At 47.3% G+C, this 72089-nt stretch overlaps 1 protein-coding gene across 1 annotated transcript; it reads left to right on the forward strand.

Moving 5' to 3' along the window:
- The first annotated feature begins 10271 nt into the window (after positions 1-10271).
- LOC147097537 (spliceosome RNA helicase DDX39B-like) lies at positions 10272-43460 on the forward strand. The gene is made up of 11 exons (XM_085971469.1): positions 10272-10376; positions 11138-11350; positions 23575-23702; positions 24837-24929; positions 25415-25598; positions 29438-29556; positions 34923-35054; positions 40212-40321; positions 40481-40625; positions 41906-42053; positions 43157-43460. Exons 2-11 carry the CDS (start codon positions 11143-11145, stop codon positions 43171-43173), a joined length of 1284 nt encoding a protein of 427 aa, XP_085827595.1. The 5' UTR covers positions 10272-10376; positions 11138-11142; the 3' UTR covers positions 43174-43460.
- The last annotated feature ends 28629 nt before the right edge of the window (positions 43461-72089 follow it).

Genomic DNA, 72089 nt, shown 5'->3' on the forward strand with positions numbered 1-72089 from the left:
GTCTCTGCTTCACTCACTGAATCCAGTACTGTCTTTCCTTCACTCACTGACTCCAGTAGTGTCTCTACTTCACTCACTAACTCCAGTAGTGTCTCTGCTTCACTCACTGACTCCAGTAGTGCCACTGCTTCACTCACTGCATCCAGTAGTGTCACTGCTTCACTCACTGACTCCAGTAGTGTCTCTGCTTCACTCACTGACTCCAGTAGTGTCTCTGCTTCACTCACTGAATCCAGTACTGTCTCTGCTTCACTCACTGAATCCAGTAGTGTCTCTGCTTCACTCACTGACTCCAGTAGTGTCTCTGCTTCACTCACTGACTCCAGTAGTGTCTCTGCTTCACTCACTGACGCCAGTAGTGTCTCTGCTTCACTCACTGACTCCAGTAGTGTCTCTGCTTCACTCACTGACTCCAGTAGTGTCTCTGCTTCACTCACTGACTCCAGTAGTGTCTTTGCTTCACTCACTGACTCCAGTAGTGTCTCTGCTTCACTCACTGACTCCAGTAGTGTCTCTGCTTCACGCACTGACTCCAGTAGTGTCTCTGCTTCACTCACTGACTCGTCGTGTCTCTGCTTCACTCACTGACTCCAATAGTGTCACTGCTTCACTCACTGACTCCAGTAGTGTCACTGCTTCACTCACTGATTCCAGTAGTGTCTCTGCTTCACTCACTGACTCCAGTAGTGTCTCTACGTCACTCACTGACTCCAGTAGTGTCTCTGCCTCAACTCACTGACTCCAGTCGTGTCACTGCTTCACTCACTGACTCCAGTCGTGTCTCTGCTTCACTCTCTCACTCCAGTAGTGTCTCTGTTCCACTCAGTGACTCCAGTAGTGTCTCTGCTTCACTCACCAACTCCAGTAGTGTCTCTGCTTCACTCACTGAATCCAGTAGTGTCTCTGCTTCACTCACTGACTCCAGTAGTGTCTCTGCTTCACTCACTGACTCCAGTAGTGTCTCTACTTCACTCACTGACTCCAGTAGTGTCTCTACTTCACTCACTGACTCCAGTAGTGTCTTTGCTTCACTCACTGACTCCAGTAGTGTCTCTGCTTCACTCACTGACTCCAGTAGTGTCTTTGCTTCATTCACTGACTCCAGTAGTGTCTCTGCTTCACTCACCGACTCCAGTAGTGTCACTGCTTCACTCACTGACTCCAGTAGTGTCACTGCTTCACTCACTGACTCCAGTAGTGTCACTGCTTCACTCACTGACTCCAGTAATGTCTTTGCTTCACTCACTGACTCCAGTAGTGTCTCTACTTCACTCACTGACTCCAGTAGTGTCTCTGCCTCACTCACTGACTCCAGTCCTGTCACTGCTTCACTCACTGACTCCAGTTGTGTCTCTGCTTCACTCACTGACTCCAGTAGTGTCACTGCTTCACTCACTGACTCCAGTAGTGTCTCTGCTTCACTCACTGACTCCAGTAGTTTCTGCTTCACTCACTGACTCCAGTAGTGTCTCTGCTTCACTCACTAACTCCAGTACTGTCTCTGCTTCACTCACTGACTCCAGTAGTGTCTCTGCTTCACTCACTGACTCCAGTAGTGTCTCTGCTTCACTCACTGACTCCAGTAGTGTCTCTGCTTCACTCACTGACTCCAGTAGTGTCACTGCTTCACTCACTGACTCCAGTTGTGTCTCTGCTTCACTCACTGACCCCAGCAGTGTCTCTGCTTCACTCACTGACTCCAGTAGTGTCTCTGCTTCATTCACTGACTCCAGTAGTTTCTCTGCTTCACTCACTGACTCCAGTAGTGTCTCTGCTTCACTCACTGACTCCAGTAGTCGCTACTTCACTCACTGACTCCAGTAGTGTCTCTGCTTCACGCACTGACTCCAGTAGTGTCTCTGCTTCACTCACTGACTCCAGTATTGTCTCTGCTTCACTCACTGACTCCAGTAGTGTCTCTGCTTCACTCACTAACTCCAGTAGTGTCTCTGCTTCACTCAGACTCCAGTAGTGTCTTTGCTTCACTCACTGACTCCAGTAGTGTCTCTGCTTCACTCAGACTCCAGTAGTGTCTCTGCTTCACTCACTGACTCCAGTAGTGTCTCTGCTTCACTCACTGACTCCAGTAGTGTCTCTGCTTCACTCACTGACTCCAGTAGTGTCTCTGCTTCACTCACTGACTCCAGTAGTGTCTCTGCTTCACTCACTGACTCCAGTAGTGTCACTGCTTCACTCACTGACTCCAGTAGTGTCACTGCTTCACTCACTGACTCCAGTAGTGTCTCTGCTTCACTCACTGACTCCAGTAGTGTCTCTGCTTCACTCACTGACTCCAGTAGTGTCACTGCTTCACTCACTGACTCCAGTTGTGTCTCTGCTTCACTCACTGACCCCAGCAGTGTCTCTGCTTCACTCACTGACTCCAGTAGTGTCTCTGCTTCATTCACTGACTCCAGTAGTTTCTCTGCTTCACTCACTGACTCCAGTAGTGTCTCTGCTTCACTCACTGACTCCAGTAGTCGCTACTTCACTCACTGACTCCAGTAGTGTCTCTGCTTCACGCACTGACTCCAGTAGTGTCTCTGCTTCACTCACTGACTCGTCGTGTCTCTGCTTCACTCACTGACTCCAATAGTGTCACTGCTTCACTCACTGACTCCAGTAGTGTCACTGCTTCACTCACTGATTCCAGTAGTGTCTCTGCTTCACTCACTGACTCCAGTAGTGTCTTTGCTTCACTCACTGACTCCAGTAGTGTCACTGCTTCACTCATTGACCCCAGTAGTGTCTCTGCTTCACTCACTGACTCCAGTCGTGTCACTGCTTCACTCACTGAATCCAGTAGTGTCTCTGCTTCACTAACTCCAGTACTGTCTCTGCTTCACTCACTGACTCCAGTAGTGTGTCTGCTTCACTCACTGACTCCAGTAGTGTCTCTGCTTCACTCTCTAACTCCAGTAGTGTCTCTGCTTCACTCACTGACTCCAGTAGTGTCTCTGCTTCACTCAGACTCCAGTAGTGTCACTGCTTCACTCACCGACTCCAGTAGTGTCTCTGCTTCACTCACTGACTCCAGTAGTGTCACTGCTTCACTCACTAACTCCAGTAGTGTCACTGCTTCACTCACTGACTCCAGTAGTGTCTCTGCTTCACTCACTGACTCCAGGAGTGTCTCTGCTTCACTCACTGACTCCAGTAGTGTCTCTGCCTCACTCACTGACTCCAGTAGTGGCTCTGCTTCACTCACTGACTCCAGTAGTGTCACTGCTTCACTCACTGACTCCAGTAGTGGCTCTGCTTCACTCACTGACTCCAGTAGTGTCACTGCTTCACTCACTGACTCCAGTAGTGTCTCTGCTTCACTCACTAACTCCAGTAGTGTCTCTGCTTCACTCACTGACTCCAGTAGTGTCTTTGCTTCACTCACTGACTCCAGTATTGTCTCTGCTTCACTCACTGACTCCAGTAGTGTCTCTGCTTCACTCACTAACTCCAGTAGTGTCTCTGCTTCACTCAGACTCCAGTAGTGTCTTTGCTTCACTCACTGACTCCAGTAGTGTCTCTGCTTCACTCAGACTCCAGTAGTGTCTCTGCTTCACTCACTGACTCCAGTAGTGTCTCTGCTTCACTCAGACTCCAGTAGTGTCTCTGCTTCACTCACTGACTCCAGTAGTGTCTCTGCTTCACTCACTGACTCCAGTAGTGTCTCTGCTTCACTCACTGACTCCAGTAGTGTCTCTGCTTCACTCACTGACTCCAGTAGTGTCTCTGCTTCACTCACTGACTCCAGTAGTGTCACTGCTTCACTCACTGACTCCAGTAGTGTCACTGCTTCACTCACTGACTCCAGTGGTGTCTCTGCTTCATTCACTGACTCCAGTAGTGTCTCTGCTTCACTCACTGACTCCAGTAGTGTCTCTGCTTCACTCACTGACTCCAGTAGTGTCTTTGCTTCACTCACTGACTCCAGTTGTGTCTCTGCTTCACTAAATTAGTCAATCATGATTTACCTTTTGTAAATCCATGTTGACTTTGTCCGATCCGGTCACTGTTTTCCAAGTGCTCTGCTGTTACATCTTTTATAATGGACTCTAGCATTTTCACCACTACCAATGTCAGGCTTACCAGTCTATAATTCCCCGTTTTCTCTCTACCACCTTTTTTAAATAGTGGGGTAACATTAGCTACCCTCCAATCCATGGGAACTGGTCCAGAGTCTATAGAATTTTGGAAGATGACCAACAATACATCTGCTATTTCTAGGGCCACTTCCTTAAGTACCCTAGGATGTAGATTATCAGGTGCTGGGGATTTATCGGCCTTCAATCCCATAAATTTCCCTAACACCATTTCCCTACAAATACTGATTTCATTCAATTCCTCCCTCTCATTAGACCCTATGTTCCCCGACATCTCTGGGAGGTTATTTGCGTCCTCCTTTGTGAAGACAGAATCAAAGTATGTATTTAATTGGTCTGCCATTTCTATGATCCCCATTATAAATTCCGCTGATTTTGACTGCAAGGGACCTGCGCTTGACTTCACCAATCTTTTTCTCTTCACATATCTATAAAAGCTTTTACAGTCAGTTTTTATGTTCCCTGAAAGCTTACTCTCATACTCTCTTTTCCCTTTCTTAATTAATTCCTTTGTCCTCCTTTGCTGAATCCTAAACTGCTCCCAATCCTCATGTTTGCTGCTTTTTCTGGCCAAATGATACGTCCTCTCCTTGGATCTTATGCTATCCATAATTTTCCTTCTTAGCCACGGTTGAGTCACCTTTTTTGTTTTATTTTTATGCCAAACAGGGATGAACAAATTCTGTAGTTCATCCATGCGATCTTTAAATGTTTGCCATTGCCTATCCTCCGTCAACCCTTTAAGTAACATTCCCCAATCCATCCTAGCCAACTTGCGCCTCATACCATCGTAGTATCCTTTATTTAAATTCAGGACCCTAGTCTCTGAGTCAACTACTTCACTCTCCATCTTAATGAAGAATTCTATCATATTATGATCGCTCCTCTCCAAGGGGCCTCGCACAACAAGATTGCTAATTAATCCTTTCTCATTACATAATACCCAGTCTAAGGTGGCCTGATCTCTAGTTGGTTCCTCGACATATTGGTCCAGGAAACCATCCCGTACACACTAGGAATTCCTCCTCCACAGTATTGTTACTAATTTGGTTAGCCCAATCTATATGTAGGTTAAAGTCACCCATGATAACTGCTGTGCGCTTATTGCACGCGTCTCTAATTTCCCGTTTAATGCCATCCCCAACCTCAGCATTACTGTTTGGGGGTCTGTATACCACTCCCACTGACGTTTTCTGCCCCATGGTATTTCTCAGCTCTGCCCATACAGATTCCACGTCACCAGAGCTAATATCCTTCCTTACTAACGTGTCAATCTCCTCTTTAACCAGCAATGCTACCCCACCTCCTTTTCCTTTTTTCCTGTCCTTCCTGAATATTGAATACCCCTGGATGTTGAATTCCCAGTCTTGGTCACACTGGAGCCATGTCTCCATAATCCCAATTATATCATTCGCGCAGCTAATTCATCCACCTTATTACTAATGCTTCTCGCATTAAGACACAAAGCCTTCAGGCTTGATTTTTTAACACTCTTAGTCCTTTTAGAATTATTATGTACTGTGGCCCTGTTTGATTTACACCCTTGATTTCTCTGCATTCCACTTTTGCTTTTCTCCTTCCTGTCTTTTGTTTCTATCCTTGCTTCCCTTTCCTCTGTCTCCCTGCACAGGTTCCCAACCCCCTGCCATTTGTATGTTTAAATGAGATCATCTCTCATTCTCCTAAACTCTAGAGAATATAGGCCTAGTCTACTCAATCTCTCCTCATAGGACAAACCCCCCATACACAGAAACCCCACAGTGCAGATAGAGGCCATTTCGGCCCATCGAGCCTGCACCGACACACATCCCACCCAATCCCCATAACCCCTACACCAACACATATCCCACCCTATCCCCGTAACCCCACGTATTTAATCCCCCTAACATTAAGGGTCAATTTATCATAGCCAATCAACCTAACCCGCACATCTTTGGACTGTGGGAGGAAACCGGAGCACCCGGAGAAAACCCACGCAAACACGGGAAGAATGTGCAAACTCCACACAGACAGTCACCCGAGGCCGGATTCGAACCCGGGTTCCTGGCGCTGTGAGGCAACAGTGCTAACCACTATGCCACCGTGCTGCCATCCCAGGAACCAGTCTGGTGAACCTTCGTTGCACTCCCTCTATGGCAAGTATATCCTTCTTTGGGTAAGGAGACCAAAGCTGTACACAATACTCCAGGTGTGGTCTATATAATTGCAGTAAGACATCTTTACTCTTGTACTCAAATCCTCTTGTAATAAAGGCCAACATACCATTTGTTTTCCAAATGGCTTGCTGTACCTGCATGTTAACTTTCAGTGATTTGTGTACAAGGACGCCCAGGTCCCTCTGAACACCAACATTTCCCAATCTCTCACCATTTAAAAAATATACTGTTTTTTAAATTTTTCCTACCATAGTGGATAACTTCACATTTCTCCACATTATATTCCATTTGCCATGTTCTTGCCCACTTACTTAGCCTGTCTATATCCCCTTGAAGCCTCTTTGCATCCTCCTCACAACTTACATTCCCACCCAGCTTTGTATCATCAGCAAACTTGGATAGATTACATTTGGTCCCCTCATCCAAATCATTGATGTAGATTGTGAATAGCTGAGGCTCAAGCACTGATCCTTGCGGTACCCCACTAGTTACAGCCTGCCAACCTGAAAATGACCCGTTTATTCCTACTCTCTGTTTTCTGTCCATTAACCAATTCTCAATCCATGCTAGTATATTACCCCCAATCTCATGAACCCTAATTTTGTTTAATAACCTTTTGTGTGGCATCTTTTCGAATGCCTTCTGAAAATCCAAATACACCACATCCACTAGATCCCCCCTTATCTATTCTGCTAGTTACCTCAAAAAACTAACAGATTTGTCAAACACAATTTCCCTTTCATAAATCCGTGTTGACTCTGCCCAATCATATTATTATTTTCTAAGTGTCATGTTACCACGTCCTTAATAATAGATTCTAGCATTTTCCCTACTGCTGATCAGGCTAACTGGTCTGTCGATCCCCGTTTTCTCGCTCCCTCCTTTCTTAAATAGTGGAGTTACATTTGCTACCTTGCAATCGGCAGGAACCGTTCTAGAATCTTTGGAATTTTGGAAAATGACAACAAATACATCCACTATCTCTATAGCCACCTCTTTCAAAACCCTAGGATGTAGGCCATCAGGCCCAGGAGATTTATCGGCTTTCAGTCCCATTAATTTCTCTAGTAATTTTTTTTTTTTTTTTTTTTTTTTAAACGAATACTAATTTCTTTCAGTTCCAGTGTTAAATTTCATCTGCCACATGTCCACCCATTCCACCAGCTTGTCTATGTCCTCTTGAAGTCTATCACTATCCTCCTCACTGTTAACTACACTTCCAAGTTTTGTGTCATCTGCAAATTTTGAAATTGTGCCCTGTACACCCAAATTCAAGTCATTAATATATATCCCCAGGGGTCGGTCCGAGAACTGACCCTGGGGAACGCCACCTTCCTCCAGTCTGAAAAACAACCAATCATAGAATGGTTACAGCACAGATGGAGGCCATTCGGCCCACTGAGCCCATGCTGGCTCTCTGCAAGAGCACTCCCGCTAGCCCCACTCCCCCGCCCTTTCTCCATAACCCTGCAAATGTTTTTCCTTCAGGGACTTATCCAATTCCCTTTTGAAAACCACGATTGAATCTGCCTCCACCACCCTTTCAGGCAGTGCATTCCAGATCCTAACCACTCGCTGTGTAAAAAGTTTTTCCTCATGTCGCCTTTGGTTCTTCTGCCAATCACCTTAAATCTGTGTCCTCTGGTTTTCGACCCTTCCGCCAATGGGAACTGCTTCTCTCTATCTACTCTGTCCAGACCCCTCATGATTTTGAACACCTCTATTAAATCTCCTCTTAACCTTTTAGTTCACCACTGCTCTCTGTTTCCTGTCATTTAGCCAATTTTGTATCCATGCTGCCACTGTCCCTTTTATTCCATGGGCTTCAACTTTGCTGGCAAGTCTATTATGTGGCACGTTATCAAACGGCTTTTGGAAGTCCATGTACACCATGTCAACCGCATTACCCTCATCAACCCTCTCTGTTACTTCATCAAAAAACTCGATCAAGTTAGTTAAACACGATTTGCCTTTAACAAATCTGTGCTGGTTTTCCTTAATTAATCCACACTTGTCCAAGTGACTGTTAATTTTGTCCCAGATTATCGTTTCTAAAAGCTTCCCCACCACCGAGATTAAACTGACTGGCCTGTAGTTGCTGGGTTTATCCGTACATCCTTTTTTAAACAAGGGTGTAACATTTGCAATTTTCCAGTTTTCTGGCACCACCCCCGTATCCAAGGAGGATTGGAAGATTATGGCCAGTACCTCTGCAATTTACACCTTTACTTCCCTCAGCATCCTAGGGTGCATCCCATCTGGTCCTAGTGACTTATCTACTTTAGTACCTCCTCTGTATCCATTTTTATCTCATCCAGAATCTCCACTACCTCCTCTTTCACTATGACTTTGGCTGCATCTTCTTCCTTGGTGAAGACAGATGCAAAGTACTCATTTAGTACCTCAGCTATGCCCTCTGCCTCCATGCGTAGGTCTCCTTGTTGGTCCCTAATCGGGCCCACCCCTCCTCTTACTACCCATTTACTATTTATATGCCTATAGAAGACTTTTGGATTCCCTTTTATGTTAGCTGCCAATCTATTCTCACAATCTCTATTTGCCCCTCATTTCTTTTTTCACTTCCCCTCTTGAGCTTTCTATATTCAGCCTGGTTCTCAACCTGACATGTCAAATGCCCCTTTTTTTCTGCTTCATCTTACTATCTCTTTCGGCAACCAGGGAACTCTGGCTTTTGTTGCCCTACCTTTCCCCCTCGTGGGAATGAACCTCGAATGTACCTGAACCATCTCCTCTTTAAATTACAGTTTTGCCTGCCAATCTTTGATTCCAATTTACCCAGGCCAGATCCGTTCTCAACCCACTGAAATTGGCCTTCCTACAATTTTTAACTCCTTGCACTTTTCCATACTAATCTAAACTTTATACTGTGATCACTGTTCCCTAAATGTGCCCCTACTGACACGTGCTCCACTTGACCCACCTCATTCCCCAGAACCAGATCCAGCAATGCCTCCTTCATTGGGCCGGAAACATACCGATCAAGAAAGTTCTCTTGAACACACTTCAGAAATTCTTTCCGCTGTCTGCCCTTTTGCACTATTACTATCCCAGCCTATGTTAGGATAATTGAAGTCCCCCATTGTCACCACTCTATAGTTCTTGCACCTCTCTGTAATTTCCCTGCAAATATCCTTCCCACTAGTTGACGGCCTACATTCCAGCCCTCTTGAGATGATAGGCCAACATTCTATCAGCCTTTTAAATTATTTTTTGTACCTGTCCACTAGCTGTCAGTGGTTTCTGTACATGGATCCCAAAATCTCTCTGCTCATCCAGTCACTAGCTTCTCACCAATTATAAAATAGAATGGGGGGAGAGGGGGTGGGTGCAGAGTGCGTGGTGTGGTAGGGCGGGGAGCTACGGGAATGGCGGCAGTTGAGGGTGGTGGATGAGGTGGGAAGGATGGGGATGGAGGAGGAAATGCGGTGGGGGAGGATGGAGGCAGGTTGAGTGAGTGGAGTGTGGTGGGAGGGATGGAGGCAGATTGAGTGAGCTGGATGATGTGGGAGGGATGGTGAGGATGGAGGTGGATTGAGTGAGGTGGGAGGGATGGAGAACAGGGTGTGGTGAGAAAGGATGGAGGTGGATTGAGTGAGTGAAGTGTGGTGGGAGGGATGGGGGAGGATGGAGGCGGATTGAGTGAGGGGAGTATGGGTTGGATGAGGTGGAAGGGATGGGGATGATGGGGATAGTGGGGGAGGTGGAGATGGAGGCGGATTGATGGTGGGGGAGGATGGAGGCGGATTGATGGTGGGGAAGGATGGAGGCGGATTGAGGGTGACGGTGGGGGATAAGAGCCGCCCTCACCGCTGAAGCCTTGCTGTGAACTGGTTAATAAAGTTTATTGAAGACTCTGGGGCGGCCTCACCCGGTTGATTGACAGCCGGCTCAGCCAATCGGATGATCCGGCTGCCCATGACGTTCAGTAGACCAGTACGGGGATCAGCCAATCAGCGCGGCTGTAGCAGCCGGACGGACAAACTGGCAGGCGGGCTGACCAATCAGCGTGAGGCAGAGGGCGGGACATCCGGCAACAGCCAAACCCGCGGAGAGCGCGCGGAGCGGCCATTTGCAGAGAGAGCGGGAGCAGCAACAGCGGGTGAGGGAAAGAGAGAGACCGGGGAGAGGGGGCCGGGGGAGAGATCGGGGCCGGGGCAGGGTGAGCGGGGGGTTTAGAGAGAGGCGGTCGGGCCGGGGGGAGCGGGAGCGGGAGCCGCGCTCTGAGTGCCGGCCTGGAATCCGGGGCCTACAGGCGGAGGCTTCTCGGCAACGCGCTCCCCCGGTGGAGCTACCGAGTGGCGGCTTCAGCCCGGGAGGGGGGGCTCCAGTGGAGGAGATGCCGGGATAGTGGCGGGGGGAGAGTGACGCCGGAGGGCCATTACAGAGCCGGGGGGGTGGGGAAGAGGAGGTCAGGCTGGAGTGGGAAGGGAGTAATGAGGGCCCCGGGATAGGGGGATGGAGGGAGGAGTGTCTCCCCCCCAGGGGGAGGGACACTGGGGGAGCGCGCCCCCCCCCCCCCCAGGGGGAGGGACAGTGTGGGGGGGGGGGAGACGGTGTGGGGGGGGGGGAGAGGTGCCTCCCCCCAGAGGGAGGGACAGTGGGGGGAGAGCCTCCCCCCCAGGGGGATGGACAGTGGGGGGAGAGCCTCCCCCCCAGGGGGATGGACAGTGGGGGGAGAGCCCCTGGGGAGCCAGTTGTGCTCCAGAGTGTCTCTGTATACCTGCCCTGGCAGTGCTGGGGACCTGAAGGAGATATGTTCCATATTTCTGCACTGCCACCCCCTCACCTCACTAGCGATGACTAACAATCACTTTTCTGAATTTTCTGAACCATGTAACAGTTGATGTTTGTTTCCATCAGACAAGATGGCAGAGAATGATGTTGAGAATGAACTGTTGGACTATGAAGAGGATGACGAGAACCAGACTGCAGCAGAGCCAGCGGCGGCTCCCACTAAGAAGGACGTGAAGGGTTCCTATGTCTCCATTCACAGCTCTGGCTTCAGAGATTTCCTTCTCAAACCGGAGCTGCTGCGGGCCATTGTGGACTGCGGCTTCGAGCATCCCTCAGAAGGTAATGTTTCAACCAGTATCCTCGACTGTTTCCTGCCTGTGTAGATCACGAGTCTCTATTCCTGCAGGTTATTTATAAGAATATAACAGCATAAGAATTAGGAGTCGGCCATACGGCCTCTCGAGCCTGCTCCGCCATTCAATAAGATCACTGATCTTTGACCTCAACTCCACTTGTAAATTCAAAATTTGCAGGACACCAAATTGGTGAGTATAGTTAATACTGAGGACGATTGCGACAAAATACAAGACTTTGAGAACCTTGCAGAATGTGCATGCAATTGGCAAATTAATTTCAATATAGATAAGTGAGGTGATGCATTTTGGTCAGAAGAATAATGAGGCCACATACTCTTTGGAAAATAAGTCTAAATAGGGTAGAGGAGCAAAGGGATCTAGGGGTACAGATACACAAATCACAAAGTAGCGAAACAGGTTAATAAGGCCAAAAATAAACAAAGCATGAGAACATAAGCAGGAGTCGGCCAATCGGCCCCTCGAGCCTGCTCCGCCATTCAATAAGATCATGGCTGATCCAATCCACTCCTCAACTCCACTTTCCCGCTCTCTCCCCACACCCCTCGACTCCCTTGTAGTTCAAATGTCTGTCAATCTCCGCCTTGAATATATTCACTGACTCCGCCTCCACAGCTCCCTGGGGTAGAGAATTCCACAGATTCACGACCCTCTGAGAGAAGAAATTCCTCCTCATCTCCGTCTTAAATGGGTGCCCCCTTATTCTGAAACTATGCCCCCTTGTTCTAGATACCCCCACGAGGGGAAACATCCTCTCAGCATCCACCCTGTCAATCCCCCTCAGAATCTTATATGTTTCAATACGATCACCTCTCATTCTTCTAAACTCCAATGAGTATCGGCCCAACCTGCTCAACCTTTCGTCAACCCCTTCATCCCAGGAATCAACCTAGTGAACCTTCTCAGTACTGCCTCCAGTGCAAGTATATCCTTCCTTAAATATGGAGACCAAAACTCTATGCAGTACTCCAGGTGCGGTCTCACCAGCGCCCTGTAAAGTTGCATTAACCTTCCTAAGTGCTTGTTGTACCTGCATGCTAACTTTTTGTGTTTCATGTACTCGGAGCCCCCGATCCCTTTGTACTGCAGCATTTTGTAGCCTCACTCCATTTAAATAATAATTTGCTTTTTCATTCTTCTTTCTAAAGTGGATAACCTCACATTTTCCCACATTATACTCCATCTGCCAAATTTTTGCCCACTCACTTAACCTATCTATATCCCTTTGCAGACTCTGTCCTCCTCACAACTTGCTAACCCACCTATCTTTGTATCATCAGCAAATTTGGCTACAGTACACTCGGTCCCTTCATCCAAGTCATTAATATACATTGTAAATAGTTGAGGCCCCAGCAGTGATCCCTGTGGCACCCCACTAGTTACTGATTGCCAACCTGAAAATGACCCATATATCCCAACTCTCTGTTTTCTGTTAGTTAGCCAATTCTCTATCCATGCTAATATATTACCCCCAACCCCGTGAGCTCTTATCTTGTGCAGTAACCTTTTATGTGGCACCTTATCGAATGCCTTCTGAAAATCCAAATAGACTACATCTACTGGTTCCCCTTTATCCACCCTGCTTGTTACATCCTCAAAGAACTCTAGCAAATTTTTCAAACATAATTTCCCTTTCATAAAACCATGTTGACTCTGTTTGATTGTATTATGATTTTCTAAATGTCCTGCTATTACCTCCTTAATAATGGATTCCAGCATTTTCCCAATGACAGATGTTAGGCTAACTGGCCAATAGTTTCCTGCTTTCTGTCTCCCTCCTTTCTTGAATAGTGGCATTATATTTGCGGTTTTCCAATCCACTGGGACCTCTCCAGAATCCATGGAATTTTGGAAGATTACAACCAATGCATCCACTATCGCTGCAGCCACTTTTAAGACCCTAGGATGCAGGCCATCAGGTCCAGGAGACTTGTCGGCCTTTAGCCCCATTAGTTTGCCTAGTACTTTTTCTCTAGTGATAGAGATTGTTTTAAGTTTCTCCCTCCCTATAGCCCCTTGATTATCTATTATTATTGGGTGTTTTTTGTGTCTTCTACCGTGAAGACTGATTCAAAATAATTGTTTAGAGTCTGCCATTTCTCTATTTCCCATTATTAATTCCCCAGTCTCATCCTCTGAGGGACCAACGTTGACATTAGCTACTCTCTTCCTTTTTATATACCTGTAGAAGCTCTGTTTTTATATTATTTGCTAGTTTACTCTCATACTCTTATCTTCTCCCTCTTTATTTTTTTTTTAGCCATCCTTTGCTGGTTTCTAAAAATGTCCCAATCCTCTGGCCTACCATTAATCTTTGCAACATTGTATGCCTTTTCTTTCAATTTGATACCATTGGGCAGGACCGGGACCGATGTCCTAGGGGGAGTGTTTGCTAGTGCTCTGGGGGAGGGTTTAAACTAAAATGGCAGGGGGTTGGGAACCTGTGCAGGGAGACAGAGGAAAGGGAAACAAGGATAGAAGCAAAAGACAGGAAGGAGAAAAACAAAGGTGGCAGAGAAATCAAGGGTTTAAATCAAACATGGCCACAGTAAATAATCATTCTAAAAGGTGTAAGAGTGTTAAAAAAACAAGCCTGAAGGCTTTGTGTGTTATTGCGAGGAGCATTCGTAATAAGGTGGATGAATTAGCTGCGCAAAGAGGTAAACGGATATGATACGATTGGGATTACGGAAACATGGCTCCAGGGTGACCAAGGCTGGGAACCCAACATCCAGGGGTATTCAATATTCAGGAAAGATAGGCGAAAAGGAGGTGGGGTAGCATTGCTGGCTAAAGAGGGGATTAACACAATTGAAAGGAAGGATATTAGCTCTGATGATGTGGAATCTGTATGGGTAGAACTGACAAATACCAAGGGGCAGAAAACGTTAGTGGGAGTGGTATACAGCCTTCCAAACAGTAATGCGGAGGTTGGGGATGGCATTAAAACGGGAAATTAGAGACGCGTGCAATAAGGGAACAGCAGCTATCATGGGTGACTTTAATCTACATATAGATTGGGCTAACCAAATTAGTAACAATACTGTGGAGGAGGAATTCCTGGAGTGTATACGGGATGGTTTCCTGGACCAGTATGTCAAGGAACCAACTAGAGATCAGGCCATCTTAGACTGGGTATTATGTAATGAGAAAGGATTAATTAGCAATCTTGTGCGAGGCCCCTTGGGTCGGAGCGATCATAATATGATCGAATTCTTCATCAAGATGGAGAGTGAAGTAGTTGACTGAGACTAGGGTCCTGAATTTAAATAAAGGAAACTACGACGGAATGAGGTGCGAGTTGGGTAGGATTGATGGGAATGTTACTCAAAGGGTTGACGGTGGATAGGCAATGGCAAACATTCAAAGATCGCATGGATGAACGAAAGAATTTATTCATCCCTGTTTGGCATAAAAATAAAACAAAAAAGGTGACTCAACCGTGGCTAAAAAGGGAAATTAGGGATAGCATCAGATCCAAGGAGAGGACATATAAATTGGCCAGAAAAAGCAGTAAACGGAGCAGTTTAGGATTCAGCAAAGGAGGACAAAGGGATTAATTAAGAGGGGGGGAAAATAGAGTATGAGAGTAAGCTTGCAGGGAACATAACTGACTAAAAGCATTTATAGATATGTGAAGAGAAAAAGATTGGTGAAGTCAAGGGTAGGTCCCTTGCAGTCAGAATCAGGGGATTTTATAATGGGGAACAAAGAAATGGCAGACCAATTAAATACATACAGGAAACTTTGTGATATCCGGCACTGACGGGACTGGCGTGTTGCCGATCTATCAAAACTGCCGGACATACAAAGTTAATGTTGAAGCATACGGAGGTTTTCATCTCCGTATCTGACAACAAACACTGTTGCTTAGCAACAGCTTCTAAAGAGTCGGCTGCAGCTGCAAGTGTCTGTAGCTGAAGCTGTTGCTATAGCTACAGACCTTGCAGTGGCTGACTGGGGGGGAAAAAAGAACGAGATCAAAAAAAACTTACAGAAAACGGCTCCTGATTTTTGCCGTTAGATCGAGTATTCCGGACATACAACCTCCGGATAAACCAAAGTTTCCTGTACTTTGATTCTGTCTTCACAAAGGAGGACACAAGTAACCTCCCAGAAATGTCGGGGAACATAGGGTCTAATGAGAGGGAGGAACTGAAAGAAATCAGTATTTGTAGAGAAATGGTGTTGGGGAAATTGATGGGATTGAAGGCCGATTAATCCCCAGGGCCTGATAATCTACATCCTAAGGTACTTAAGGAAGTGGCCCTAGAAATAGTAGATGCTTTGCTGGTCATCTTCCAAAATTCTGTAGACTCTGGAACAGTACCCATGGATTGGAGGGTAGCTAATGTTCAAGATTCAAGATAATTTTATTGCCATATGTAACTGGTACAATGGAATGCTTACTCCCCACTCACTCCCACAATATATAATTATAAAGAGCAAAAGTAAAAACAGGAATAAATACAGAAACAATAAGCAAATAAGTATAGCAATGACAGTCCAAGTTGCAAGATATGATGAATAGTGCAAAAAGCCTCTATTACCACTGGAAGTAATAGTAATGTAATATGATAATAAGTATATGGTAATATAAGTATATAATAATATATCTTTTCTATTATATAATAAAAAGATAGTTCTGTCTGGGCATCACTCAAAAGTTATAGAGCGTACCTACACATATGTTATATCAAATGAAAGCTTATGATTAGGGGAGTCTACTAGACGTCTTTACTTTTTGGTCAGACAAAAATTGTTCGGACAGACAAAAAACGGGGGGAAATCCGCTCATTAGCGGTTGACCAATCCTACCGCTCATTAGCGTTGAGTGACGTGATGGTTGACCAATCCTACAGTTCAGTGACCTGATGGTTGACCAATCGGTGCGTCATGGGGGGCGTTTCATGGCGTTTGTAAGGGTTTGGGGGCTTCTTTAAACTGGTTTAAAGTAATTTTACTCCCCCGACCGCTCCCACGCGACCCTTGGGTCTCCCCCTCCTCTATACAATCATTCCCGGGCCATCACCACCCACCCCCGGGGAACGCGTCCCTATGACCAGGCGCCCGCGCTTCCCCATCATGACTACTCAACAGCGAGGTCTCCCGCAAGTGAACTTCGGTCAGGATGGTGCTGGGTTGGGGGCCGTGCCCCACCCAGCTGGGGCCCATCTCCTCCCCGTAGGAGGAGTAGGCAAGTTCCTCCGGACCCTGTCCGTTTTTTCCCGAAGTTCGCTGCAGGGTCTCCTGGATTCGTCCAGTGGCGAGGTGATCCCCAACATTCTGTCTCCATATCTTCATTCGATGCCCAGCTCAGGCTGGGCGAAATGGCTGCTTCATTTTCGAATCTCCTGCAAAACTTAAAAGGACATGCAGCCAGGTCTCACTGACCTGCTGCCTTAGGTGGAGACATGGTCGGGTCCCTTGACCTCGGACCAAAATACAAACATTTGGCACACGTTAACTTAAACTCTTTAAACTTAAAACTGGTTATATGAAAACTAAAATTTAAAATACACCTTAAAAGCACGCTATATACACACACATAGCTATAATATAAATGCCGCCTGTCTCCGGACGGCCAGGCTAATCTCTGGCACTGTCACAGATGGCTGCAGCGAAGCTAGACTGCCTCCTGTCTCTGGTCCCTCGCAGCTTATGGCTGTTGAGTGGGGGCCTCTGTTCTCTGGCTTCTCCCTGGCTCGGGAGACCGCCCTACTCCACTGTAAAGTGGGTGACCATGCTTTCTTAGGCTGGGGCACCTGCTGAGACCTTCTGAGGGGTGCCTCTCTGGGGGAAACTTTGGCTGGCGGACCCTGAGCTTGGGTCACAGCCCCAGCTGGCTGGGAACCTTCTCCCCCATGTCCAAATAGCCCGCACTGTATAATGTACCTGGCAGCCTGCTGGTGCAAGTCTCTCTCTGGGTTTGTCTGCTTTTCCCTGGAAACAAGTCACAGTTCCTGTTTTTGTAGGCTGTGAACTTGAACTTGCATGGACAGCAAACTCATGTTCCCTCACCCAGGTGGCTTTAACTGGGGAATTTTGGACCTGCCTTTTTCCTGGGGCCAAAACTATCCCCTGTGTGCCTCCCTTGTCCTGGATTTCTGCTACTGGACCTGCTCGACAGGGGCCCCAGAACTCTCCTTTCCTGTTCCCTGGCTTAAACAGCTTACTCTGAATATGAATGGCTCCTCCCCCCCCCCCCCCCACACAAGCCACAGTGCTTGCCTGTGAACTCGGAACATGCTGTGGGCTGAGGATTCCTATTCTCAGGCTCACTCCTCACGGGCGGACCGTACCTCCGTTGTTGGAGGGGGTACACTGGTCCTGGTCCCCGCCTGCCTAGCGGGACCTGCTGGTGTTTTCCTACCACCCCATTGTCCACCCCTCCTCGCTGCCAGAGCTCCTCAAGACTCGGAGCTGTGGGCTGCGGTCTTGGGGTCTCTAATTCCCAATCCAGCACCGTTCTGGGTGTTGCCTGTGGGATGGTTCTACTTGGGCTGCCAGTAAAGTCCGGCTGACCTGCCTTCAGGCTGATCATGCAAATCATCCCCTTTGATGCATTTAAAGCCATGTTAAGGCTTTCTATCTCTGCCCTACAGGGGCCATGATCTGCTTCCTCAAACCTTAGGGCGCAGGCCAGCTTATAAGCTGCCTTTGCTTCCCTAAACCTTTCCTCCTGCTCTCTCTTCACACCCTTCCTAACCCAGCCACCTATACCCCAATAGGTCAGCCTACACGCTGCTGCTAACATTCGCAGGGCTACCCACATACTGAAAACGAGAGAGACAATAACTGATGCTTTCTCTAGATCCAGACCACTTATTAAATCAAAAACTGCCTCCACTCCTACCTGGCTCGCCATTTGTAAGGGTTTGGGGGCTTCTTTAAACTGGTTTAAAGTAATTTTCCTGGTCTTGCAGGACCAATTCCAATAAAACCAATTTTATTACAGCGGTTACGAATCGCTACCCCTCCTTTAGTTCTGAGTGGAGGAACTTATAATTAATTATATTAAAACGGAACAAGTGGTTTGGATGAGAGAAAAAAATCAAGTTTTATTACCTAAATAAACTACAATCCAAAGAATAAACTATCCCACACGAACACAGTAATTACATTTAAACTATATAACGGGGTTGCAGACGGCGAAAAAGAGGGATACAATGGCTACAATGTTATTTAAACAATCTTAGCAATACCCTTAAATCACCACCCCAAACTCCTGCTAGGTTGCCTTGTTGAGGAGTCAGAACACCCTGCTCACCTGTGGTCTAGCGCAGTAAGAGAGCGAGATAGCTTCTCAGCACCTATCTTTATACCTGGTGAGGCCCCTGCCGTTCTGCCTTGCAAGGGCTGTGTGCAAAATTCCCCACCCAAAAGGTCCAATACACAAGAGAAAGATGTGATTGGCTAACTCAAAGTGGTTAGACTGGGTTAATGTGTCTTCCGGAGCTCCCTGGGCTGAAACAAAAGAATGCAACAGCCCTATTGTCCAGTGCTGGGTGATTTAAAACCCATTCAATTGTTAAACGTTTCCCATTCAAGGTACAAAAGTCTCTTCTGCAGTTTAGATGTATCCACTCGATATACAAACAAATGCTAATAGCATTCAGTTGCTTTGTAAACAAAGCATTGTCCTTTGTCTTCATTGAACCTTACTTCCAGACACAGAAAGCTGCATTCCAAGCCCCTTTTGTCTTCGGCCATGTGGTGCGACAGCCATTTTTTTATCCCTGGAAATTTAAAAGCACTACGCCCAGGGATTCTTTAATCAAAAAAATGAATCTTCAGAACTGTAAATTATTGCGAATTCTTACAGTCCGCCCTTGGATACTTCCAGCTTGCTTGTAGTATCCTCTTGAAGAAATGAGCAATAATTTCTGACCCCTCACAAACAACCATCCCCTGTATTTACCTAATAGCTATCTGCCACTGATCCCCGTCCCGTCTATTCCCCTTAAATTCAAGAAAAAAAAACCATGGTACAGTAGGCATCTTACAGATACTTCAGTTTTCAACAAGGGGTCTCATACCCCTACACGCTTGTAAAATTATACAGTGTAAACCAAATTTACAATCACTTTTTTTTAACATCATAAGTTATTACAAAATGTTGCAATCTTAGTTACACAATGTAATCAAAATGATCCCAAGCATGGAGAGGGTCCTACGCCTCTGCTCAACTTGGAGTTGTCACAAACTGGTCCCAAGCACGGAGAGGATCCTACGCCTCTGCTCAACTTGGGGCTGCAACACAAAATAAAAAAAATCATTAAACAACATGCTTAAACGAACCCCGATCATCACGTGCCGATGATGGGTCGTGAAATTCGAGTGGGCATTGCTCCTCCCACTCAGGCAGTAAATGTACCTTCCACCCACCTTTGATCATAAACTTTAAAACAGGCAGAATGGATTTACAGACCAGTCTGCTCCGCCAGCCCCCAGCCGTTCCCTTGTCCTTTTGTGGAGGCGGGGTAACCCTCATGTTTAAAATTACTTTGGCACAGACCGAGACCGGGGAGTATGGGATCTCATGACTCCCAATCCCTCCCCCTCCCGTCTTCCCTTGACTGGCTGCAGAAAATGATGGGTGCCTGTGTGGCGGCTCTCCCTGGCCCCACACTGATCCGGCCACCCACTCATCCTTTCCAGCCACACTTATCCTCTTTGCCCGTGGGCCCCCGGGTGAGTTCCTCCCTCCCCCGACCGCACCCACGCGACTCTTGGGTCTCCCCCTCCTCTATACAATCATTCCCGGGCCATCACCACCCACCCCCGGGGAACGCGTCCCTATGACCAGGCGCCCGCGCTTCCCCATCATGACTCCTCAACAGCGAGGTCTCCCGCAAGTGACGCCCAGGGATTCTTTAATCAAAAAATGAATCTTCAGAACTGTAAATTATTGCGAATTCTTACACGTTTGTGGGCAGGGCCTAATCCTTCAAACTGCCGCTACTGAGGTGAGTGGCGGCCATTACAGACCGGCCGGGCCTGAAGCTTAAAAAAATTCTCTCTCTTTTCCCCCCCCCCCCCCCCCCCCTACAGACCGGCCAGGCCTGAAGCTTAAAAAATGTCTCTCTCTCCTCTTCCCTCTCTCTCTCTTTCTCCTTCCCTCTCTCTCTTGCCATGAGTGCGGGACCGGGAAAACCAGGGCTTTCACACGAGCCGGCCCCGACCGATATCGGACACAGGAGTCCGGAGCGAAAGGCGTTCCACTGCTGCCTGGCCAACCGGGTCCAAAGGCCCGCCGCGTTAACCATGAGGAACCCCGGACTCCCGGTGTCTGATATGCTCCGTTCTGGAACCGGGGTGAGTCGGAGAGAGGGGCAGGGGGAGAGAGAGAGGGTGAGGGAACTTCCCGCCGACCTCACAAAATGGCGGCCGCCCTTCAACTGCAGTGTCTCTCTCTCTTCCCCCCCCCCCCCCCCACAGTATCTCTCTTCTCCCCCCCCCCCCCCAGACACACTCTTTCTCTCTTCTCCCCCCAGTCTCTCTTTCCCCCCCCCCCCCCCCAGTCTCTCTCTCTCCCCTGTCTCTCTCTCAATCCCTGGGCCCCTCTTCCCCCCCAGTCTCTCTTTCCCTCTCTTTCCCACACAGACAGACAAACTCATTTTTATATATATATATATATATTCTACTTTTTTCATAACATGCCCTCAAAAACCCCTCGGCACCGCCGGGCACTCCAGCTAGTATATGTTTATATATAAATATAAGTATAGGTTAAAATGCAATGTGCAAAGTACAAATGAGTTATAAGTTATATGTTAAAGTTGAAGTACAAGAGTCCTATGTGCACACACTTCAGTGATCAAGAATGTTCTTGTGCACTCACGGTTCATGTGATATACCGTTCCAGGGTGAAGGGGGGGGGGGGGGGAAGGGAGAATGTGACTATGATATGTGGGGCAATGTTTCCCCACTGTTCAAAAAAGGTGGTAGAGAGAAAACGGGGAATTATAGACCGGTAAGCCTGACATCGGTACTGGGGAAAATGCTAGAGTCCATTATAAAAGATGTAATAGCAGAGCACTTGGAAAAGTGACAGGATCGGACAAAGTCAACCTGGATTTACAAAAGGTAAATCGTGCTTGACTAATCTACTGGAATTTTTTGAGGATGTAACTGGTAGAATAGATAAGGGAGAACCAGTGGATGTGGTGTATTTGGATTTTCAGAAGGCTTTCGATAAGGTCCCGCATAAGAGATTAGCGTGTAAAGTTAAGGTACATGGGATTGGGGGCAAGGTATTGACTTGGATAGAGAACTGGTTGGCAGACAGAAAGCAAAGAGTTGGAATAAACGGGTCGTTTTCCGAGTGGCAGGCAGTGACTAGTGGGGTACCGCAGGGGTCGGTCCTTGGACCCCAGCTATTGCAGTACATTTCTTAGAAGCCCCTGTTATTTCTTGATTTATACTCTGTCCTACAGTATAGCTACTGTTAGGGGGCCTATATACTACTCCCACCAGTGACTTCTTACCCTTACTATTTCATATCTCCACCCAAACTGATCCTACATCTTGAGAATCTGAGCCAATATCATTCCTCACCACTGCAGTGATCTCATCCATTATTAACAGAGCTACCCCACCTCCTTTTCCTTTCTGCCTATCCTTCCGAAATGTCAAATACCCCTGAATATTCAGTTCCCAGCCTTGGTCACCTTGCAACCACGTCTCTGTAATACCCATTTATTTCTATTTGTGCCGTCAACTCATCTATCTTGTTACGAATGCTGCCTTTAATTTTATCATCATTTTTCCTTACTCTATTTTCTGGTGCACTCTTATGCTTGTATGCTCTGCCCCTTCCTGATGCATTCTGGTTATCGTTGCCCTACACTATTGCCTTCACCTTTCTCTTTGACTTCCTAAAGACCCCTTCACCTGAACCCCTATTTTCTATTTCCAGCTTAGGTTTATCTCCCATCCCCCTGCCAAGCTAGTTTAAACCCTCCCCGACAGCATTAGCAAAAACTCCCCGCGAGGATATTGGTCCCATTCCCGTTGAGGTGCAACCCGTCTGGCTTATAGAGGTCCCACCACCCCCAGAAACAGTTCCAATTCCTCAGGAATCTAAAGCCCTCCCTCCTACACCATCTCTCCAGCCACGCATTCATCTGCTCTATCTTCCTATTTCTGTACTCACTAGCATGTGGCACTGGCGGAGATTACTACCTTTGAGGTCCTGCTTTTTAACCTCTTTCCAAGCTCCCTGAACTCTGCCTGCAGGACCTCATCCATCTTTCTACCTATGTCGTTGGTACCGATATGGACTACAACCTCTGGCTGTTCACCCTCCCCCCTCAGAATGCCCTGCATCCGTTCAGTGACCTTGACCCTGGAACCAGGAAGGCAACATACCATTGTGGAGTCACGTCTCTGGCCACAGAAACGCCTGTCTGCTCCCCTAACTATTGAATCCAATTGAAGCACTGGGGTTCATTTCTAGAGGGATAGAATTGAAAAGCAGAAAAGTTATGTTAAACTTGTATAGAACCTTGGTTACATCACACTTGGAGTGCTGTGCACAGTCTGCTTTCCATATTTACTAGGATGAGCACAGAACTGAGCAGGTCTAACCTTCAGGAAAGATTGAGCAGGCTATGGCTCTATTCTCTAGATAAGAGAAGGCTGAGGGATGGGTGACCCGATAATGGTCTTTAATTAAGATTATAAAAGGGTTTGAAAGTTAGAGAAGATGTGTCCGCTTGTGGGTGAGTCTAAAGCTAGGGGCCATCAATATAAGAGAGTCACTAATAAATCCAATCGGGAATTCAGGAGAAACTTCATTGCCCAGAGAGTGGTTAGAATGTAGAACTTGTTTCCACAAGGAGTGGTTGAAGTGAACAGCATAGATGTGTTTAAGGGGAAGCTAATTACACACATGAGGGAGAAAGGAATCTAAAGTTTATGCGGATGGGGTGGGAGGAGGCTTGTGTGGAGTGTGAACACCGGCACGGAGCCTTTGAGCCAAGTGGCCTGTTTCTGTGCTGTACATTGCAGACAGGAATTTGCAAGTGTAAGTGATGGTGGCACAAGTGGGGTTGTATGAGCTTTGTTTTCCAGTGTTTTATTGCACATTGGCCAGAGCTCCATAGAATGACATGGTGAACTCGATACAGCCCCAAATATGTGTAGTGCGGCACAATAACTGGTGCATCTACTCCCTCTCTGCAGTTCAACACGAGTGCATTCCTCAGGCCATTCTCGGGATGGACATCCTCTGTCAGGCTAAGTCTGGAATGGGAAAGACCGCTGTGTTTGTCCTTGCTACTCTGCAGCAGTTGGAGGCCGTTGACGGACAGGTAATTTGTCAGAGGAGACTGCCGGGTTAGAACTGCTAACCACCTGAATAGTGTATTCAACATGTACTTTAACAAGCTGATATCTCACTGAACACAAAATACTGCAGATGCTGGGAATCCTGATCTGGTGATTGTTGGTTTGTTTAGATGGAAATTGAAACTGACCTAGCAAATATTTCCTGAATGCAGTGGGAGCTTCATTGGCTCTGATCCCAATGCCACCTATCCCAGCGATCCACTGGATCTATTCCAGAAATGCCACTCCTTGCATCAGCCTGTCAATGTTATCTGCTCCTGTCTGACATCAATCAACCCCGCAGGCACAGGGTTCCGTGTATTTGTACGCTGTTTCTCTCTGGCTTTGTGCCCAGGCTATTGCTAAATGCAAGACCAAAAGTTGAGATTTCTCGATTATTCTGCAGGATCAGCCCCTTTCATTGTGGAAGATAATGAAGGTTCCAACTTCAAGTCCACTGTGCTAGTGAGGTAAACATTCAGCTGGCGTTCCTACTTCTAGTGGTTCCTGCTGAATGGGTGTGTGGGGATCTCTGGGAGGAGCAACATTGCTCAGCTGTGATGCCTGTTCCCTTTGCTGTGTGAACAATAGGCTGGTGAGGAGCTGGCGCCCACAGGAGAGGAACTAGCATTTGAAGTTGTGCACACTTACAAAGTTGGCAAACAACTTTAGGGTTTGAGACAAACAAATGCCAGAGATACTCAGCAATTGCAGAGAGAACTGAAAAGTTAACATTTCAGGTGTGCACTCTTGCTAATCTATATTTCAGATAGTTTTGAAGAAAAGATTTTCTACATTTGGAAGTCTATTTTGAGATGACAGATCCTCTGTGACCGTCGGAATCTTGTTCGACAAAAATTCTGTGTTTTTTATTGCAGAAGCTTAAATTATTTTTATAAAACTGGATGGATCATCAAAATACAAATATTCAGGCGCACCAGAGTGTTTCATGTTACACTAACTGTGTGCATCTGTATTGGGAGAAGTCTATAGTTTGTTTTGAGCTCATTAGCACACCAGATATCAGCCAGTAGATGTATTGTTTTTCGAACCTTGTTCAGAGTGGCTGCACGTTTCATTTTGTTCCCCCAATTTTCTCTTGTTTGGCTCCAAAACAGGTGTCTGTTCTTGTCATGTGCCATACAAGAGAGCTGGCTTTCCAAATCAGCAAAGAATATGAGAGGTTCTCCAAGTACATGCCAAACATCAAGGTAAGTTCCCACACAGGACTGCCAGCCTTTTAAGTACATCTATTTTTATCCTATCCAATTTCTCTACTACCTCCTCCTTTACTGTGCCATTGACAGCATCCTCTTTAGTGACAGATGCAGAGTACTCAGTTAGTACCTCTGCCTCACAGAGGATCTCCTTTTTGGTCTCTAGTCGGCCCCATCCTTCTGTTATGGCTGAGTTTAGTATCCCCATAACTCCTATTATGTATTTATACCAGATTTTTATTTAATATTGGTATCCTCTAAATATTAATTTTATCCCTTAGATCTAATTATTTACTGATTTTTAAAAAATATTTACTGTTGCTCCTTGGTTTAAGTTACATAGCAGCCAATTCCCACGTTCACCAAATTCCCATTTTTAACGTCCTCACTGCAATTCACCTGACTCGTGCCCTCGCCCCCAAGTTCTGTGCTTTTACAGATTTCCCTCTAATTGTAATCTCATTTTTTGTTTTAACCAGGCAGCTGTATTCTTCGGAGGGTTGTCAATCAAAAAAGACGAAGATATCCTGAAGAAGAATTGTCCTCATATTGTAGTGGGGACCCCGGGGCGAATCCTGGCCCTCACGCGGAACAAGTCGCTCAATCTGAAATACGTCAAACACTTTGTTTTGGATGAGTGTGACAAGATGCTGGAGCAGCTCGGTTAGTGAGCGCTTCTCAATTTGTTTTTTGTGGTTAAAGCATTTTATTAACTAGCATTTTTCTCATCTGTCAGGCCCAACCTTTCTGAAAGTTCTCATTCAAAACCAGGCTCTGCTATTTAATGTCTATGGTTGCTTATCACATCTGTCAAAGGGCAGAATGAAGAACTATAGCTCTGCAGTCTTGTTATGTCATTCGAATCAGGAAGGCGCCTGCTTTGATTCTTGGACTAGGCTGAGTTAATCACCATTTTTCTGCAGCTACAATTGGTTTCAGCATCCTGGGCTGCGAAGGCGGAAAATCAGGCAGGTTCCTGCCCCTCGTCACTGTCCAGTCACTTCTTTCATTCCCCCTTGCCCCTACCCTATGGTGGAACAGCCTACGGTCTGGGGCGCAAATGAAGAATAACCGTTTGCAGAAGATACTGGAGAGCAGGGTAAACGATCCATGGCAGCCTCCACATCACACTGGCTGCAGCTAGATCCACCTGGGTAGAATGTCCTGGGGTGGGGGGGCGAGTCTTCAGATGAACAGTGGGAGGTGTTCAAAAAAGTATTTGGCAGAATGCAAGACCAGTACATCCCCTACAAGGCAAGAGCTCCGCTTCTGTCATTTAAACAACCTTGGTCAACAAAAGAAAGGGCTTAAGCAACTAAGAATAGCGGCGATCACATGGACTGGGAGAGATATAAACAACAGCAAAGGGATACAGAGAAAGTAGTAAAAGCTGCAAAAGAAAAAAGGGAATATGAGAATCTTACGAGGGATAGCCAGGACAACACTAAAGCTTTTTGCAAGTATATTAAGAGAAAGCGGGTGGCTGAGTAATTTGGGTCCCTTAAAGACAGACACGGGTGATACTCTAATTGAAAATCAGGAAATGGCAGACTTACGCAATACTTTATCGGTCTTCACAGTAGAGGAAGAGGATAAAGTACCAGAGAAATGAGGAAAAGTAAAAATAAATCAAGGGGAGGAACTTACTAGATTTAATAGAAGTATTTAAAAAAAAAAGTAATGGAGAAAATAATGAGACTAAAGCTAGACAAATCTCCAGGACCTGATGGTTTCCACCCCAGGGTATTGAGTAGGTGAGGAAATTGTAGATGTTCCAGTCATGATCTTTCAAAACAGTTTCAATTCAAGAATTGTGCCCTTGGATTGTAAAATTGCCATTGTTACTCCATTATTTAAGAGAGATAAGGCAGGGAATTATAGGCCTATTAGTTTAACGTCTGCTGTGCAGAAGTTACTAGAATCTTATTAGCGACAGTAGAATCATAGAAAGTTACAGCACAGAAGGAGGCCATTTCGGCCCATCGTGTCCCCGCCGGCCAACAAAGAGCTACCCAGCCTAATCCCACTTCCCAGCTCTTGGTCCGTAGCCCTGCAGGTTACAGCATCCCAAGGGCACATCCAAGTACTTTTTAAATATGCTTAGGGTTCCTGCCTCTACCACTCCTTTCAGGCAGTGAGTTCCAGACCCCCCACAACCCTCTGGGTGAAGAAATTTCCCCTCAAATCCCCTCTAAACCTTCCACCAATTACTTTAAATCTGTGCCTCCTGGTTTTTGACCCTTCTGCTAAGGGAAATAGGTCCTTTCTATCCACTTTATCTAGGCCCCTCATAATTTTATACAGCTCAATAAGGTCTCCCCTCAGCCTCCTATGTTCCAAGGAAAACAGACCCAGCCTATCCAGTCTTTCCTCATAGCTAAGATTCTCTACTCCCAGTAAATCTCCTCTGTACCCTCTCTAGTGCAATCACATCTTTCCTGTAATGTGACCAGAACTGCACGCAGTACTCTAGCGGAAGCCTAACTAGCCTTTTATACAGTTGAAGCATAACCCCCCCCCCCCCCCCCCGCTCTTGTATTCTATGCCACGGCTAATAAAGGCAAGCATTCCGTATGCCTTCTTAACCACCTTATCTACCGGGCCTGCTACCTTCAGGGATCTGTGGACATGCACTCCAACGTCTCTTTGTTCCTCTACACTACTCGGTGTCCTACCATTTAATGTGTATTCCCTTTCCTTGTTAGCCCTCCCCAAATGCATTACCTCACACTTCTCTGGATTGAATTCCATTTGCCACTGTTCTGCCCACCTGACCAATTTATTGATATCTTCCTGCAGTCTACAGCTTCCTTCTTCAGTATCAACCACACAGCCGATTTTAGTATCATCTGCAAACTTTTCAATCATACCCCCTATATTCAGGTCTAGATCATTGATATATACTACAAAAAGCAAGGGAGTACTGAGCCCTGCGGAACGCCACTGGAAACAGCCTTCCAGTCTCAAAAACACCCATCAACCATTACCCTCTGCTTCCTGTCTCCGAGAGTTTTGAATCCAACTTGACACTTTGCTCTGGACCCCATGGACTTTTAACTTCGTGACCAGTCTGCCATGTGGAACCTTATCAAAAGCCTTGCTAAAGTCCATATACACTACATCAAACGCACTACCCTCATCTACCCTCCTTGTTACCACCTCAAAAAATTCAATCAAGTTTGTCAGACACGACCTTCCCTTAACAAATCCGTGCTGACTATCCTTGATTAATCCGTGTCTTTCTAAATGAAGATTTATCCTGTCCTTCAGAATTCTTTCCAATAATTTTCCCACCACCGAGGTTAGGCTGACTGGCCTGTAATTATCGGTCTATCCTTTTCTCCCTTTTTAAACAAGGGTACCACATTAGCAGTCCTCCAGTCCTCCGGCACCACACCTGAAGCCAGAGAAGATTGAAAAAGGATGGTCAGGGCCTCTCTAATTTCCTCTTTTGCTTCGCTTAACAGCCTGGGATACATTTAATCCGGACCTGGGGATTGATCCACTTTTAAAGCTGCTGAAGTGTAGTAAGCCTGATTTAGGAGGGTTTTAAAAATCAGCAAAGGATGAGCAAGAAATTGATAGAGGGAGAAAATAAAATGAGAGTAAACGAGCAAGAAATATAGAAACAGATTGCAAGAGTTTTTACGAGTACGTAAAAAGGAAGAGATTAGTGAAAGTCAACATGGGTCTCTTAGAGGCAGAGACAGGAGAAATTATAACGGAATAAGGAAATGGCAGAGACGTTAAAAAAAAATAAAAAATTCTCTCTTCACAGTGGAATGAGAGTGAGGAACTTAAGTAATTAATATTACAGTAGTAACAAAAAAGTACTCGACAAACTAATGGGACTAAAAGCTGGCAAATCCTGATGGCCTACATCCTAGGGTTTTGAAAGAGGTCGCTGCAGAGATAGTGGATACATTGGTTTTGGTCTTGCAAAATTCCCTAGATTCTAGAACGGTCCCTGTGGATTGGAAGGTAGCAAATGTAACCCCGCTGTTCAAGAAAGGAGGGGAGAGAGAAAACGGAACTACAGGCAAGTTAGCCTGACATCAGTCGTTGGGAAAATTATTATTAAGGACATGGTAACAGGGCACTTGGAAAATCGCAATATGATTAGGCAGAGTCAGCATGGTTTTATGAAAGGGAAATCGTGTTTGACAAATTTATTGGCGTTTTTTGAGGGTGTAATTTGCAAGGCAGATACGGGGGAATGGTTAATGGACAGAAAACAAGAGTCGGGATAAACGGGTCATTGGCAGGGTGTAACTAGTGGAATGCTGCAAGGATTAGTACTTTGGCCTCGGCTATTTACAACCTATATTAATGACTTGGATGAAGAGACCGAGTGTAATGTAAAGTGCAAGGAATCCCAGCCCCTGGTCTGTTCCTGCAGATTCCATTAATAGTCGGACTGACTGATCAATCACTGGCATTGCCCTCGGGTATCGGATCAGCCCGTAACAGGCACTGACATTTTTGTTTTGATTTGTTTGCAGACATGCGCAGAGATGTCCAGGATATTTTCCGTCTGACTCCTCATGAAAAGCAGGTTATGATGTTCAGCGCCACCCTAAGCAAGGAGATCCGTCCCGTCTGCCGCAAGTTCATGCAGGATGTAATTATTCATCTTTCTTACCACTACCCACAAGTTTTTGATGAGCCACCATCAAGGGTGCTTGTATTCCTAAGAGTCAAGCAAGCCCCCAGTCTGGAATGGAATGGAACGGCGCGCTGCTCCTCCCTGAAGCTCATCACCACACAGTTATACCCTTTGCAAGATTTGGTTTTCACCAGCTAGCTGTAGATAGTGCAGTTTAGACTAAAGAGCCACAGGTTGTGGCAACCTTTATCCATCCACCTCTAGAAATGTTCATGGTAGGAGAGATCGTAAGCGTGTCCTTGTGGCAGACTCGTTCGTATTCGAGTCTATGTTAATAAGTTAGCACAGTTATATTGGGAAACGATCGGCAGAGTTATGGTAACACCAGGCTTCCCACAACGTTCTAGAGAAGTTAGTTGCGTTTTCCGGAAGATCAACGGTTTCGGGCGTAGACAGTTGAGGCCATCGCGTTAGCTCATTTCTCCTGATAAAGATCCGCACATTCCACTCGCTGATAGTTGCGTTTCCTGAAAGATGGTCCGGCTCAGGGTTGTGAGAGTCCCAACGCCACCCCTCCCACAGTATTCAGTCAGCAACTAGTTGCATTGTCCGGAAGATTGCGTTCGTGATCGTGAAGAATATTCTAGTTTAGTGCCCTAGCACAGTGTCCCGTTATCTGCAATCTCCAGAAGACCGGCGGGTTCGGGGCGAAGCAGCTAAAGTTTGTCAAAGTCCTGGTTTTTAGATATATTCTGAAGAGAGATGTAGTTTTAGTATCTTCAGAGGTGATCCCTGCTGTCGTCGGAACGGAAGAAGATATTCCTTTATCGCTAGGGTGCGAGCGGTGGCCAACGCAAGCAGTAGCCACTTGTGGTTAATCATGTTATCCATCCAATGGACTGGTTCACACTTTGTGCTGCTGACCTTGAGACCTGCAACGGTCAAGGATGGCTGCAAGAGGACTCCATCTTCAACCCAGCTTTACAAAGTTCCATTTCTTAATGTGGAATGGTTTGTATGCAGCGGACTGTAATGAGGTGACTGTTGGCATAGTGGCAGACTCCTGCAACCGATGGCAACCATTTTACAACCACAAAGCAACCCAATGTTGCCGAGAGCCAGGAATGGCTGGTTGGCAGATTGCCCAGTGGGCATTGCATTTAAATTGTGGTTATTGTGAATGTGCGTGGTATTTCTGGAGTGGGAATTTGAACTTTTAGTCTACGCGGTTTCCCATGAGCTGCATCTAGGCTTGTTTGGTACTTGTGGTTATGAGCAGTGAATTAGGAATGGAGATATTTTGCTGAAGCAGTATGTTTTGTTAATTCATTCCCTGCGTGGCAAGGCTGGTATTTATTGCCCATCCCTGGTTGCCAAATCTGATTAATATAACGAAGTTATAACTTCAGAGAGCGGATCAGAGTCAGCCGCATTAATGAGTCACATATAGGCTAGGCTGGGTATGTGCAGGACACTACTGTCGTTCACCAGTTGAGTTTTTAGAACAGCTTTGTCATCTCTTTTACTGATAATGTCCTTGTTTTTTGCACACTCTGCCTCTATTAATAAAGCCAATGTGCTTTAGTAACAGCCTTCTAAGATTTGTGCATATACACCCCAAAGTGTGTCTTCCTGCACCCCCTTTAAAATTGTACCGTTTAGTTTATATTGCCTCTCCTCATTCTCCCCATCATGCATCACTTCACACTTGTGTTAAATTTCCTCTCCCGTGTGTCTGCCCATTTCACCAGTCTGTCTGTGCCCTCCTGAAGTCTGCTACTATCCTCACTGTTTACTACATTTCCCAGTTTCGTATCACCTGCAAACTTTGAACAGTTGCTGGCTGATCTTTCTGTATTTCCCCCCATTCTGTCCTTCCCTGGTGTGCTGACTTGCTGGAGGGGTCCAGTTCCGTGGGCGTAGCTGCCCTTGTGCCTTGCTAACGTTGCCATTCTTGGCGTGTGAGCCTGAACATTCAGTGGGCTATTTGACCTCGCCCAATGTGAACCTTTCAGCCGGGTTGTGTTGTCCCCTGCCTGACAGAGCAGCAGCCAACTGAGCATAGACTGAATCGCAAGCAAGACCTTCTGGTCTGTATAACTTGGTGTTACACTAGGCTGTTGTTTTGCTTTAATTTAACTTGGCTGTATCCCTGTGTGACTCCAATGTATGTAGTCAAGGAGAGATGCTTCCCATAGTGTTGCTATGTGTATAGCTAGTTAAAGTCCATTGCTACGCTATGGTTGGGGCAAGCCTGTGGGCGAAAACTATTCAGAATAGCTGTTACCACAAGTACCAAACAATACTGTATTCTGTGCTGGAGTTCAACGTACCCAACAATAAAGGGGGGCGGGGGGGGGGGGACAGCTCATGGAAGTTTACTTGTGACGGATGTTGGGGTATCTGACCCATCTGAGACCAGCCAACTCATAGCGCGGGGGAGCTCCGGTGTGAGTGGTCTGGCTGGGAATGGAGCTCGGTGATTGGGAGGGGGCAGAGATCCAGCTCTATAGCTGCTGGCTATCCAAGAATGTGAGTGCTCGCCAACAACGGTTTCTCTCAATCTGGTGAAGGATGGTCATTGAGGTTAAATTACACGTCCCTGCAATGTGGGACCTGTGCCAGTTTGAAACCTGTTGCACTTGTGGGGTATGTTAATACTGTCAGCTGCATTTAGTCATTGGGAAGTTTCAGCATTTCTGTGTTTAATTTGAGGGTTTCTCCAGATTATGCAGCAGATACTGTGTTATTACAATGCTGGGTTATTCGTCATGAAATAGGTTTTAAAGTAGGAATGTTCCTTAAAAAAAAACCTTTCCATAGATTATGTGAAGATTGTGCAGGCCCTTCAGAGACACTTGGGAGTCTCTAACTTGCAAGTGATCTGTTGGCTGCATGGTTACTGGCAGTCCCTACCGCTGGTGTTTCTCCCCAAGCTTAGGGTGTTTGAACAGTCCAATTGCCTATTTCTAGTTTTGGATGTGCACTGACAGTTGTGCCAAGTGTCCCTTTTGGTATTTAAAAGTGGAGTCATGTCGAGTCTCTAGACTACCCGCTGCAACTGTGCTAAATTGTGCCAGTTATTTCCTGGTCATTGGGTGTTGGATCTGGAAGTGCCGCCCCTGTCGTGGCACCTTCGTTTAGCAGCTCGTTAGTTAACTGAATAGGTTGGTTTCCCAGGAGAAGTAAGAAATGCAACCATCTCACTGGGTCTGTTCCCCAGGACCATGTGAAGCCGTTGCACAGTAACTTCTACTGGTTGGGCAACATCAACCTGCAGACTGGTTCGCACTGTCTGTTGTGACTTGTCAGTCCCAATAATTCAGTTTGAACCTGTGTTTGGAGACAGTTTGTGGTCTGTCTGAGATGGTGAGGATGGTTTCATACTGGTTCTGGTTGCTTGTAGAAGGTTGGCCATCTACTAGAGGGCTGGGTTGACTAATGGAGATTGGTGGAAACTTCTACAAGTCAACTGATTTGATCTCCAAACTTGGAGCTCCCCTTCAAGTGCACATTTTAGCAAATAACACAAATAGAAGCATCTTAAGACATGAGTAGATAGGAACATTTTAGTACCTGTGTAGGCACCTCTCTTCTTCCCACCCCCGACCCCCCCCGCTGGGTAAAGTACCCATTCCCAGTCGCTGTCTCAGATACAGCCAGAATGCCATTGGCTAGAGGTGCGTGACTGTCACTATCTCAGTAGTGGCCACTCTGCTGGTGCCAACATGAAGCCATCTTGAGTTCAAAAGTTGAAGGGCAGGTGATGTACTGGATTCTCAGCCAGGAAATCCAGGACTGTGCCTGGATGGCACTGCGAATACAGCAATTAGCCCCAGCAGTTCCTGGGGGTGGAGCAGAGAGCGACTTGGCAGGGAATCCATTGCTGCCCAATGATCCCTGATTGAATTACATGTAAGTAGATGGTGGGTGGGTATAGTATTAGTTCAGTAGAGATGTTCTCATGATAGAATGGCACTTAAGAGCATCCTAAACTTGCGTGGAAGCTCCCTGAAACTGCAGTACTTTGGCCAGGCAGCACCTGGAGTGCACTATCCCTGAAACTGCCAGGCAGCACCTGGAGTGCACTGTCCCTGAAACTGCCAGGCAGCACCTCGAGTGCACTATCCCTGAAACTGCCAGGCAGCACCTGGAGTGCACTGTCCCTGAAACTGCCAGGCAGCACCTCGAGTGCACTATCCCTGAAACTGCCAGGCAGCACCTGGAGTGCACTGTCCCTGAAACTGCCAGGCAGCACCTCGAGTGCACTGTCCTTGAAACTGCCAGGCAGCACCTGGAGTGCACTGTCCCTGAAACTGCCAGGCAGCACCTCGAGTGCACTGTCCCTGAAACTGCCAGGCAGCACCTGGAGTGCACTATCCTTGAAACTGCCAGGCAGCACCTCGAGTGCACTGTCCCTGAAACTGCCAGGCAGCACCTGGAGTGCACTGTCCCTGAAACTGCCAGGCAGCACCTGGAGTGCACTATCCCTGAAACTGCCAGGCAGCACCTGGAGTGCACTGTCCCTGAAACTGCCAGGCAGCACCTGGAGTGCACTGTCCCTGAAACTGCCAGGCAGCACCTGGAGTGCACTGTCCCTGAAACTGCCAGGCAGCACCTGGAGTGCACTGTCCCTGAAACTGCCAGGCAGCACCTGGAGTGCACTGTCCCTGAAACTGCCAGGCAGCACCTGGAGTGCACTGTCCCTGAAACTGCCAGGCAGCACCTCGAGTGCACTGTCTAGTTCAGGTCACTGACACACAAAGGGAGACATTCACACTCTGAAAGCAGTGCAGTGGGGAGTCTGGGCACTGATCCCTAACTTCAGTCATCCTCTGAGGAAAAGCTGGGAGGCAGGGCAGAGGGGCACATTCAAACTGCCAGGGGTGAGCTTAGGCCCAATGTATGGAAGTTCTTCACAATGAAAAGCAAAGACCTCATGGAGTGGGCTTCCATGTCGAGTAGTGGAGATTAAACCTGGAATCATTTTAAGAAGCACCTGGCTGCTATGCGGCTGTAGGTTTGTTCTTGGATGGGCCAAGTGGCCTCCCTCATCTATGTGGCTGTTTTTAAAAAGGCAGTCTCTAAACTAAGAACAGCCTTTCCTGCCCTGGGTGCTTTGCTGCTATGGCACCCACGTTGACTGGATGAGCGGAGAATGTTTTCTGCCAGCTTTTAAGATTGAGGGCTGGCATCTTCCTAATTGATGCTGGAAGGCCTGGATCTTAAATTGATGCTGGAAGGCCTAGCTCTGGCCCTGAGTTGAGGTGTGTTGATGTGTTTAGCTAGGTTGGGGTTGTTGTAAAAATGGTAAATGGCCTCCAGGAGCAGAGCAAGCAGTGCATGAAATGTCACATGTCTCTGGTTTTTCTCTTGTTTAGCCCATGGAGGTGTTTGTTGACGATGAAACTAAGCTGACACTCCATGGATTGCAGCAATATTATGTTAAACTAAAGGACAATGAGAAGAACCGCAAGCTGTTTGATTTACTTGACGTCCTGGAGTTTAATCAGGTGAGAGAGTGCATCGAATGAGAATCAAGTGGAGTTTGCTTTGCGCAGCGGGTGCAGGTAAAACTCAATCATTTCCCTCTTTCTAACTAATAAGGTTTTATATTCTATTCCAGTAAAGGCAGTGGCTTGTATCTTTGGACAGCCGAGGCCAGTGGGTGTGAATTCTGAATTGGTGAGCTAACTGCTAGGGTGCAGAGTTGTGTTTCTAGAGAGGGGGCAACAGGAGCGGGCACATCACAGCCCACGTTATCAGCCTGACTTTCATGGCCGTGGGAACAGGAGGGGGCCGTTCAGCCCCTCGAGCCTGCTCTGCCATTCAACTAGATCATGATCAATCTCCATCTTGACTCTTATCTACCCGTCTTGGTTCCATAACGCTTTAATACTCTTGCCTAACAGTCGATCTCCATTTTGAAATTTTCAATTGACCCCCAGCCTCGAGAGCTTTGTGGGGGTGGGGGAGCGAGCTGCAGATTTCCACTACCCTTTGCTTTGTGTGAAGAACTGCTTCCTGACACCACCCCTGAACGGCCTGGCTCTAATTTTAAGGTTCTACCCCATTGTTCTGGTCTCTCCTACCAGAGGAAATAGTTCCTCGCTATCTACACTATCAAATCCTTTAATCATCATAAACACCTCAATTAGATCACCCCTTAATCTTCCATATCCTCAATTTAACCTTTTTAGCTCCGGTTTCATTCTGGTGAATCTGCGCTGCTCCCCCTCCCAGGCCAATATCCCCTTCCTGAGGGGCGGGGCCCTGAACTGAACCCAGTGTCCAGATGGGGTTTAACCAGAGCTCGGTACAGCTGGAACATCATTTACACCCTTTGTGTTCCAACCCCTCGAAATAAAGGCCAACATTCCATCAGCCTTTTAAATTATTTTCTGTACCTGTCCACCAGCTTTGTGATTTCTGTACATGGCCCCCCAAATCTCTGCTCCTCCACAGTTCCCAGCTTCTCATCATTTAGAAAGTTCTGAAGAATCTGTTTTTTGATGTGATACAACAAACTCTAAATGGCTGGGTTTTTTGGCTTTGGCAGAGCTCACGAACCTCGGGCTGACCTCCAGCTTCAAGTCATTGAGCTGCTGCCGATAAACAGGGCCTCCAGTCCATTGCATAGAATGTACAGCGCAGAAACAGGCCATTCGGCCCGAATAATCTCCACACCATTCTCCTCCCATTCCACCTGCCTCAGCTCAGCCTTTCAGTGTAGCTTTCTATTCCCTTTTCTCTCATACTCGTTTACATAGAAACATAGAAGATAGGAGCAGGAGTCGGCCATTCAGCCCCTCGAGCCTGCTCCACCATTCAATGAGATCATGGCTGAACATCCAAATTCAGTACCCTGTCCCTGCCTTCTCCCCATATCCCTTGATCCCTTTAGCCTTAAGAAATATATCTAACTCCTTGAATATATTTAATGAATTGGCCTCAAGTGCCTTCTGTGGCAGAGAATTCCACAGGTTCACCACTCTCTGGGTGAAGAAATTCCTCCTCATCTCTGTCCTAAAGGGCTTACCCCTTATCCTTGGACTGTGACCCCTGGTTCTGGACTCCCCCGACCATCGGGAACAGCCTTCCTGCATCTAGTCTGTCTAGTCCTGTTAGAATTTTATAAGTTTCAATGAGATCCCCTCTCATTCTTCTAAACTCCAGCGAGTATAAGCCCAATCGACCCAATCTCTCCTCATACGTCATTCCTGCCATCCCAGGTATCAGTCTGGTGAATCTTCGCTGCGCTCCCTCCATGGGAACAACATCCTTCCTCCGATAAGGTGACCAAGACTGCACACAGTACTCAAGATGTGGTCTCACCAAGGCCCTGTACAACTGCAGCAAGACATCCTTGTTCCTGTTCTCGAACACACTCACTACGAAGGCCAACATACCATTTGCCTTCTTAACCGCCTGCTGCACCTACATGCTTACCTTCAGTGACTGGTGCACAAGGACACCCAGGTCTCGTTGCACTTCCCCTTCTCCCAATCTATTGCCGTTCAGATAATCTGCCTTCCTGTTTTTGCCACCAATGTGGATAACCTCGCATTTATCCACATTATACTGCATCTGCCATGCATCTGCCCAATCACCCAACCTGTCCAAATCATACTGGTGTTTCTCGGCATCCTCCTCACCGCACATACGCCCACCTGGCTTTGTGTCGTCTGCAAACTTGGAGATAATTACATCTAGTTCCCTCGTCTAGATCATTAATATATATTGTGAATAGCTGGGGTCCCAGGACCGATCCCTGCGGTACCCCACTAGTCACTGCCTGCCACTCGGAAAAAGACCCGTTTATTCCAACTCTTTGCTTCCTGTCTGCCAACCAGTTCTCTGTCCAAGTCAGTACCTTGCCCCCAATCCCATGTGCCTTAACTTTACACGCTAATCTCTTATGCGGGACTTTATCGAAAGCCTTCTGAAAGTCCAAATACACCACATCCACTGGTTCTCCCTTATCTATGTTACCAGTTACATCCTCAAAAAATTCCAGTAAATTAGTCAAGCACGATTTACCTTTTGTAAATCCATGTTGACTTTGTCTGATCCTGTCACTGTTTTCCAAGTGCTCTGCTATTACATCTTTTATAATGGACTCTAGCATTTTCCCCACTACCAATGTCAGGCTTACTGGTCTATAATTCCCCATTTTTTCTCTACCACCTTTTTTGAATAGTGGGGTAACATTAGCTACCCTCCAATCCATGGGAACTGTTCCAGAGTCTATAGAATTTCGGAAGATGACCAGCAATGCATCTACAGCAGGTGATCAGGAAGGCCAATGGAATCTTGGCTTTTATTGCAAGGGGGATGGAGTATAAAAGCAGGGAAGTCTTGCTTCAGTTATACAGGGTACTGGTGAGGCCACACCTGGAATACTGCGTACAGTTTTGGTTTCCATATTTAAGAAAAGATATACTTGCTCTCGAGGCAGTTCAGAGAAGGTTCACTCAGTTGATTCTGGAGATGAGGGGGTTGACTTATGAGGAAAGGTTGAGTAGGTTGGGCCTCTACTCATTGGAATTCAGAAGAATGAGAGGCGATCTTATCGAAACATATAAGATTGTGAGGGGGCTTGATCGGGTGGATGTGGGGAGGATGTTTCCACTGAGACTAGAACTAGGGGGCATAATCTTAGAATAAGGGGCTGCCCTTTCAAAACTGAGATGAGGCGAAACTTCTTCACTCAGACGGTAGTAAATCTATGGAATTTGCTACCTCAGAGCTGTGGAAGCTGCGACATTAAATAAATTTAAAACGGAGATAGACAGTTTCCTAGCTGATAAGGGAATTAGGGGTTACGGGGAGTGGGCAGGGAAGTGGACGTGAGTCTAGGTTCGGATCAGCCATGATCCTATTGAATGGCGGAGCAGGCCCACTTCTGCTCCTACTTCTTATGTTCTTATTACTATTTCTAGGGCCACTTCCTTAAGTACCCTCGGATGTAGATTATCAGGCCCTGGGGATTTATCGGCCTTCAATCCCGTCAATTTCCCTATCACCATTTCCCTACAAATACTGATTTCTTTCAGTTCCTCCCTCTCATTAGACCCTATGTTCCCCGACATCTCTGGGAGGTTATTTGTGTCCTTTGTGAAGACAGGACCAAAGTATGTATTTAATTGGTCTGCCATTTCTTTGTTCCCCATTATAAATCCCCTGATTCTGACTGCAAGGGACCTACGCTTGACTTCACCAATCTTTTTCTCTTCACATATCTATAGAAGCTTTTACAGTCAGTTTTTATGTTCCCTGCCAGCTTACTTTATTTTCCTTTTGAAAGCACCTGCCTCAGCCACTTCCTGTGGCAGAGAGCTCCACATTCTAACTCCTCCTTATCTCCCCCTTGGATTTATTAGTCACTATCTTGTATTTATGGCCCCTAGTTTTGGATTCTCCCACAAATGGAAACATTCTCTCCACATGTACCCTGTCCAAAACATTCATAATTTTAAAGACCTCAATCATGTCTCCGACATCTCTTTTCTAAAGAAAAAAGCCCCAACCTGTTCAATCTTTCCCGATAGCTGTAATCTCTCCGTTGTGGTACCATCTTTGTCAATCTTTTTTGCAGTTTCTCCTGTGCTTTTGTCCTTTCTGAAAGTATGGACTCCAGAACCGTGCAAGTGTGGCCTGACCAGGGTCCTGCACAAGTTTAACATAACTTCACTACTTTTGATTCATAAGCCTAGAAATAAAGCCCAGTGCTTTGTTAGTATTTTGAATTGCTTTGCTGACCTGCGATGCTGCTTTGAATGATTTGTTCACCTGTATCCCTAGATCCCTTTGCTCTTTTACCCATTCAGTTTCTTATTTTCTGCGGTGTAGGTGATGGTTCTGTTTTTCCTACCAAAATGCATCACCTCTCATTTATCTGTTAATATTCATTTGTCACTTAACTGCCCAGTCTGCAAGTTTTCTAATGTCTTGTATTATGCTACATTGTTGTTCAGTGTTAGCTATACCCCCCCCCCCCCACCCCCAGTCTGGTATCATCTGCAAATTGAGAGTTGCTTATTCCCAAGTCCAAATCATTAAATTCTGAATAACAGTGGTTCCAGCACTGATCCTTGTAGAACACTGTTTTCTACCTTCCTCCAACATGAATAACTACCCTTTACCTCAACCCTCTGCTTTCTGGTTTTTTTAGCCAATTAGCTATCCATTCAGCTATTTGCCCCCTGACTCCACATGCTCTAACCTGTGTCACGAGCCTACCATGTGGTACTCTATCAAATGCCTCCAGCCCGATAATCCCTTTGCTGCTTTAGCACAAAACAAGAAGGCGTCACTTAGCTTCCTGGTTCCTCCTACATCTGCTACCTGTCCTTCGGTCTGGGGGCAAGGCCCAAGGCCAACTTCTGGGCACCCCTTGGAGTAGTCGAATGAGCAGGGGGTTGTGGGGATTTTAATGCTGGCGACCCACTCTTGCCACCCCTTATCCCCTCCCCCCCCCACCCCCAATCCTATGGCAATCCCCCCCCCCCCCCCCCCAGAAGCGCAAAGGGAGCGGGGATTTGGTGTTGGGGTGTCTGTCCTTTTCCCCCCACTTTGTGCCTGAGGATTAAACATTCACCAGCAATGGAGGAAAGCCAACTCCTGAAGTCTCGTTGCACATTTAATGCTGGTGTCCCTTCCCCTTGCAGGTGGTGATCTTTGTGAAGTCGGTGCAGCGCTGTGTGGCACTGGCGCAACTGCTGGTGGAGCAGAACTTCCCGGCGATTGCCATCCACCGAGGAATGGCGCAGGAGGAGAGGTGGGTATTGCTGGAGCGCCGTTCCAGAACTGTCTGTGCCCAACACGCTTCGACTGATGTTTTCATTTAATATTTATGAGACCAACATGCTTTAAAGAGGCTTTTTCACTTCCCGCAATCCCCCTCTTTCCCGTCTCTCTCGTCCCTTCTCTCCTCTAGGTTGTCCCGTTATCAGCAGTTTAAAGATTTTCAGAGACGTATTTTGGTAGCAACTAACCTGTTTGGTCGAGGAATGGACATTGAACGAGTGAATATTGTTTTCAACTATGACATGCCCGAGGACTCGGACACGTACTTGCACAGGGTGAGAATCGCTCTTCGATAAAACACTTGGATTGACGAGTTGCTGAGTGTGTTGAAACCTTATAGTTTTTGGAACTTGTACAAGATGTATAGAATCTGATTTGCCTGCACCTCTGTCCTACTCCGAATCCACTCCATATCGCTCCCCTCTCTCTACATCTTTTTCCCTTCATGGATGCAAAATGACAAAACACAAATGCTGGAAAGCTGAGACACGAGCAGAAAGGGGTGGATCTACACTGCAGGTCGATTAGTGTCTGAAGGAGCAAGTGAAAGTTCATGCTTGGTGTCTGAGGCATTGTCAGTGGTTGGCCATTCCTTGAAACTGAGACTGGGCAGTGAGTGTCGTGTGTGACATCACAGTGACACCTGGGTCTGTCCTCAGCTGACCGCTCCACAATCCAGCAGCTCTTCAGAGAGAGAGAGAGCACTGACCTCCGCCCGGAGTGTTCACTTTATTGGGGGGGGGGGAGGGGGGAAAGAGTGTGTCCATATTACGGGGGGGGGGGGGAAGTGTGTCCATATTATTTGGGGGGGGTGGGGGGGAAGTGTGTCTGTATTATGGGGGGGGGGAAGTGTGTCTGTATTATGGGGGGGGGGAAGTGTCCATATTATGGGGGGGGGGTGTCCATATTATTGGGGGGGGAGTGTCCATATTATTGGGGGGGGTGTGTCCATATTATTTGGGGGGGGGGTCTGTCCATATTATTGGGGGGGGAGTGTGTTCATATGGGGGGGGGAGAGAGTGTTCATATTATGGGGGGGGAGAGAGTTCATATTATGGGGGGGGGGGAAGAGTGTCCATATTATTGGGGGGGGGGGATTGTGTCCATATTATATGGGGGGGTGTCCATATTATTTTGGGGGGGCGGGGGGGGAGTGTGTCCCTATTATTGGGGGGAGGGGGGGAAAGAGTGTCCATATTATGACGGGGGGGGGTGTGTCCATATTATGATGGGGGGGGAAGTGTGTCCATATTATGATGGGGGGTGGGGGGGGAGTGTGTCCATATTATGATGGGGGGGGGGGTAGTGTGTCCATATTATGATTGGGGGGGGGGGGAAGTGTGTCCATATTATGATTGGGGGGGGGGAGGGGAGAGAGTGTGTCCCTATTATGGGGTCTGTGGGAATGTTCATATTTTGGGGGTCCCTACGTTTACAGGGGGCTGCTGTTCAGATCCTTGTGTCTTGGCTGGTGTATTAACCTGTTATAACCCCACGGAGTTACGTTAGGTTTAATCTGTGGCACTGAACGCCCTTTGTAACCCCTCTGCTGTAGGTTGCTCGTGCTGGTAGGTTTGGTACCAAGGGTTTGGCCATTACCTTTGTGTCTGATGAGACCGATGCGAAGGTTCTGAATGATGTACAGGATCGATTTGAAGTCAACGTTGCTGAATTGCCCGACGAAATCGACATTTCCACCTACAGTACGTAGCGAACTTCGGGCTTTCCGCAGCACAGCAAATCTCTCCGAGGGGCAACATGGGAGGGAGAGGAAGGCGGCGAGGCAAAAATGGTTTTGGAAAAAATTTCACTGGACGGGTACAACAACTGACAGCGAAGTAGGGAACAAGCAGCCAGGCTTTAGTAGAGGGAGGATGTTAGTTTTAATATTCGTTTAAAGAGATGATTCCATTTGCAGGGTTGATTACATATAGTGAATAGCTGGCCTGAGGTTGCTGGGAGCTCCCTCTTCCCACGCTGATGTAAGATTCTACACCAGGTGGTGCTACAGTGTAAAGAGAGCAAGAAAGACTTGCATTCTACATTTTCACAGCCTCAGGACCTTCCAACACGCTGCAGCAAATTAAGTACTTTTTGAAGTATAGTCACTGTTGTAATGTAGGAAACGCAGCAGCCAATTTGCGCACAGCGAGCTCCCACAAACAGCGAAGTGATAATGACCAGATAATCTGTTTATGTTGATTGAGGGATAAATATAGAACACTAGCGATAACTCCCCTGCTCCTCTTCGAAATAGTGCCATGGGATGTTTTACGTCCACCTGAGAGAACAGACAGGACTTCGGTTTAACGTCTCATCTGAAAGACTGCATCACCGGCGTTGCCGCGCTCCCTCAGTACCGCACTGAGTGTGTCCGCCTACAGTTTGTGCTCCAGTCTCGGGAGTGAGAATTGTACCCACAGCTTTCTGACTCAGAGCGTGCTGTCCACTGAGCCGCGGAGATACTACAGAGCAGAAATGTAAACCCATGGGTATCGGCGCAGCTTCAAAACCCACTCTGGATATGAGTTTCCTTTAACCTGGGAGTTTAGTGATATTGCAGGTTAGGCTGGGACACCTGTAGAGATATTTGCGATTGGTAAAATGCATCTCGCTGTTTTCTAAACTCTCATTCCCAAGGGAATCTCGAGTTGATCATACCGGTTAACCAGTTGGGGTTGTGCAGGGAGTAGATAGGTTTGGATTCTCGATTCGGTTGCGGTTCTCAGTAGATGATTTGGATTTTCTTGTCTCTGTTCAGTAGAGTTTGATGCTAAACGTTCGTGCTCACCTTCTTGTCTTGCAGTTGAACAAAGCCGATAGAGCTTAGCACCTGGTGAGGCTGGAAACTGTCCGGTGGAGATTTACTGCAGTTACTAGATGGGCATCACAGGTGCCTTTTACCTACAGGATGGGAAGATGACTTTTAAAATTCCTTTCGTCGAAAAACACTTTTTTTTAAAACTGTTTCAATGGATTGAAATTTTGTGTGGAAGAAATGGAGCTTTTATACAACATTGGATCTGTTTTAAGTTGTTTGTACATTGCTCTTTCCTGCCTGTCTTTACCTGAAGGTGGTCTGTTGGTTAATAAATCTGTTTTAAAAAATATATCCACCCGCTTTCTATGCTTTAACTGAAAAAGGGGTCAGTGTGTGTGTGGGAGAAGGGTAGGAGATGGTGCGGGAAGGGATAGGGTCATATTGAGCAGTTCAGTGTGGTGTGGAGCTCTTAATGTACTGTACGGAGGATTGTTGAGCACACATTCTAATGCCCTACACTAATATACACAGCAGTCTTACCCTTACAATTTAACAACAGTTGTATCCTGTCCGCGGGAGGTTAAATAGTGCAGTGCATGAGTACAGTAGCACAATGTTACTAGACTAGTAATCCAGAGGCCTGGACTAATGATCTAGAGATGTGAGTTAATTAAATAAATCTGAAATAAAAAGTTAGTATCAGTAATGGTGACCATGAAACTACCGGATTGTGGTAAAAACCCATCTGGTTCACTAATGTCCTTCAGGGAAGGAAATCTGCCGTCCTTACCCGGCCTGGCCTATGTTATTCCAGACCCACAGCAATGTGGTTGACTCATTAACTGCCCTCTGGAATGGCCCAGCAAGCCACTCTACCAAACTGCTACGAAAAACAAAACCGGAAGGACCACCTGTCATCTACCGAGCTACCGGCTTCAGACAGGAGAAAGGCACACCCAGCCCAGTCGGCCCTTTCAAAGTCCTCACTAACTTCTGGGGACTTGTGCCACAGACTAGTCAAGCAACAGCCTGACAGTCATACAATCATACCTTCCAGCCAAAATCCCAGACTCGTCCATTGCTATCCCATGGTGTGTTCTGCCCCACTGGCAGGACAGACACACCAGGGGTGGCGGCACAGTGGTATACAGTCGGGAGGGAGTGACCGTGGGAGTCCTCGACATTGACTCCGGACCCCATGAAGTCTCGGCTTCAGGTCAAGCATGGGCAAGGAAACCTCCTGCTGATTATCACCTACCGCCCTCCCTCAGCTGATGAATCAGTACTCCTCCATGTTGAACACAAGAAGCACAGAATGCACTCTGGGTGGGGGATTTCAATGTCCATCACCTGCACTCTGGGTGGGGGATTTCAATGTCCATCACCTGCACTCTGGATGGGGAATTTCAATGTCCATCACCTGTACTCTGGGTGGGGGACTTCAATGTCCATCACCAAGAGTGGCTCGGTAACACCACAACTGACCGAGCTGGCCGAGTCCTGAAGGACACAGCTGCCAGACTGGGCCTGCGACAGGTGGGGACACTGAGCTGGTGGTCCCCTCCAATAAATTACCACGTGTAACCCAAGGCAGAGACTCCGGAGGCATACTGATCTGGTTTAAAACAGAACTTAAGAATTACATCAAATTTATAAAAAAGGGCGAAAACCATATGTGGCTCAAACTTGAGAGGGAGATTATCTCAAACACCCAAGATGTTTACATTTGCGCACTTTATATCCCTCCAATCGATTCCCCGTACTTTAAAGAGGACACCTTCTCCAACATGGAGGGGGAAATTATCCAATACCAGGCCCAGGGGAACGTGTTGATCTGTGGGGACCTCAATTCAAGAACGGGCGAAGAACCAGACTTCACCAATAATCAGGGAAACAATTACGTTTTCGGGAATAACCACTTTGACATCCCTTCCCTTCCATACAGGCATAACTGCGACAAGCAGTCAAATACCAACGGTAAACAGCTACTACAGCTCTGTCGAAACCTGGGTCTGTACATTGTCAATGGTAGGTTCATAGGAGACCTCCGAGGAAGATCGACCTATTGCTCACCTCTTGGCTGCAGCGCAGTAGACTATATGATTACAGACTTAGACCCATCCTCTTTCAGAGCATTCACAGTCAAACCACAAACAACACTGTCAGATCACAATCAAATTACTATGTTCCTCAAAAAGACAGAAACAAACAACATAGAAACACAACCCAGTAAACTGTACAACACCAAAAAATCGTACAGATGGGCCAAAAACGACATGGAAAAATACCAGAAAACAATTAGCAATGCATCAACTCAAGCTCTCTTAGACACCTTTCTGGATAACATATACACTCACAATAAAGAAGGCGTAAACCGGGCAGTTAGTAAACTAAACAATATTTTTGATAATTTGGCAACAAATGCAAACTTGAAAGCTCGCAAGAACAAACCCAAAACAAAAAACTGAAAAATGGTTTGACCGAGATTGCCATAACATGAGGAAAAAACTTAGAAAAATATCAAACCAAAAACACAGACATCCAGAAAACGAGGAACTACGCCTTACTTATTGTCAGACACTAACTCAATACAGAAACATACTCAGAACCTGTGGTAAACCACTTTATCGTTACACTATAGTTATCACTGTTGTATTGTTATCACCGTTGTATCACGATACGAGGTCGCCTCTTGTCGCGCTGTTATACCTGGGCTGACCACCTCCGACTCCGCCCATGGCTCCACCTACCTGCCCAGGTATAAAGGTAGTCGACTGGCTGGTATTCCTCCTTGTTGGACCCGATCACCCACGAGGGTGGGCTCTGTTATTTAGTCAATAAAAACCTTTAGTTACGTTCCTAACTCGTCGCCTTTTATTGGACGAATTGATAGGTATATCAATTTTATTGACTAAATTTTAAAGATGTCTACTACTGGCCAGCCAGAAGCCCTCCCAGAAGCACAGCCACACCAGCCGGCTTGGCTGCAAGCCCTCAAACCACCGTACCTGGATCTAAACCCACAGGCAGCAAACGCAGCCCTCAACTTCAAACACTGGCTGGACTGCTTCGAATCCTACCTGGAAGAATCCGGCGCCCCGCAGAGATCCAAACTAAGACTTCTGAACGCCCAAGCGAGCCCGAGAGTATACGCACTCATACAGGACACGACTACGTACGAGGCCGCTATCAACCTACTGAAACAGCAGTACCGCAGCCCGGTAAATTACATGTACACCAGGCACCTCCTAAGATCCCGCCCGCAACAGCCAGGAGAGTCTGTAGCTGAATTTTTACGGGCGCTAAGAGCACTCGGCAGGAACTGTGACTTTAAAGCGGTGACGGCTGTTGAAAATACGGAAGATAATATCCGCGATGCCTTTGTGAAAGGCCTACGGTCCGACTACTCACGGCAAAGACTGCTTGAAGCTAAAGACCTCGACCTGGACAAAGCTGAAGCCCTCGCTCTCTCCCTGGAGGTGGCCCATCAGGACCAGGAGGCGTTTTCCAGGTACTGCTCGCGACCCTGGGACTCGGGCCCGACCCCTACCGCAATACCCTTCGCAGCGCCGCCCCCGGGACCTACCTCAGCGTCGGCGTCCCGGACCCGACCGGGCCCGCCACCCCCGGTACCGGCTCCGACATCGGGCACCCGCGATCGGGCCGCCGGCTGCTTCTTTTGCGGCCAGGAGAAGCACCCGAGGTCGCGCTGCCCAGCCAGGAACTCTACCTGCACAACCTGCAGGAAGAAAGGCCATTTCTCTAAGGCCTGCAGGAGCGGATCTTCAGAGGCCAGCAGTGCCTCATGTGAACTGTGGGGGCGGCCATCTTCTTTCACGGCAACTGAGGCCAGTATCCCCACACGTGAGTCATGGGGGCGGCCATCTTTGATCAAGGCAACCGACCCCAATAGTGCCTCATGTGAGTTATGGGGGCAGCCATCTTCTCCGCCATTTTGTCCTACCTCGTGGGAGACGCCATTTTACCCACCACGCCCGACTGCCACCGGGCCCCCGGACCCGACGACCGCCTCGCCCGCAGACGACAACGACTCGCTTACCTACACGCTAGCCTCCGTCACTCTGGATCAAGCCCGCCCACACCACCTGTCCAAGTCGATGATGGACATCAAAGTAAACGGCCACGCCACGACCTGCCTGTTCGACAGCGGAAGCACGGAGAGCTTCATCCACCCAGACACGGTGAGCCACTACTCCCTCCCTGTCCTGCCAACGCGCAACCGAATCTCGATGGCATCGAGGTCCCACGCCACGGACATTAGCGGCTACTGTGCTGTGACCTTGTCGGTTAAGGGTACAGAGTATAAAAACTTTAAACTCCTCGTCCTCCCCCAGCTCTGCGCTGCCGTCCTACTAGGGCTGGACTTCCAATCCCACCTCCAAAGTGTAACCCTAGCATACGGTGGACCCCTCCCCCCACTCACAGTCGACAACCAGCGAAGGTTAAACCGCCCACCGCGTAACACCTGCAGCCTATCCACCCTCAAGGTGCCGCCACCTTCCCTGTTCGCTAACCTCACCCCCGACTGCAAACCCGTCGCGACCAAGAGCAGGCGGTACAGCGCTGGGGACAGAGCTTTCATTTGCTCTGAGGTGCAGCGTCTCCTGAAGGAGGGCATCATCGAGGGGAGCAACAGCCCCTGGCGTGCCCAGGTCGTGGTCGTTAAGACCGGCGATAAAAATCGCCTGGTCATCGACTACAGCCAGACCATAAACAGATACACCCAGCTGGACGCATACCCCCTTCCCCGCATATCTGACATGGTCAATCAGATTGCACAATACCGCATATTCTCGACCATCGACCTTAAGTCGGCCTACCACCAACTCCCTATCCACCCCGAGGACCGCCAGTACACCGCCTTCGAGGCGAATGGGCGCCTATACCACTTCCTTAGGGTCCCCTTCGGTGTCACCAACGGGGTCTCGGTCTTCCAAAGGGAGATGGACCGGATGGTTGACCAGAACGGACTGCAGGCCACATTCCCCTACCTAGATAACGTCACCATCTGCGGCCGCGACCGGCAGGACCACGACGTGAATCTGGAGAAATTCCTCCGTACAGCCCAACGGCTGAACCTCACCTACAATAAGGAGAAATGTGTGTTTAACACCTCGCGCCTTGCCATCCTTGGCTGTGTAGTAGAGAACGGACTCATCGGCCCCGACCCCGAAAGAATGCGCCCCCTCATGGAGCTACCCCTCCCCCACTGCCCTAAGGCACTTAAGAGAACCCTGGGGCTCTTCGCCTACTATGCCCAATGGGTGCCCAATTATGCGGACAAAGCCAGACCCCTCATGAAGTCCACATCCTTCCCCCTTACGGAGGAAGCGTGCGCAGCCTTCTCCCTCATTAAGGGAGACATTGCCAAGGCCACTATGCACGCAGTGGATGAGTCCATCCCCTTCCAAGTCGAGAGCGATGCATCCGACTTCGCCCTAGCCGCCACCCTTAACCAGGAGGGGAGACCGGTGGCCTTCTTCTCAAGGACCCTACAGGGCCCTGAGATCCGACACTCGTCGGTCGAGAAGGAGGCCCAGGCGATTGTGGAGGCGGTACGACGCTGGAGGCACTACCTGGCAGGCAAACGATTTACCCTCCTTACCGACCAACGTTCGGTCGCTTTTATGTTTAATAACAAGCTGAGGGGCAAAATCAAGAATGACAAGATCTTGAGGTGGAGAATCGAGCTCTCCACCTACGATTATGATATCTTGTACCGGCCAGGTAAGCTGAACGAACCCCCCGATGCTCTGTCACGAATTACATGCGCCAGCGCGCAAAGTGATAGACTTCAGACCCTCCACAACGACCTCTGCCACCCCGGGGTCACCAGATTTTACCACTTCATTAAGGCCCGCAACCTGCCCTACTCCATCGAGGAGGTCAGGACCATAACCAGGAACTGCCAGACCTGCGCCGAGTGCAAACCGCACTTCTTTAGGCCGGACAGAGCAAGCCTGATCAAGGCCACCCGCCCCTTCGAGCGCCTGAGCATCGACTTTAAGGGGCCCCTCCCGTCCTCTGACCGTAATGTGTACTTCCTCAACATTGTTGATGAGTACTCCCGTTTCCCCTTTGCCTTCCCCTGCCCAGACATGACCAGTACCACGGTCATTAAATGCCTGAACGACCTCTTCGCCTTGTTCGGGTTCCCAAACTATATACATAGTGACCGGGGCTCCTCTTTCATGAGCGAGGAACTCCGTCAGTTCCTACTAGCGAGAGGTATTGCAGCAAGTAGGACCACCAGCTACAACCCCCAAGGGAACGGCCAGGTGGAAAGAGAGAACGCGACGGTATGGAAGGCCGTCCTCTTAGCCTTAAAGTCTAAGGGCCTCCCAACCTCCCGCTGGCAGGAAGTCCTCCCGACAGCGCTGCACTCCATCCGGTCACTACTTTGCACTGCCGTTAACGCCACCCCCCATGAACGAATGTTCGTTTTCCCCAGGAAGTCGACTACTGGAACCACTCTACCAACCTGGCTGACCTCTCCGGGGCCCGTCTTGCTGCGAAAGCACGTGAGGGCCCATAAAACAGACCCCCTGGTCGAAAGGGTGAACCTCCTGCACGCCAACCCCCAGTACGCCTACGTGGCTTACCCAGACGGGCGGGAGGACACTGTCTCCTTACGAGACCTCGCACCCTCGGGCACTCCGGAGACACCACCTTTACCCCCCCCCACCACCCCCCCAATTCCAGCCCAGGTAGACGGCATGCCGGAACCCCACGAGCCTTCGCCGACCACGCAGACACCAGCACTAACACCGGATAATGCAGCACCGCCGCTGCGACGATCGGAGAGGCTTACGAGGCCTCCGGACAGACTGACATACCAGAACTGGTAGTACACTTCACCCCGCCGGACTCAAATCTAAACAAGGGGTGAATGTGGTAAACCACTTTATCGTTACACTATAGTTATCACTGTTGTATTGTTATCACCGTTGTATCACGATACGAGGTCGCCTCTTGTCGCGCTGTTATACCTGGGCTGACCACCTCCGACTCCGCCCATGGCTCCACCTACCTGCCCAGGTATAAAGGTAGTCGACTGGCTGGTATTCCTCCTTGTTGGACCCGATCACCCACGAGGGTGGGCTCTGTTATTTAGTCAATAAAAACCTTTAGTTACGTTCCTAACTCGTCGCCTTTTATTGGACGAATTGATAGGTATATCAGAACCAAAAAAGAGCAATATATTAAGAATACACTCAGCTCCATGGAGGAATCCATTGATTCCAATTGTTTCTGGGAAAACTTGAAAACACTGCACAAAAAACAACACGACGATTTGGCCATTCAAAATGGGGACACATGGGTAAACCACTTTGAAAAATTATACCAGAAAAACACACTAAGACCAGAGCAACACCAAATATGCAAAAAACTGGAAAAGCTAGAAATGGCCATAAAAGATAACCAAAACCCGCTGGACGCCATAATAACAGAAAAAGAACTTCTTGAAAAACTCAAGGACCTGCGACCAGGAAAAGCCTGCGGGACAGACGGCATACTAAACGAGATGATTAAACACACAGACAACAAAATGAAACTGGCTATCCTAAAACTCTTCAACTTGGTTCTGAGTGTCGGTTATTTCCCTGATATCTGGAACAAAGGACTCATAACGCCCATATACAAAAGTGGGGACAAAATCGACCCAAACAACTATCGAGGCATCTGTGTAAACAGTAACCTGGGGAAGGTATTCTGTAGCATCATAAACAAAAGACTTATAAACTTCCTTGAGGAGCACAATGTCTTGAGTAAAAGCCAAATTGGATTCCTGCCAAACTATAGAACATCCGATCATATCTCCACCCTACAGACCCTAATTGACAAACACGTTCACCATAACAAAAGCAAAATCTACGCATGCTTTGTAGATTTCCAGAAGGCTTTCGACTCCATCTGGCATGACGGTTTATTCCTGAAACTTATCGAAAGCGGGGTAGGAGGGAAAACATATGATGTAATTAAATCAATGTATACAAACAACAAATGTGCAGTTAAAATTGGAGACAAACAAACAAAATACTTCCCACAGGGGCGGGGGGTGACGCAGGGCTCGCCAATCTCACCGACACTCTTTAATATTTACATAAATGGATTGGCAAAACTACTTGAACAATCTACAGCACCCGGCCTCACCCTATATGAATCCAAGGTTAAATTCCTCCTCTATGCAGACGACCTGGTTCTGCTGTCACCTACTAAAGAGAGGCTACAGCAAAACCTGGACCTGCTGGAGTCGTACTGCCAGACTTGGGCCCTGACAATAAATCCCCAAAAAACCAAAGTCCTTGTGTTCCAGCAAAGATCCAAACATCAGGGACCCAAAATAAATTTCACAGTAGGAACAAACAAAATTGAACAAACCACTAACTACACATACTTGGGCTTAAAAATCAGTTCTACGGGAAACTTCAAACTGGCTGTGAATGAACTGAAAGAGAAAGCAAGAAGGGCTTTCTATGCCATCAAAAAATCAATCCAAATAGAAATCCCAATTAGCATTTGGCTCAAAATTTTCAAATCAGTAATTGAACCAATTGCACTCTATGGCAGTGAGGTATGGGGACCGCTAACTCAACAAGAATTTGCAAAATGGGACAAACACCCAATTGAGATCCTACATGCAGAATTCTGTAAAAGTATCCTCCGGACTCAAAGGAAAACAGTAAACAATGCATGCAGGGCGGAACTAGGCCAATATCCATTAATAATCACTATCCAAAAAAGAGCCACCAAATTTTGGAATCACCTACAAATGAGCAACCCCCAATGCTATCACTACGACGCCCTGAAATGCCAAGAACTGACCATAAAGAAGAATACCCTCAGTCAACTAGTCCTGGGACTCAGTGAAGTAACTACTAACAATACTAACAATAACCAGCCCCAGGACAGTGACAGGGTAACACAAAGAATTCGACCCAACACAATCATCGCTAAGCAAAAGGAAAAATATCTGACATATTGGGCAGAAACAACAAAAACCCAAAGCAAACTCAATTGCTACTTGGCCCTAAACAGACAATACAACATAGCTGATTACCTGACCATGGTAAAGGATAACAAACTGAGAAGAACCTTGACAAGGTACAGACTTAGCGAACATAGCCTAGCGATCGAAAAAGGCAGACACAGGCAGACCAGGCTACCAAGAGAAGACAGGATATGCTCTCACTGCAGTCAGGGAGTAGTGGAGACAGAGATGCACTTCCTCACAGCCTGCGGAAAATATCAGGGCATCAGGGAGAATTTCTACCAAAAATTCTCACAAATATGCCCTGATTTCAGAAATCTGAATGACAACCAAAAACTCCCATTCCTACTGGGAGAGGAGAGAAGCTGTATAACACTGGCGGCACACTATGTTACAGCTTGCCATGAACAGAGGGACAACCAGTAAACTAAGAAAAGAATATATATAAACAATGCGAATGTATATTTATACACTCAGGGATATACCTGTTTATACACTGTATGAATAGAACTGCGTTTATGTGCTAAACCATAAATGTATTTTGATGCTTTGGCAACATAAGATGTAACTTATCATGCCAATAAAGCGATTTGAATTGTGAATTGTGAAAGAACCAACGAGGGAAAAACCTACTTGACCTCGTCCTCACCAATCTACCTGTCACAGATGCAACTGTCCATGATAGCATTGGTAGCAGTGACCACCGCACAGTCATTGTGGAGACAAAGTCCCATCTTCACACTGAGGACACCCTCCATCGTGTTGTGTGGCACTACCACTGTGCTAAATGGGATAGATTCAGAACAGATCTAGCAGCTGAAAACTGGGCATCCATGAGGTGCTGTGGGCCATCAGCAGCAACAGAATTGCGTTCCACCACAATCTGTAACCTGGTCCAGCATATCCCTCACTCTACCATTACCATCAAGCAAGGGGACAAACCCTGGTTCAATAAGGAGTGTTGAGCATGCCAGGAGCAGCACCAGGTGTACCTAAAAATGAGGTGCCAACCTGGGGAAGTTGCAACACAGGACTAGATGCATACTAAAAAGCGGAAGCAGCATGCTATAGACAGGGCTAAGCGATCCCACAATCAACAGATCAGACCAAAGCTCTGCAATCCTGCCACATCTAGTCATGAATGGTGGTGGACCATTAAACAACTAACGGGAGGAGGAGGCCCCATGAATATCCCCATCAATGATGGCGGAGCCCAGCACATGAGTACAAAAGACAAGGCTGAAGCATTTGCAGCTAGAACGGCAGAGTGGATGATCCATATCGGCCTCTTCCTGAGGTCCCCACCATCACAGAAGCCAGTCTTCAGCCAATTCGATTCACTCCACGTGATATCAAGAAATGGCTGAGCGCACTGGATACAGCAAAGCCTATGGGCCCGACAACAGCTCGGCTGTCGTGCTGAAGACTTGTGCTCCAGAACTAGCCGCACCTCCAGCCAAGCTGTTCCAGTACAGCTACAACACTGGCATCTATCCAACAATGTGGAAAACTGCCCAGGTATGTCCTGTCCACAAAAAGCAGGACAAATCCAATCCGCCACTCAATCATCAGCAAAGTGATGGAAGGTGTCTTCAACAGTGCTATCAAGCGGCACTTACTCACCAATAACCTGCTTATTGATGCCCAGTTTGGGTTCCGCCAGGACCACTTGGCTCCAGACCTCATTACAGCCTTGGTTCAAACATGGACAAAGGAGCTGAATTCCAGGGTGAGGTGAGAGTAACTCCCTTGACATCAAGGCAGCATTTGACTGAGTGTGGCATCAAGGAGCCTTAGTAAAACTGGTCAATGGGAATCGGGGGGGGAAAACTCTCTACTGGCTGGAGTCATACCTAGCACAAAGGAAGATGGTTGTGGTGGTTGGAGGTCAATCATCACAGCCTCAGGACATCGCTGCAGAAGTTCCTCAGGGCAGTGTCCTAGGTCCAACCATCTCCAGTTGCTTCATCAATGACCTTCCCTCCAACATAAGGTCTGAAATGGGGATGTTCGCTGATGACTGCACAGTGTTCAGTGCCATTCTCAATTCCTCAGATAATGAAGCAGTCCATGCCTGCATGCAACAAGACCTGTAAGACATTCAGGCTTGGGCTGATAAGTGGCAGGTAACATTTGTGCCACACAAGTGCCAGGCAATGACCACCTTCAACAATGGAGAGTTTAACCACCTCTCCTTGACATTCAATGGCATTACCATCGCTGAATCCCCCACCATCAACATCCTGGGGGGTCACCATTGACCAGAAACTTAACTGGACCAGCCACATAAATACTGTGGCAACAAGAGCAGGTCAGAGGCTGGGTATTCTGCGGTGAGTGTCTCACCTCCTGACTCCCCAAAGCCTTTCCACCATCTACAAGGCACAAGTCAGGAGTGTGATGGAATACTCTTCACTTGCCTGGATGAGTGCAGCTCCAACAACACTCAAGAATCTCGACACCATCCAGGACAAAGCAGCCCGCTTGATTGGCACCCCATCCACTACCTTAAACACTCACTCCCTCCACCACCGACGCACCATGGCTGCAGTGTGTACCATCTACAAGATGCACTGCAGCAACTCGCCAAGACTTCTTCAGCAGCACCTCCCAAACCCGCGACCTCTACTGCCTAGAAGGACAAGGGCAGCAGGCGCATGGGAACACCACCATCTCCAAGTTTCCCTCCAAGTCACACACCATCCTGACTTGGAAATATATCGGCCAATCCTTCATCGTCGCTGGGTCAAAATCCTGGAACTCCCTCCCTAACAGCACCGTGGGAGTACTTTCAACACAAGGACTGCAGCGGTTCAAGAAGGCGGCTCACCACCACCTTCTCAAGGGCAATTAGGGATGGGCAATAAATGCTGGCCTTGCCAGCGATTCCCATAAACAAATAAAAAAAGTGGAATAGAGAGCCGTCTATCCACGTTGACCACACCAAGTTAGGTGGCACAGTAATTGTGTGGATGGGAGCAGAAAGTTACAAAGGGACATCGATAGATTCAGTGAGTGGGCAAAACTGTGGCAGATGGAGTTCAATGTGGGGAAGTGTGAGGTCATCCACTTTGGAGCTAAGAAAGATCGATCAGAGGATTCTCTAGATGGTGGGAAGCTGGGAACGGTGGGGGAGCGGAGAGATTTCAGGGTCTGAGTACAGAAATCACTAAAAGCTGGTGGACAGGTGCAGAAAATAATTAAAAAGGCTGATGGAATGTTGGCCTTTATCTCAGGAAGGGTGGAACACAGAGGGTGGAAGTGATATTATAACTGTACAGAGCTCTGGAGGACTGCGTTCAGTTCTGGGCACCGCACCTCAGAATCATAAAATCATAGAAAGTTACAGCACGGAAGGAGGCCATTTCGGCCCATCGTGTCCGCGCCGGCCAACAAAGAGCTCTCCAGCCTAATCCCACTTCCCAGCTCTTGGTCCGTAGCCCTGCAGGTTACAGCATCCCAAGGGCACATCCAAGTATTTTTTAAATGTGGTTCGGGTTCCTGCCTCTACCACCCTTTCACACAGTGAGTTCCAGACCCCCACAACCCTCTGGGTGAAGAAATTTCCCCTCAAATCCCCTCTAAACCTTCCACCAATTACTTTAAATCTGTGCCCCCTGGTTTTTGACCCCTCTGCTAAGGGAAATAGGTCCTTTCTATCCACTTTATCTATGCCCCTCATAATTTTATACACCTCAATAAGGTCTCCCCTCAGTCTCCTCTGTTCCAAGGAGAACAGACCCAGCCTTTCCTCGTAGCTAAGATTCTCTACTCCTGGCAACATCCTTGTAAATCTCCTCTGTACCCTCTCTAGTGCAATCACATCTTTCCTGTAATGTGGTGACCAGAACTGCACGCAGTACTCCAGCTGAGGCCTAACTAGTGTTTTATACAGTTGAAGCATAACCCCCCTGCTCTTGTATTCTATGCCACGGCTAATAAAGGCAAGCATTCCGTATGTCTTCTTAACCACCTTATCTACCTGGCCTGCTACTTTCAGGGATCTGTGGACATGCACTCCAAGGTCCCTTTGTTCCTCTACACTACTCAGTGTCCTACCATTTAATGTGTATTCCCTTTCCTTGTTAGCCTTCCCCAAATGCATTATCTCACACTTCTCTGGATTGAATTCCATTTGCCACTGTTCTGCCCACCTGACCAATTTATTGCTATCTTCCTGCAGTCTACAGCTTCCTTCTTCAACCACACAGCCGATTTTAGTATCATCTGCAAACTTCTTAATCATATCCCTTATATTCAAGTCTAGATCATTGATATATACCACAAAAAGCAAAGGACCCAGTACTGAGCCCTGCGGAACCCCACTGGAAACAGTCTTCCAGTCACAATTTTTTATGAGTCAGGATGGTGTGTGACTTGGAGGGGAACTTGGAGGTGGTGGTGTTCCCAAGCGCCTGCTGCCCTTGTTCTTCTAGGTGGAAGAGCTTGCGGGTTTGGGGGATTGGGAGCAGTTTAGGATTCAACAAAGGAGGACAAAGGGATTAATTAAGAAGGGGAAAATAGAGCATGAAAGTAAGCTTGCAGGGAACATAAAAACTGACTGTAAGAGATTTTATAGATATGTGAAGAGAAAAAGATGAGTGAAATCAAGTGTAGGTCCCTTGCAGTCAGAAGCAGGGGAAGTTATAATGGGGAAGAAAGAAATGGCAGACCAATTAAATGCATATTTTGGTTCTGTCTTCACAAAGGAGGACACAAATAACCTCCCAGAGATGTTGGAGAGCATAGGGTCTGATGAGAGGGAGGAACTGAAAGAAATCAGTATTTGTAGGGAAATGGTGTTGGGGAAATTGATGGGATTGAAGGCCGATAAATCCCCAGGGCCTGATAATCTACATCCTAGGGTACTTAAGGAAGTAACCCTAGAAATAGTAGATGCATTGCTGATCATCTTCCAACATTCGATGGAATCTGGAACTGTACCCATGGATTGGAGGGTAGCTAATGTTACCCCACTATTCAAAAAGGGTGGTAGAGAGAAAGCGGGAAATTACAGACTGGTAAGCCTGACATCAGTAGTGGGGAAAATGCTAGAGTCCATTATAAAGGATGTAATAGCAGAGCACTTGGAAAACAGTGATAGGATCGGACAAAGTCAACATGGATTTACAAAAGGTAAATCGTGCTTGACTAATCTACTGGAATTTTTTGGGGATGTAACTGGGAAAATAGATAAGGGAGAACCAGTAGATGTAGTGTATTTGGACTTTCAAAAGGCTTTCGATAATGTCCCACAAAAGAGATTAGCATGTAAAGTTAAGGCACATGGGATTGGGGGCAAGGTATTGACTTGGATAGAGAACTGGTTGGCGGACAGAAAGCCAGAGAGTAGGAATTAACGGGTCTTTTTCCGAGTGGCAGGCAGTGACTAGTGGGGTACCGCAGGGATCGGTCCTTGGACCCCAGCTATTCACAATATACATTAATGATCTAGACGAGGGAACTAGATGTAATATCTCCAAGTTTGCAGATGACACAAAGCTGGGTGGGTGTGTGTGCTGTGAGGAGGATACTGAGATACTCCAGGATGATTTGGACAGGTTGGGTGATTGGGCAGAAGCATGGCAGATGCAATATAACGTGGATAAATGCGAGGTTATCCACTTTGGTGTCAAAAACAGAAAGGCAGACTATTATCTGAATGGCAATAGATTGGGAGAAGGGGAAGTGCAACGAGACCTGGGTGTCCTTGTGCACCAGTCGCTGAAGGTAAGCATGCAGGTGCAGCAGGCGGTTAAGAAGGCAAATGGTATGTTGGCCTTCATAGCAAAAGGGTTTGAGTACAGGAGCAAGGATGTCCTGCTGCAGTTGTACAGGGCCTTGGTGAGACCACACCTTGAGTACTGTGTGCAGTTTTGGTCACCTTATCTGAGGAAGGATGTTCTTGCCATGGAAGGAGTTCAGCGAAGATTCACAAGGCTGATCCCTGGGCTGGCAGGAATGACGTATGAGGAGAGATTGGGTCGATTGGGCTTATACTCGCTGGAGTTTAGAAGAATGAGAGGGGATCTCATCGAAACTTATAAAATTCTGACAGGTCTGGACAAACTAGATGCAGGTAGAATGTTCCCGATGGTCGGAGAGTCCAGAACCAGGGGTCATAGTCTAAGGATAAGGGGTAAGCCATTTAGGACAGAGATGAGGAAGAATTTCTTCACCCAGAGAGTGGTGAACCTGTGGAATTCTCTACCACAGAAGGCGGTTGAGGCCAAGTCTTTAAATATATTCAAGAAGGAGTTAGATATATTTCTTAGAGCTAAAGGTATCAAAGGATATGGGGAGAAAGCAGGAACGGGGTACTGAATTTGGATGATCAGCCATGATCTCATTGAATGGTGGAGCAGGCTCGAGGGGCCGAATGGCCTACTCCTGCTCCTATCTTCTATGTTTCTATGTTTCTATGCTGCCGAAGGAGCCTTGGCGAGTTGCTGCCGTGCATCTTGTAGATTGTACACATTGCAGCCACGGTACGCCGGTGGTGGAGGGAGTGAGGGGGAAAAATTGGGTTGCTTGGCACCTCCCGATAGCACCCCACAGCCTTCCAATCACAAAAACACCCATCAACCACTACTGTCTGCTTCCTGTCTCCGAGCCAGTTTTGAATCCAACTTGACACTTTGCCCTGGATCCCATGGGCTTTTAACTTCGTGACCAGTCTGCCATGTGGAACCTTATCAAAAGCCTTGCTAAAGTCCATATACACTACATCAAACACACTACCCTCATCTACCCTTCTTGTTACCTCCTCAAAAAATTCAATCAAGTTTGTCAGACACAACCTTCCGTTAACAAATCTGTGCTGACTATCCTTGATTAATCTGTGTCTTTCGAAATGAAGATTTATCCTGTCCTTCAGAATTCTTTCCAATAATTTTCCCACCACCTTAGCAATCCTCCAGTCCTCCGGCACCACACCTGAAGCCAGAGAGGATTGAAAAATGATGGTCAGGGCCTCTGCCATTTCCTCTTTTGCTTCGCTTAACAGCCTGGGATACATTTCATCCGGGCTTGGGGATTTATCCACTTTTAAAGCTGCTAAACCCCTTAATACTTCCTTTCTCACTATGTTTATTTCACCTATTATTTCACACTCCTCCCCCCGATAGCAATGTCTGCTTCGCCCCTCTCCTTTGTAAAAACAGACGCAAAGTATTAATTAAGAACCCTACTGACGCCTCCACACACAGATCACCCTCGATCACCTCTAATATGCCCGACCCTTTCTTTAGTTACCAGGGTGTGGAGATGCCGGTGTTGGACTGGGGTGGATAAATGTAAGAAGTCACACAACACCAGGTTATAGTCCAACAGCTTTATTTGAAATCACAAGCTTTCGGAGCGCTTCTCCTTCGTCAGGTGAAGTGGAGAGATGCATAAAGACACAGCTTATATAGCCTGACTATATAATGATACCGGGGCTAAAAGGGTTAAATTATGAGGACAGGTTGCACAGACTGGGCTTGTATTCCCTTGCGGATAGAAGATTGAGGGGTGATCTCATCGAGATGTTTAAGATGATCAAAGGATTTAATAGGGTAGATGGAGAAAAACTATTTCCTCTGGTGGGGGGAGTCCAGAACAAGGGGGCATAACCTTAAAATTAGAGCCAGGCCATTCAGGGGTGATGTCAGGAAGCACTTCTTCACACAAGGGTAGTGGAAATCTGGAACTCTCTCCCCCAAAAAGCTGCTGAGGCTGGGGGTCAACTGAAAATTCGAGGGGCCGAATGGCCTACTCCTGCTCCTATTTCGTATGTTCTTATGATTTTTATTAGGCGAGGAGATCATAGGGATACGTAACCAAGGTGCGTAGACGGAGTTAAGATACAGATCAGCCATGATCTAATTGAATGGCAGAACAGGCTCGAAGGGCTGAATGGCCTCCTCCTGTTACTATGTTAGGAGAATTTTTTTTACTCAGCGAGTTGTGATCTGAAATCCATTGCCTGAAAGGGCGGTGGAAGCAGATTCAATAGTAACATTCGAAAGGGAATTGGATAAATACTTAAAAAGGAAAAATTTGCAGGGCTATGGGGAAAGAGCGGGTGATTGGGACTAATTGGTTGCTCTTTCAGAGAGCCGGCACACGCACGATGGGGTGAATGGCCTCATTTTCTGTCATCTGATTCTTGATTTTTATTTCTGCCTGAGGCCTCCCCGCCCCCTTTGTTGGTTTAAAGTCCTTTCTCCAAACCTATTTATCTTTTCATCTAGGACCTTGGTCCTAGGCTGGTTCAAGTGCAACCCATCCCAGCGGTACAGCTCTTTCCAGTCCAGCACTGTTACCCTCACAGTTATTTTTGAGTCAGGATGGTGTGTGACTTGGAGGGGAACTTGGAGGTGGTGGTGTTCCCATGCGCCTGCGGCCCTTGTCCTTCTAGGTGGAAGAGGTCGCAGGTTTGGGAGGTGCTGCCGAAGAAGCCTTGGTGAGTTGCTGCAGTGCATCTTGTAGATGGTACACACTGCAGCCACGGTACGCCAGTGGTGGAGGGAGTGAGGGGGAAAAATTGGGTTGCTTGGCGCTTCCGGGTAGCGCCCCGCAGCGCTGCACCTCCGGCGATGACGTCATCATCATGCGCAGCACCCCGCTTGCACCCCGGCCGCAAACTTCAGTTGTGCCCCCAGACCTATCGCCAGACGATATGTCCAACAGGGTCAGGGTGGTGTTTTTGCAGCCGCGGCAGCGCAAATGAAAGGGCAGATGCCGGGCGGCTGTTTTCTTGGGCCGCCTGCCAGCACCTACCCCCTTTCGCTTACTCATGCATGCTGCTCTAGGCCCCTCCCCTTTAAACAGGGGAGGGAGGCCTGCAATGACGCGGCGCTACCTGCCGACGCGTGTGGCGCTGTTGCACGTAGTGCCGCGATATTCAATGGGAGCGCCCCAGGAAGGAGGGGGAGCGCTTCCAGTAGTGCCCGGCCTCCTGCTTGGGGCACAACCATTCAACAGCCTTTCCCCGTCTAGCCTATCCAAACCCGTCATAATCTTGTACACCTCTAACAAATCACCCCTCAACCTCCTTTGCTCGAATGAAAACAAATCCAGCCTCTCCAACCTGTCCTTGTAGCTAAGATCCCCCATCCCCGGAACCATTCTGGTAAATCTCCTCTGCACCCTGTCAAGGGCCTTCACATCCTCCCTAAAGTGTGGTGACTAGAACTGGATGCAATATGCCAGTTGTGGCCTAACCAGTGCTTTATAAAGGTTCAACATAACTTCTCTACTTTTGTACTCAAGACCTCTATTCATGAAGCCCAAGATCCCATATGCTTTGCTAACCACTCTCTCAATATGTCCTGCCACCTTCAGGGACCTATGCACATTAAATCCCAGGTCCCTCTGTCCCTGCACACTCTTTTAAACTGTGCCATTAAGTGTATATTGCCTCTGTCTGTTCCTTCTGCCAAAATGTATCACCTCACACTTCTACGTATTAAATTCCATCTGCCCATTCTGCTAGCCTATCTATATCCTATTGCAGTCGATTGGTATTGTTAAGTCTGTGTGTTCCAGTTGTATTAAGATTAATTACTGACACAGACTACAAGAATAAAGTTCAACAGGTCTTTACTAGTTGGAGGTCAGGACTATACTAAATACAATATCACTACACAGTACTTATATACCGGTGGTCACCACCGGTATTACGTATACAGCAGCCAGAGAAAGTAGTACATCTCTTAAGGTGGAACAGGCTTAAGTTCTCTTAAGGTGGAACAGGTTACATACACCACAATCCTCCCTTTTTAGCTTAACAGTCATATCCCCATTTAACATAACATAATAACATATATACATACATAACTTCAGGTATAAACAGTTCAAAGGTTCAGTCTCTCAGGAGGCCTTCTGATTCGGTTTGGATAACGCCTTTCAGTGGTCTCTGATTCTTGTTGCTGAGGTGACTCTTCTTGTTGGTTTCCTATGTATTGGACGTCATCATCAGGTACAGTCCCTGCCGAGGTAGATGCTTCAGGTTCATTAACGTCTTCCACAGTTGTCTCTGTCGCAACCATGGGTTCGACCCTTGCTCTTGATTCTACCAGTTGATCTGCATGATGCCTTATCACATTGTTACCAATATCTACTGTGTACATCAGAGGTCCTTGTCTGGCCCGAATTGTTCCGGACTGCCATTTTTCGTTTCCATAGCCCCTTGCCAACACTGGTTGTCCTACGTCGAAACTTCGAGTGGACTTGTTATTAATATGCCGGAACTGTTTGTTTTCCACTTCCCTCCGCACATTTGGTTTTAACAAGTCCAACCTGGACCGCAACCTCCTGTTATAAAACATCATGGCAGGAATTTGGTTAGTCACTGCATGAGCGGCGTTTCGATATGCCATTAGGAAATTGTCCACCTTGTGTTGTAATGGAATCTGATCATCGTTCATGGCCTTTATTGCCTTTTTGAATGTTTGGACAAATCTCTCGGCCAACCCGTTTGTCGCCGGATGATATGGGGCAGAGGTATAATGTTTCACCCCATTCTTCTTTAAGAATTTTTGGAATTCTTCCGACAGGAACTGTGGTCCGTTGTCTGAACATATCTGTTCTGGCAATCCGTTCCTTGCGAATATTGTTCTTAACACCGCAATTGTCTTTTCTGAAGTAGTGGTATTCATCTTGATCACTTCTGGCCATTTGGAATGTGCGTCCACTGCAATTAGGAACATGGAGTCCATGAATGGACCAGCAAAGTCAATATGTACGCGTTGCCATGGGGCTGAAGGCCATTCCCATGGGTGTAGCGGTGCGATCGGAGGTGCATTTTGCACTTTTTGGCACCCAGCGCAGCTTTTTGTCAACTCCTCTACCTGTTGGTCAATGCCCGGCCACCATACATAAGCCCTAGCAAGACTTTTCATCTTAACTCCCCCCAGATGACCTTCATGCAGTTCCTTTAGAACTCTTTCCCGTAACTTGGGAGGAATAATCACTCTTGTCCCGTACATCAAAGTACCATGGCAGACGGACAGCTGGTCTCGCCTTGCCGAGAATGCCGGTAACAGAGGATCACCATGTGTTGGCCATCCCTTCACTGTCACCTCGTAAACTCGGGACAGTGTCGGGTCGTTCCTGGTTTCTCTTTCAATACTTGCATTGGTGACTGGTAAACACTCGATGATGGTCGAATGAAATAACTCAACAGGGTCAACTTTTGATGTGCCTCAATAATTCCGAGACTCGATGTTAGCGAAACAAAACAAGGCTTTTATTAACTTAGAAGGTAACGCGCAGTGGAGAGAGGTATCTTCCATCTGGAGGTCTGCAGTACTGGATATGAGGCCAGACTGAGCTTGCTTACATAGGGGCCAGGTATGGGTGGAGCCCTACACACAATACATTACAATATACAATACAATGGTGAGGAGACGGAACTGAGGTAAGGGAACTGAAACCTGAAACCAACTACAGTCACAGGCAGTGATGAATGGAATATTTCATCGCAACTCTCGTCGTCTCTTCTGCTTCAGGTAGTGGCAGGCGCGACAGCCCATCAGCATTGCCATGCTGCTTTGTACCTTTGAATTCTATTTGATATTGATGTGCCCCTAGGAAAAGGGACCATCTCTGGAGTCGCTGTGCTGTCATCACCGAAACACCCTTCTTAGGGTTAAAAATGGATACCAACGGCTGATGGTCTGTCAGAAGTGTGAATTTTTGGCCCTGCAGGTAATGATTAAACTTCTTCACTCCCCATACAAGGCTGAGAGCCTCCCTATCGATCTGCGCATAGTTGCGCTCAGCGGAGGTCAATGATCTGGATGCAAACGCGACTGGCCTTTCCGAGCCATTTGGCAACTTGTGTGAGAGTACTGCCCCAATACCATATGGAGAAGCATCACAAGCCAACCGAATAGGCAGTGTCGGGTTGAAGTGAGCCAACACTTCCTCTGAGGTGATCAATTCTTTGCTTTTGCGAAATGCCTTCTTACAGTTTTTGCTCCATTCCCATGGTACCCCCTTCTGTAAAAGAACGTTCAGCGGGTGCAGTACCGTGGATAGATTCGGTAGAAACTTATGGTAATAGTTAATCAATCCCAGAAACGACCTCAACTGAGAGACATTATCCGGAGCGGGAGCCTTTACAACTGCCTCTATCTTGTCAGGAGACTTATGAAGCCCCTCCTGGTCAATGACATGACCACAGTACGAGATCCGCTTCTGAAAGAACTCACATTTCTGCCGATTAACTCTAAGTCCATACTCTTTCAGTCTGTTGAGCACCAGTTCCAAGTTTGCGAGGTGTTCTTCATCACCATCACCTGTAATCAGAATATCGTCCAGGTAACATTGTGTGCCTGGAATTCCCTGTAATACCTGCTCCATGGCCCTCTGCCAAATTGCCGGAGCCGATGCCACTCCAAAAACCAGCCTATTATACCGGTACAAACCTCTATGCATGTTAATCGTGAGGTACTGGCGTGACTCTTCTTCAACCTCCATCTGCAAGTACGCCTGCGCCAGGTCTATCTTGGTGTAGTGTTTCCCGCCAAACAACGAAGCAAAAATATCCTCAATCCGCGGAAGCGGATACTGCACCGTGTGAAGCACCGGATTAACGGTGATCTTGAAATCTCCACAGATGCAAACCTTCCCTGGTTCTCCTGGCTTGTTGCTCGAAGGACGTTTCATAACGGGAACAATGGGCGTAGCCCACTCACTCCAATCTACCTTAGACAGTACACCTGAACGTTCTAGCGCTTCCAGTTCCGCTTCTACAGTAGGTCGTATTGCATAGGGTACCGGTCTGGCTTTGAAAAGTTTTGGTTGTGCATGTTCATCAATCTTGATGTTTGCCGTAATTCCTTTCAGTGTTCCCAGTCCTTGCTGGAACACCTCTTTGGCATCAGCCAATATTTTGGACAATCTTTTAGGTTTGACATCTGTTTCCCCGGAATCTACCGTTAGTGCTTTTAAGGAGTGCCAGTCCATATTCATTTTCCTAATCCACTCCCGTCCCAGTAGTGGTGGACCTCCTTCAGGTAGCACATAAACGTCCATTACTTGGCTTTCTTCGCCCTTGTGGACCACTTTTACCTCTATCTTTCCGATGGGGTACACTCTTTGCCCCATGTATGTTTTCAATATAATCTCCGTATCCCGTAGGGGAATATGTTGGAATAACCTTTTGTAATCTTTCTTATTCATGACCGTCAATGCCGATCCAGTGTCCAATTCCATCTTTACTTGGACTCCTGCTATCTGAAGAGTGACCCAAATTGTCTGGAGATCTGCATCCTTACCAACGTTGTGTACTCTTAAGCTACCCAGTTCATTACTGCTAGCGTCTGAATCTGACTTCTGTTCGTTCGAACTGGTCTTTGTCACCTTGTGCACCTTTATGTATTTTCCTTGCGGTGACCTTTTGTTGCTGGTCTTCTTTCCTGACCGGCATACTTTAGCTATGTGGCCAAGCCTGCCACACGTTCTGCATTCTTGGTTTTTAAACCAACACTGGTTCTGATCGTGTGTTGTCTTTCCACAACGATAACATTTTACAGTACTCAAACCCAATTTATTTGTACTGAGTTCCGGTGACCGTAGCTGCATTACTGCCGTGCCTCTCGCTGCAGCTTCGTGTGCTGCTGCCATAGTGACCGCTTTCTCAAGCGTCAGCTCATTCTCCTCGAGCAGTCGCTTTTGTGTATCTTCTTTTAATAATCCACACACAAATTTATCTCTTAGCGCATCTGTTAGTCCCATTCCAAACTGACAGTACTTTGCTAGCTTACGCAATTCCATTAAATATTCAGCATTGCTTTCATCCTTCAGCTGCCTTCTGCTGTAAAATTTAAATCGTTCCGCTAGCATCAGCGGCGTGGGGTTTAGATGATTTTTCAGGACAGTAACAATATCCTCGAACGTCTTATCCGCCGGTTCATCTGGTGATAAAAGGTGTTTCAATTGCCCGTATGTCTTCGCACCCATTAAGTTCAATAAAGTTAGTGCTTTCTCTGCATCTGGGATTTTATTTGCTTCTACATACATGGCCCAATCTTCGATGTCGCCATCAAAGGTATCAATGTTCCCATGTTTAGGCATCGTTGCAATTTATTTTATCCCAAGATGGCGGCTTCCCGCTCTTGTCTTCGTCCTCCGCCTACAAAATGGTGGTTTTCCCGCACTTGGCGGTCTTCACCCACTGGCTGCAATGGCGTTTGGCGTGCCGCTGCTGCTCCCCTTTCCCAGCGGATAGTAACTCCCCCGATGCTGTCTCCGCTTCACCGTGGCTCCCTCGGGCATTCGCGCTTCCCCGATGTCGCGCCTCGCAGCCCTTCTTGCAGCCCGGTTATTAGCACCGGCTGCGTTCGCCTTCACCGTGGCTCTCGCGCCTTCAGTCGCCCCAGACGCTGCGCCTTTTTGGCCCGAAAGCGGCCCGACCCTTATCACCAGCCATGATCGATGTCCCCGCGCTGCGCCTTTCGGCCCGAATGCGGCCCGGCCCTTATCTCCGGTCGCGATCGATCTCACCGCCCTTATTCCTCCGTCTTCCTCTCCCCCGTCTGTACAGCCAACGCGGCCGACTTTCTGCTCGCGTCGCTGACCGGCTTACCCACCACCGAGGTAGAAAGAAGATAGCTGACTGCCGCTGATGGAGGCTTCGAGTTCAGGATGTCTTCTGCACTCCGGGTTCTCGATGCCTGCCGCGCGACGTGTCTTCCAGCAGGGTGATGAGGGTGGATGCCTCTCTTCGACGCCCGTTCTGTGGACGAAGCCGCCATGGATATAAACTGCCACAGGGTAAGAATCGGACTCGTCGCCACTGTTAAGTCTGTGTGTTCCAGTTGTATTAAGATTAATTACTGACACAGACTACAAGAATAAAGTTCAACAGGTCTTTACTAGTTGGAGGTCAGGACTATACTAAATATAATATCACTACACAGTACTTATATACCGGTGGTCACCACCGGTATTACGTATACAGCAGCCAGAGAAAGTAGTACATCTCTTAAGGTGGAACAGGCTTAAGTTCTCTTAAGGTGGAACAGGTTACATACACCACAGGTATCATCTTTACTGTTGGCCACACCCCTAAGTTTGGTGTCAGCGGCAAATTTAGAAATTCTACTCTGTATTCCAATATCCAGGTCATTCATATATATATCAAAAAAATCAGTGGCCCCAGCACTGCCCCTTGGGGAACACCACTGTCTACCATCCTCCAGTCGGAAAAACAGTCATTTACCACAACTCGCTGTTTTCTGTCCTTAAGCCAATTCCTTAACCAAGCTGCCACTGACCCACCTATTCCATGAGCCTCAATTTTGTTAACCAGCCTTCTATGTGGTACTTTGTCAAACGCCTTCCGAAAATCCATGCAGACAACATCCATTCCATTCCCCTCATCAATCCTCCCTGTTATTTCATCAAAAAATCACTTCCTTGTATCCCTCACTACCCACATCCCCTGAACCCTGCTACCCCCATTTCATTCTGAATCTGCCCTGGAAAAACATTTCCTCAACTCACTTATAACGGGACTTTCAAACTCCCGACTGCCCAGCCTTTGGGCCTCTCGTCACCACAGCACCTCTGCAGCTGTTGAGTTGCTCAACCACTCCCACACTTCCACCTTTTGTGCCCTTGTTCGAAGCAAAATCTTCCCTTCCTCCCGGCTCAGACGTTTTCCCTGCTAAGACCTTCCTCAAGTCCAAGGGATGCAGACCTGAGTGTCTCTAGTGTATAACTGGCTGAGCCACCCATCACCAGGTCTACCTCCTCCACCGCACCTCTAACAGCAAGCGTGAGGAGCTCATGGACTTCGCTGTCACCAAAATAGAGACCACTCCTTCATAGAATCATAGAATGGTGCCAGCATGGAAGGAGGCCATTCGGCCCGTCAAGCCCGTGCCAGCTCTCTGCAGGAGCACTTCAGCTAGTCCCACTCCCCCGCCCTTTCCCCGTAGCCCAGCAAAATTTTTTCCTTCAGGTACTTATCCAACACACTTTTGAAAGCCACAATTGAATCTGACTCCACCATCCTTTCAGGCAGTGCATTCCAGATCCTAACCACTCACTGCGTAAAAAGGTTTTTCCTCATGTCACCTTTGGTTCTTCTGCCAATCCCCTTAAATCTGTGTCCTCTGGTTCTCGACCTTTCTACCAATGGGAACAGTTTCTCTCTATCTACTCTGTCCACACCCCTCATGATTTTGAACACCTCGATCAAATCTCCTCTCAACCTTTTCTGCTCTAAGGGGAACAACCCCAGCTTTTCTAGTCTATCCACGTAACTGAAGTCCCTCATTCCTGGAATCATTCTCATGAATCTTTTCTGCACCCTCTCTAAGGCCTTCACATCCTTCCTAAAGTGCGGTGCCTAGAATTGGACACAATACTCCAGTTGAGACCGAACCAGTATTTTATAAAGGTTCACCATAATTTCCATGTTTTTGTAATCTAGACCTCTATTCATGAAGCCCAGGATCTTGAATGCTTTTTTAACTGCTTTCTCAACCTGCCCTGCCACCTTCAATGATTTGTGCACATATACCCCCAGGTCTTTCTGTTCATGCACCCACTTTAGGATTGTACCCTTTAATTTATAATTCCTCTCCCCATTCTTTTTACCAAAATGTATCACTTCGCACTTTTTTGCATTAAATTTCATCTGCCACGTATTCGCCCATTTCACCAGCCTGTCTATGTCTTCTTGAAGTCTATCAATATCCTCTGCACTGTTCATTATACTTCCAAGTTTTGTGTCATCTGCAAATTTTGAAATGTGTGCCCTGTACACGCAAGTCCCAGTCACTGCTTTTTTTGATATATATAAATGACCTGGATATTGGAATACAGAGTATAATTTCTAAATTTGCCGATGACACCAAACTTCGGGGTGTTTCAAACAGTGATTATGATAACAATTGACTGCAACAGGACATAGAAAGGCTAGCAGAATGGGCAGACAAGTGGCAGATGCAATTTAATACAGAGAAGTGTGGGGTGATGCATTTTAGCAGAAGGAACAGGGAGAGGCAATATACACTTAATGGCACAGTTTTAAAGAGTGTGCAGGGACAGAGGGACCTGGGAGTTAATGTGCATAGGCCTCTGAAGGTGGCAGGACATATTGAGAGAGTGGTTAGCAAAGCATATGGGATCTTGGGTGTCATAAATAGAGGATTGTGATTCCGTACTGGAAAGGATGGTGATTGAGTTGTGGAGAAGAGTGTGATTGAGTTCTGGAGCGATTGTGTTTGAGTTCTGGAGAGGATTGTGATTGAGTTCTGGAGAGGATTGTGATTGAGTTCTGCAGAGGATTGTGATTGAGTTCTGGAGAGGAATGTGATTGAATATTTGGAGAGGATTGTGATTGAGTTCTGGAGAGGATGGTGATTGAGTTGTGGAGGTGATTGTGATTGAGTTCTGCAGAGGATTGTGATTGAGTTCTGGAGTGATTGTGTTTGAGTTGTGGAGAGGATTGTGATTGAGTTCTGGAGAGGATTGTGATTGAGTTCTGGAGAGGGTTGTGATTGTCTTCTGGAGAGGTTTGTGATTGAGTTGTGGAGAGGATTGTGATTGAGTTGTGGAGAGGATTGTGATTGAGTTCTGGAAAGGATTGTGATTGAGTTCTGGAGAGGATTGTGATTGAGTTCTGGAGAGGATTGTGATTGAGTTCTGGAGAGGGTTGTGATTGAGTTGTCGAGAGGGTTGTGATTGAGTTCTGGAGATGATTGTGATTGAGTTCTGGAGAGGATTGTGATTGATTTCTGGAGAGGACCTGCAAGAGTAGAAGTGGGAGAGGCTGATTTAAACAGAGCTCCGAGAGCGGCAGAGGCGGACCTGCGAGAGGAGATACGGGTGAGGCTGATTTAAACTGAGCTCCGAGAGTGGGAGTGGCAGACCTGTGAGAGGAGAGGCGGGAAAAGCTGATTTAAACCGAGCTCTGAGAGCGGGAGAGGCGGATCTGTGAGGGGAGAGAGAGAAGTAAAAAGTAATCGAAGTGTGATGTCACCAGAAAGCAGGTAAGTGATTGGTTGGTGAGTATTTCTCTCTTTCTTGCTTTTTTCCAAACTTAAATTTTGTGGTTATGGTTTCTAACGTCTCTGTTGTGTAGCGGGGACTGCTGGTGAACAAGGGCCCTTGAGTATATCATTTAATTATAGTGTAATTGGTAGGATTGATTTGATTTAATTTAATTTGAATTATTTAAAGGGTAAGTCATGGCAGTACAGCTCGGCGCCATGGTATACTCCTCCTGCACTATGTGGGAAATCAGGGACACTTCCAGTGTCCCTAACGACCGTGTGTGCAGGAACTGTATCCAGCTGCAGCTACTGTCAGACTGCATTGTGGCACTGGAGCTGCGAATGGATCCAAACTGGAGCATTCGCGATGCTGAGGACATTGTGGAAAGCACATTTAATGAGTTGGTCACACCGCAGGAAGGTAGGAAGGGAATGGGTGACCGCCAGGCAGAGTAGTAGGCACAGGCAGGTAGTGCAAGGGTCCCCTGTGACCATCCCCCTCTCAAACAGATATACCGCTTTGGATATTGTTGGGGAGGATGGCTTATCGGGGGAAGGCAGCAGCAGCCAACTTCCTGGCACCATGGGTGGTTCTGCTGCACAGGACGGGAGGAAAAAGAGGGGTAGAGCTATAGTAATAGGGGATTCGATTGTAAGGGGAACAGATAGGCATTTCTGCAGCCGCAAACGAGACGCCAGGATGGCATGTTGCCTCCCTGGTGCAAATGTCAAGGACATCTCAGAGTGGCTGCAGAGCATTTTGGAAGGGGAGAGTGAACAGCCAGTTGTTGTGGTGCATATAGGTACCAATGATATAGGTAAAAAACAGGATGAGGTCTTAAAAGCTGAATATAAGGAGTTAGGAGGTAAATTAAAAAATAGGACCTCAAAGGTAGTAATCTCAGGATTACTACCAGTGCCACGTGCTAGTCGGAGTAGAAATAGAAAGATATTTCAGATGAATAGGTGGCTAGAGGAATGGTGCAAGGGGGAGGGATTCAAATTCCTGGGACATTATGAGCATTTCTGGGGGAGGTGGGACCAGTACAAACTGGATGGTTTGCACCTGGGCAGGACCGGGACCGATGTCCTAGGGGGGGTGTTTGCTAGTGCTCTGGGGGAGGGTTTAAACTAAAATGGCAGGGTGTTGGGAACCTGAGCAGGGAGACAGAGGAAAGGGAAAGAAGGATAGAAGCAAAAGACAGGAAGGAGAAAAGCAAAGGTGGCAGTCAGAGAAATCAAGGGTTTAAATCAAACATGGGCACAGTAAATAATAATTCTAAAAGGTCTAAGAGTGTTAAAAAAACAAGCCTGCAGGCTTTGTGTCTTAATGCGAGGAGCATTCATAATAAGGTGGATGAATTAGCTGTGCAAATAGAGGTAAACGGATATGATATGATTGGGATTACGGAAACATAGCTCCAGGGTGACCAAGGCTGGGAACTCAACATCCAGGGGTATTCAATATTCAGGAAAGACAGGCAAAAAGGAAAAGGAGGTGGGGTAGCATTGCTGGTTAAAGAAGGGATTAACACAATTGTAGGGAAAGATATTAGCTCTGATGATGTGGAATCTGTATGGGTAGAACTGAGAAATACCAAGGGGCAGAAAACGTTAGTGGGAGTGGTATACAGCCATCCAAACAGTAATGCAGAGGTTGGGGATGGCATTAAATGGGAAATTAGAGACACGTGCACTAAGGGCACAGCAGTTATCATGGGTGACTTTAATCTACATATAGATTGAGTTAACCAAATTAGTAACAATACTGTGGAGGAGGAATTCCTGGAGTGTATACGGGATGGTTTCCTGGACCAGTATGTTGAGGAACCAACTAGAGATCAGGCCATCTTAGACTGGGTATTATGTAATGAGAAAGGATTAATTAGCAATCTTGTTGTGCGAGGCCCCTTGGGGCGGGGCGATCATAATATGATAGAATTCTTCATTATGATGGAGAGTGAAG

This window comes from Somniosus microcephalus, chromosome 31 (assembly GCF_052327205.1).
Source record: "Somniosus microcephalus isolate GS21.2 chromosome 31, FLI_Smic_1.0, whole genome shotgun sequence".
In the NCBI taxonomy this organism is placed as follows: domain Eukaryota; kingdom Metazoa; phylum Chordata; class Chondrichthyes; order Squaliformes; family Somniosidae; genus Somniosus; species Somniosus microcephalus.

What these genes read in the sequence shown, in the direction of transcription:
- LOC147097537 (XM_085971469.1), top strand. Translation starts at nt 11,143, where the DNA reads ATGGCAGAGAATGATGTTGAGAATGAACTGTTGGACTATGAAGAGGAT. An exon ending in TGGAGGCCGTTGACGGACAG is followed by an intron (nt 23,703 to 24,836) that starts GTAATTTGTCAG and finishes GCTCCAAAACAG; the next exon opens with GTGTCTGTTCTTGTCATGTG. An exon ending in GGAATGGCGCAGGAGGAGAG is followed by an intron (nt 40,322 to 40,480) that starts GTGGGTATTGCT and finishes TCTCTCCTCTAG; the next exon opens with GTTGTCCCGTTATCAGCAGT.